This window comes from Delphinus delphis, chromosome 11, assembly GCF_949987515.2.
Source record: "Delphinus delphis chromosome 11, mDelDel1.2, whole genome shotgun sequence".
NCBI lineage: Eukaryota > Metazoa > Chordata > Mammalia > Artiodactyla > Delphinidae > Delphinus > Delphinus delphis.
In genome coordinates this window covers 87,696,237-87,768,106 of record NC_082693.1, presented here as the reverse complement: position 1 = coordinate 87,768,106, position 71,870 = coordinate 87,696,237, and the positions used below count along the sequence as shown (strand labels likewise).

The following is a 71,870-nucleotide window of genomic DNA, read 5'->3' as shown; positions in this document are numbered from 1 at the left end:
GTCAAATGAAAATTATTTTTTCATTATTAGCTCCTTTGAATATATGGGATACCATTCTCAACTAGCAAAGATAATCAAAGTCCAGTAAGGGGTTTTAAAATTCACATTATTCTTTTCCCTCACCACCAGCCAAAGAAGAAAACTATGATTATAATAGCCTTGGCACCATGCAACTTGAGACCTAAAATATCATTTTCCTACATACAAATAGCAGATAAAAGCCACATAACTATCTGTATAAACCTGAAATTATTTACCAGCCAAAAGAATGTGGTAGATTATGATTCTACCCTATCATTTTCTACCCTATAGTTATGCTTCCCCGTCCCACAGTCCAGGTTTGGCCATTTTCACTTGTTTTGTCCAGTGAAATGTGAGTGCAAGTGGCATATCATTTGTGAACAAAAGCTTTAAAAACCAACACATGGTTAGGCCACTGGTCCTCTCTTCCCTGTGCCACAAGAAGAGCAAGCCCCGGATGAGGACTACTCACCACTCCTCGGCCAAAGCCAAGCCCCACGGAGCACATATGCAAGTGAGACATAAATGTTCACTTAAGATTTTAAAATACTTTTTACTACAACACAAAGAGAAAGCTGATTAGCACAAGGATTTTGAGTGAATTATAAACCTCACTGAATTAGCTTCACCATCTATAAAATGAGAGTAAAATCTACTTCAAAGCTGTTAGCATTAAATAAGAATGCATGTGAAATACCCAAAGTACCTAGCACAGAGTCCCAATAAATAGTTTAAAAAAAAAAGTAGACCAAATTTACAGGCTATACGTTATTTATATATGTATTTATTGAACACTTACTATAGGCCTGACCGTGTGCTAGGCCATGAGAATACAAAAGTGAAAAAGACATATTCCCTGCTTTCAAGGTATTCATAACCTTAGGTGGAGAGAAATCATGTCAAAAATTATTATGATACACTGGATAAAGGGCTATAATAAAGATACATATAAAATGCAGTGGAGATACAAAGAGGATGTAAAGAGCAATTAAGGAATTAACATTTGAGCTTAGTCTTAAAAGAGGAGAATTTCCACGAGGACGAGAAAAGAGGGAAGAAAAGAGGGAAGGTTTATGTCACCCTTAAACATATGTGAACTTACTATTCTTTCCAGCCATTCAACCTGTGATGATTTATCATTTCTCACCTTGTCGGGTAAAAGCCAGAAGAGGATACACCAGCTGGTCCTTGAAGAGGCGAGAGAGCTTCTGAAGATCTTTGTATATCTTGGCTACATTTTCCCCTAGAATATTTTTTAAATGAAAGATCAAAACACACAATCAAATGGAAAAACTTGAAATGGTGTTCTCTACTTCCGCCAAACCAAATCAAAGTGGTAAGTTAGTTTTCACAATTCCTACATAAACAGAAATGAACCAAAGTCTCTGGTCGAAGAGGAAGTAATACAATGTGTAACTCTGAAAGCTGAATCATCTTTAAACACATTTTTCCTTACTATAAAAGTAATTAGGAACTTACAAATAAAAGAATAACAGTACCTAGGTACTATAAGCCATAGTAAAAATTGATTAAAATGACTTGTCAAATGGAGCAGCATATTCCTACCCAACATAAAAATTACATATTGAAAATATTCAATATAATCTGAAAACTTGTAATCTAACAGTATTAACTTTCCTCCTCCTTTTTCATTTCCTTTTTCCTTATTTAACAGAAATCAGATCATCTGAGCTATATTCCTGTAAAAATTGTTCTTAAAAAACAGGTCTCAGGAGTCAAATCTATTCCAATCCTAAATTCTACCATTTATTAGCTCTGTGACCTTGAAGTAATTTAACCTCCTCTAGACCTGTTTCCTGATCTAGAAAATGGGCATAACAACCTCTACTGCTGTAGAATGTAGAGTATTTCTACTCCCCACAGCAAGGTCCTCCATAGTATAGAGATGAATATAAAGTGTTATAGCCAAGGAATTTCAAGTTTTTCTGGTCTTAACGGTAAGACCATCTTTACAGATTTATCAGTCTAGTTCATGCGTTCTCAACAAAAACAATATTGCCCCCAACCAGGCAAAAATCCCAGCTATTACATTGGTCTGTGACCCTCCAAAGGGCCACAGTATACAAATAAGTGTACAGTATATCTATGAAATTAAAATTTCATGAGGGAGAATGATTTTGGGGAAAAAATGTGTACAAACTCTCCTTAGGGGATTGATAATGAAAAAATGGTTGAGAAACACTGGCCTAGTATGACATTAAATGTTCAGAGACCATTATAAATACGTATCTGATGTCTCCTTTTCTTATCAGCTTTAGTTTACATACGTTAGTCTCTCAGGGCCTGATCTCCCCTGGGAACTAACAAGAATAAGTCTCAAGACCTTCAAAGCAAAGATCTAGATCTAGGTAGCTTCCCTTAAAAGACACTGCTGTAACTCCCATCTCCCTGCTATACCACACCATTCCCCATGTGGACTTTAAAACCCGCCTAAATTTACTATAAGGATAAAATGAAAAATACATCTGTAAAGGCCCATGTCCAGCAAAAGACAAGTACTAAAAGATGTTAATTCCCCTTCCACCTCATCTCTTCTCCTTCAACTACTTACCTGCCTCTCACACTTTGGGTTTAACTGAAAGAAAAAAGAAAACTCGTCTTCTTTGCATCTATTAATTTTTATAGAACATAAGCAAAACCACGCCTAGAATGCAAACTTTTGGTAAAGTTCCAATCTGTACCAAATAGCAACCAAATTTATATAAGTTTAAGCAAACTTTTTTTTTTTTTTTTTGCGGTACGCGGGCCTCTCACTGTTGTGGCCTCTCCCGTTGCGGAGCACAGGCTCCGGACGCGCAGGCTCAGCGGCCATGACTCACGGGCCCAGCCGCTCCGCGGCATGTGGGATCTTCCCGGACCGGGGAGTGAACCTGTGTCTCCTGCATCAGCAGGCAGACTCTCAACCACTGCGCCACCAGGGAAGCCCCTAAGCAAACATTTTGAGTGCAGTTTTTCCTTCCATAATCTTCGATAATGAAGTTGCATTGTATGGTTTCCACAAAACACAGATCCTCTCCATACTGGTTAAATACAATGCTAGAAAAATCCACAAAGAGTAATTTAGAAATTATGAAGCATCAGGACTTCCCTGGTGGCGCAATGGTTAAGAATCCGCCTGCCAATGCAGGGGACCCAGGTTTGAGCCCTGGTCTGGGAAGATCCTACATGTCACAGAGCAACTAAGCCCATGTGCCACTACTACTGAGCCTGCGTGCCACAACTACTGAAGCCTGCGTGCCTAGGCCTGTGCTCTGCAACAAGAGAAGCCACCGCAATGAGAAGCCTGTGCACCACAATGAAGAGTAGCCCCCGCTCACCACAACTAGAGAAAGCCCCTGTGCAGCAACAAAGACCCAATGCAGCCAAAAATAAAATAAATAAATTTATTTTAAAAAAAAAGGAAAGAAATTATGAAGCATCAATGGTGTGTGATGTATAAATATAATTCAGTATCCAAGACCCTAAGAGAAACAGGAAAGAAACCGAAACTCTGCAACATTGTCTTAAATTTGCTTTAATCTCATCCAGAAACTGTTAAGTCTTTTGAACATTACCTTTCTGTTTTTTTAAAGTGAACCTCTCAAAGCTTCACCCCAGAAGTTCAATCATGGTTATATTACCTGATTCCTCTTTGCAAATAAAAGATTCTGGCAGCAGCTGCAGTCTTTTCACACTTCTAATCTCACTGTTGATTTTTAGTGTAGCTGTAAATAAGCCAAAGAAAGATGATGAAAAAGTTCTGCCATTTCATCAACTGCCTCCACTTTTTAGTGTGGACTTGCGTTCCCTTTGCCCCCATATATAGGAAACACACGTTATACAGACAAACTGCCCTACACTTATTTCCTTCCCTCACAGCAAAGTCCAAAGTGCAAACCTGCATCACATTAAGTAAAATCACTCTTAAAACACTTTTAAAAACTACAATAAACACCTTTATTTGAAACCCACTAAGTCTTACCAACAGCAGCTTATTAATAATTGAAAGATATGCAACAAGGTTAATAGGAGACAGTTAAATGCAATACAATCATTATTTCTAATGAGGTCACTAAAAACTCCATTTATTTTTTATTTAACCCTTGGCAGTGAGTCTTCTCTTATTTATTAAAAGAATCCTGCTAATTTTCACAGTATCATCTCTCTCTAAACTCAGAGAATCAATATTCTTGACATCACCAGAGGGTTCATTTTTAATCCTACATGCAAAGGCGCACTTCATCTCGTTCCACGAAAGAGCCAGTGATGTGCTCGTGCAGATGTGCACTGAGCAGGATGTCTCGGGTGAAGCAAAGATTTAAGGACATACTGCTCCTTTTCAAAGAACCAGGCCTGGAATGGTTCTGGAATGACTGTCTGCCACTTACATCCACAAGTAGATGATTTGCCAAGAATTATTAAAGGAACAAAGCATCAGAAACTAAGACATTTAGTAGCTATTCTCTATGTTAAGTATCTTAAGACTAGTAAATAAAGGTTAATATACACGTGTCGTTAAAGTGATTTATAAGAAATTGAGGCAAAAATTACAACCTCACGTTTACTATTTGATAGCTGCAACCTTGCAAGTGATGACGTGATGTAGCAGTATGATTAGATACTGTTGGCCCTCTTTGTATAAGAATGCCCAGCCAGAAGTTACATTTGCTAACTGTGATGAACTGTTGAAGAGACACTGCTAGGTCCTAGTGCCATCAGTCACGTCCTACAAATGTGAAACACCACTAAAGCTGAAAACGTGAGACTTTTCAATAACACTTCAAAGAATCTAGTGATTAAAAAGAAATAGAAGAAATTACATAAAGGGAACCTAAACCCATCTTTTAGTTCAAAGATCACAGTGTAGGTTAGTGGCTTTCAAATAGACTTTAGCAGAAAAAGCTTTTCCCAACAAAACCTTACAAGGGACCTCACTAAATGAAACAGGCACACGTGTTGCTGCTCAAGGTTCAAGTAGCGACACTGGCTCTACCAAGCCACCTCCCTGCTCCCATCTCAGCAGAAACTAGCAGCTGCAGAACATGTTGCAAACCAGAGCTAAGACATGTCAAGGCAACTGTCTCTGCTGTATAAAAGATGAGCCGTAATGAAAAATAAAAAATGCAGGCATTCCAATCTTATCATTCTCTCTTACTAAGCTAAAAGGGTGAAGCTCAAAAATCAAACCAGAGCAAAAACAAAAGAGTCTAGTCACTCAAATGGGTCTCCAGGATGTGTGATTACGAGACTACTCCAGAGACCCCTGGTAGCTGGCATAGATCTCTGGATGGCATCTGAGCTAAAACGAAATACGAAAATAGAATGTATTGCTAGCCAGTGAAATTCTTAGTATGAAAGAGGAGAACTAGAAAAAGAAACTCTATTCAGAGGGACTTACTTGAGGGTGGGTAGGAGGGGGACAAAACACACACACTGAAGCCTCAGAGCCCTTGGGTACTTCTGTGCATTCAGAGATGCCAAACTAGATAAAAAATGATCCCAGCTCAACCTCTCCTTCACCGTCTCTCAGTTCAAGACCTTGGTTAGTAAAACAAAAATTAAAAAGCCATCCACAGGCATAAAGAAAAAGTATTCTTTAAGGAGTTCATATGTAATAGACTCATTTTACTCCTAGTATCACAACTCCCCCTGGAGCAAAAAAATTACACAGTTAAGACAGCAAAAGAGTATAGCTGCCTCTAGAGTGAAGGCTGCTAGCATAAACATCAGCCCTGTATTCTGTAACCTTTCAGACCCGTGTTACCAGTGGGCTCGGGATTAAACAAAGTTGAGAAAGACTCCTAACTGCATCATGATAGCCCATCACCGAAGTGGCTATGAAATTTCTGGAGAGAAACATGTAAAGATTCACAAACTAACAAGCATGACCATGCCATCCAATTACCATTTATGACGATGAGGTTTCCCAAAGGCACACAGGTGAGAGCAGCAGAGCCACCCTCGCAGAGAGGATGCGTGTACTGCAGCTTATACACGCCCCCCGACCTCCAGTTCTCCGGCATGGACACAGCTTTGGCTTCAGTCCCCTGGGGAGTGAAATGAAAGGGAAACAAATAATGAAGAACCGTATTACTCTCAAAAAGATTAAAAACCCAAGAGGCTCCTAACTTGTCTACAAATAAGCATTCCATACAGTCCCTTTAATAAAATTTATCAAATCATTAATATTTCTATTAATATTTAAAACTTTGATAGAAAAAAAGTTACAACATATTATCTGCCATCAAAACTTCTGTTCAAATAGATAAAATAACATCAGAGAGAGAGACTGATTTCTCACTTCAAAGTCTCGCTTCTCTGCCTAGCAAAGCCGTATCATTATGCAAGATCCCAGTTCAAATACCACTTCCTTTGTGAAGCCTTTTTCAAAACAAATCCTTTTTGTCATTCCCACTCTCTCACCCTCTAACATTCTGTTCCTATTTCTATTGTTATATACTTCTATTATGTTATTAATTGTATTATAATATGTTATAATTTCCTTTTTGTTTCTCTCCCCCACTTACAGACTCCTTGAGGATAAGGACTGTCCCAGTATCTTTATATTCTAATTCCTGGCATGACATGGTGCACGTGTTCGATGATCACTGAATTAGTCTATATACTTGTTACTCATAACGTGGCCCACAGACCAGCAGCATTGCTATCGTGTAGAGTATGCTCACATAATATCTCAGGCTCCGCCCTAGATTTATTAAATCAGAATCTGCATTTAATAAGATCCCCAGGTATTCTTAAGCACATTAAAATTTGAAAAACTTCTAAATGTTCTCCTCTGTGAATCTCTGGCATCCTATATATGTATGTGTTTCTCCTACAATTTAGCCAATACAGTATAACGGTCTGTATACTTGTCTCTCTCTCCTACTCTTGGACTGTAAGCAAGCTGAAAGCAGAGACAAGGCACTGCACCTGACACTGGCAGACATTTATCAAATGGATAAGGAAAGAATGGATGAAGGTAAGCAACTACAGCGTAAGAACAACATCCCTCTTCCTAACTGAATCTTACTAAGTTAGTGGCAATTCACAGAACCACTAACAAAAAATAACCTGGTGAGCCATCTATCTAGTCATGCCCAATCCACACGCACTGACAACATTTTACCTACATATGATCACATATAAACTTTGGGGTTTTTTTAACCCAAAGTTGCCATCAATTCTATAATACTAACTAAAAGCTGACAAGGAAATAAAGGAGAAAAAAAGAAGGAAAAGAGGGAAGGGAACATTTACTGACTGCCTACTGTATGCTCATCGCTGTGTTCGACACTTTACATTAATACCCAAACACACTTAATAAAGAAATCTAGAACACCACCCCTTTTCTAATGGGAAACTTTTGCTCTCTGTAGTCTTACCTGAGGTATGTAACCCGACTCCAACATGAGAAGATGTATGGATACTATCAGGGCGTCGCTGGGGTTAGAACAGTCAGCTGACTGATACAGGGTCTCTAATGAATGTGGCACTTGCCCTTCCACCGATTCGCTGCAGAGCATTGGTTCTGAGGGAAAGAAACCTGTGCCCTCTTCCGCATCCACGACATCTGGAATTGACTCAGCTTCAAAATTGTGACTAGGCCCTGACTGAAAAGGATAACAAAAACAACGAATTCTTTAAACAGACTTTCATCTTTTCACAGTAAATTTTGTATTCAAAGTGAACTGAGATTAGCGCTCAGAGGTTCAGAAATGGTACACATTTTCAGCAAGCCCTCCTCAACAAATGACCCTGCAATCTGCTCCTCCATCCTGAATTCCTTATCTCCATTAATTCTGGCTGATATGCCAAACACCTGGAAATCATCCTAGACTTCCCCCTCGACCTTATTAAGCGCCACCCCCAATATGATTAGCTGTCAAAGGTCCACTGACTCTATCTCCTAAATATCTCCAAAATCTGCCCCTTCCTACTCCAGTGGTACTTCAGACTCATTTATCTCCTAACCTCCAGCAACAGCCTCCCCAAGTATGCCTTCACTCCTCTTTCTTGTCTTCCAATACATTCCACCCACTGCTGCCAGAGTTCTTTGACAATTGAGAATCCAATTATGTCCCATGTCCCAGCTTAAACTTGCCAGTACTTCCCCTATGCAGACAGCAGCACTGCCCTAAATTGTGCCTTGGAATGTGACCCTAAGTGTTCTTAGGAAAAAAGAGGTCTACAATCAAATAAGTATGGAAATGCTACATGACATAGCCACTGAACCTCACCCTCCATATTCACAAAATACACTTTGGCATTGTAAAGCTCTGAGAAGTCCAATAATAACAGAAAGTGTGCATAACATTTAACCAAGAAACACTATCCTCCTTCCTTAACACTCAGTATCCCCATAACACTTACTTATAATCTCACAGGTTTTTCATAGAGGCCATGCTGAGAAATACAGGCTTACAAAATGAAGTCCAAACTCCTAAACTCCTTAGCATTCAGGGCCCTTCATCACCTGATCCCCGACTCTGTATCAAGTTCACATCCCACAGTCCCTTCCTCCCCATTCTGGTATTCCCCACCTCTTCAGGTTATGGACTACCTCTCTGCCTTGCAAAGGCCTTGATTATTGCACTTTATCACACGTATTGCAACTTTCTGATTACATGTCTATATCCTGCCATGACCACAAGCTTAGAAAGGAAAAGACTACATGTCACCCATTTTTGTAACACCCGTACAATACCTGGCACACAGTAAGTACTCAGTAAATGCTTGTTGAACAAATGCTGAAGGATAATATCTTACAATTCTTACAATTTCATGTTTTTGATTTGTTTTCTAATTTACACCACACAAAAATTCTGTAAAATAGGTAAGACAGATGACATCCCCTTTTTATACGTACTGTAATTTTGATTCAGATTAAATAACATAATCAAGGTTACCAGCTAATAAAAATTTGAAATAAACAAAGATCTCCAGACTCACAGTTCAGGGCTTTTAGACACAATACACTGCTTCAGTAAGACTGAGTTACCTATATTAATTTTGCTCAGAAAGACTATTTCCTAGATATGTGCTCAACTCTTAATGCAAAGCACATGTTTCTTTTAAGTTCGTATTTCCATTAGGAAAGGAACAGAGGAAATTAAAATTATATAATATGAGTGAAACGGTGGAAGAATGTAAGGGAACAAGAGGTTGTTTCTTTCAAAATCCCTGAGGACCTGAGCCCTGATGGCTTATGGAAAAGATCCAAATTCATTTGTTAAAACCTAGAGGTTGATGACAATCCATATTACCTAAAAACGACGCTCCATCATATTTCTGAGAAAGGAGAAACTACTTATTAAAGCCACTTAACACCTAACTAAATTATGAATTACAGGCATACCTGGAGATATCGCAGGTTGGGTTCCAGACCACTGCAATAAAGTGAATATATCACAATAAAGCAGGTCACACAACTTTTTTGGTTTCTCAATGCATATAAAAGTTATGTTTACACTATACCGTAGTTATTAAGTATGCAATAGCATTATGTCTAAACAATGTACATACCTTAATTTAAAAATACTTTTTTGCTAAAAAATGCTAACCATCACGTGAGCCCTCAGGGAGTCGTAACCTTTTTGCAATAGTAACATCAAAGATCACTGATCACAGATCATAACAAATATAATAACAAAAAATGTTGAACTATTATGAGAATTACCAAAATGTGACACAGAGACAGAAGTGAGCAAATGCTATTGGAAAAATGGCACCAATAGACTTGCTCAACGCTGGGTTGCCACAAACCTTCAGTTTGTAAAAAATACAGTATCTGCAAAGCACATTAAAACTAAGTGCAATAAAATGAGGTATGCCTGTATATATGCTCTTTGCTTCTTATACCTAACTTTTGGCCATTTACTACTTACTGACAGTTGTATGGGAGAGAATATATGTGGGAAAAATATTTTAAAAGGTTACCCCAGACTGATAATGACATGGGAGGAAGATATCAGAATCCCCTGGTGAGCTTATCAAACTCTACTCTCACTCCATGAGAACCACTGACGTTCTCTGAGCCATCCTGATATGATATAAGTACTTATCATATTCTTCATGCATGTGGAGATGAGAAAAAAATGTTTAGCACCACCTCTCTAAACAGATCATTTGTCATATGTCATTCACAAATGAGTGGAACAAGTATGGAACAGGACCCTAACATTAGGGTCTGATACTTTTTAGCTGATTGGTAAATGATAAAAATCATCTATGTCCCCACTAAGATTTTACAGTCACCCTATACAAGTCGTAGAATACAAAACAGCACGCTTTTAGAATTGAAATTACTAACATGAGGCAATACTAATGTCTCAAAATTTGCCAAAAGGAAACTAGTAAAGTAACCATCATATGAAAAGTAAAGGGAATGGATCCTTCTACCAGAATCTCTGAATGAGTCTATCATCAAAAAAGACTCAGAAATGTAATTTAAATATCTGACTAAATATTCTTACTCATTCTCTAGATTACTTCTATGAGACAGAAGCTCAGAGATACATAATAATTTCTGAAAAGAAAATTCATAAAAATACTTTGAGCTTTATAAAAGCTTTTTTAACTTAATCTCTCTGGATACTATTACTAAAAATCTAGACATAGATGATTTTTATAATTTACCAATCAGCTAAAAAGTATTTTTTAATATCTGTCTATACTTGATGACATATAGGCACAATGAATACTTATAAACATTTAAAGACTGCAAAAAACAAATTAAGTTGACATGATGAATGTACACACACAAAACAATTAAGATGGCATATGTACTGGTATTAAAATATTAAGTAATAAAGTGATCATTTGTGCCATACAAGAAATTAAAAGGCGGAATAGTAAATAATGAGGTGTTTACAAGGCAATAAAGATGATCAATACAAAGGAACTGAAGAAAACTACTGGGCTGCCGTTGGCAGGGCCTTGGAAGGTGGGTAGAGATGCGGACAGGAGAGAGAGGACAGGGAGGGGGTTCCACGCCAGGGGAGCAGCAACAGCAGAGAGCGAAGCAGTCGCTAGGCCGTGTGTGTGTGTGTGTGTGTGTGTGTGTGTGTGTGTGTGTGTGTGTGTGTGTGTGTGTGTGTGTGCGCGCGCGCATGCAGGTGTGACCATGTGCAGGTGCGCATGTGCGCAGGTGCTTGCTGCGAGAGGGACCATGAGGAGGAGGAGGAGGGGGCCAGTCTGACTGCAGATGGCAGTTGACAGGAGGGAGGAACAGAAACTAGCCCCCAAAGGTTGTTGGGCAACTGCTCAGAAAGCCTTAAAAACTAGGTACAGGAGGACAGACAACACTTTCCTCGTCTGCGACATGAGAGGGTTGAACTAGAGATATCTGGACTTTTTCAGTTCAAAAATTATGAGCCCAGGTGTACCTATGACACAGAGTTACCTAAGAGCAGGGGAACAACATAATCAAAAATGTGCAGGAAGGGGCTTCCCTGGTGGCGCAGTGGTTAAGAAACCTCCTGCCAATGCAGGGGACACGCCTTCGAGCCCTGGTCTGGGAAGATCCCACATGCCATGGAGCAACTAAGCCCATGCGCTGCAACTACTGAGCCTGCGTTCTAGAGCCCGCGAGCCACAACTACTGAAGCCCACGTGCCTAGAGCCCGTGCTCCACAACAAGAGAAGCCACCACAGTGAGAAGCACGTGCACCGCAACGAAGAGTAGCCCCTGCTCGCGGCAACTAGAGAAAGCCCGCACGCAGCAACAGAGACCCAATGCAGCCAAAAATAAATCAATAAAATAAATGTATTTTAAAAAAATGTGGAAGAAGAAGATGAACCCAGAAAGCAGACTGAAGAACACACACTGGAAGCCTGGAATGGAAAGGAAAAACAGGCAGGGCTTGTTAAGGGGCTGGATATAAGGAGTCAAAAATCATTCCACAGTTTTAAGCTCAGGAAAACAGTACTGCCACTGACAGAGGAGGAGCTGGTTTGGGAAGAAAACATCAGTGCACATATTTTCAAATTTACATCAGCATCTAGATTCTGAGGTGACAATTTTTTTAATTTTAAAAACTTAAAATACACACACACAGGAATATTACTCGGCCATAAAAAAAGAATTAAATTCTGCCATTTGCAACAACATAGATGGACCTAGAAGGTAGGATGCTTAGTGAAATAAGTCAGAGAGAGAAACACAAATACTCTATGTTATCACTTATAGGTAGAATCTAAAAAATAAAACAAATGAATGCATACAACAAAACAGAAACAGACTCACAGATATAGGCAACAAACTAGTGGTTATCAGTGGGGAAGGGGCAAGATAGGGATATGGAATTAACAGATATGAACTACTGTGTATAAAATAAATAAGCAACAAGGATGTATTGTAGAGCACAGGGAAGTATAGCCATTATTTTGTAATAACTTTAAATGGAGTACAATCTATTAAAAAATTGAATCACTACATTGTACACCTGAAACTAATATAATACTGTAAACCAACTATATTTCAATAAAAATAAAGTATTTAAAATAAAAATAAATTTTCTATAAGATTATAATCTGCAGTCTACTGATGATAATTATCCTGACTGGTACAGAATTAAATTGAGCTATTCAGTATGATTTATCAACTACTCTATTTCTTGTCTTGATTTTAATACCCACCATACTTCCATCATTCCAGACATCAGATTGGGCTGCCTGTCCTTGGAATGAATCACGCAGTTGTTCATCCTGTATGCTGGACTGACTGGAGCTGGCGGCCAAAGAGGGTTGGTCATTATTCTGGAGTGAGGAATGCTCTGAATCTGTGGATGAAGGTAAGTTAGGTGCTGCAATGGCATCTTCAAGAATCAAACATATCAAGTCCCCAGAAACAATCCCATATGAAGCCAAGGTCTCTTCATCGCCAGTGAGGGCATCCTCGTTGTTCAATGTAATTGCAAACCGGGTATCAGAACTGCCAAGAAAGACGGATAAGGATAGTAAGGCTACCTATTACCATTACCCACAATAATACATTTGAAACATATATAAGGTACATGGTATGACCCCCAGCAGAACTAATGAAAACAAAACGAAGATAAGAGCAAAGCCAAAGCTTGGAAAAAGTATCAAAATTATTTATTCTTATCACCAAATGCTTAGGTTATAGATTCTAGCCTCGGGGATAGGATCAGTAATTCTCTATCATTAATCCATGTTTTCATCAATTCTAAGATACACACTTTTTTATACTTTGTCATCTTTGAAACAGGATGCTTCTTACAATCGATGACATATCACAGCTTAATGGACAGCATTTTTTCACTTAGTGTGACATAAGAATGTGCATCTCAGGATTGACAGCAACTGAGATTCAATGAAATATAGCCTCTTTAAAATATAAATCATATTACATCATTTCTCTGCTGAGAATTCTCCAATGGCTTCTATTTGACCTTGGAATAGAATCCTTAACATGCCCTCCAAAGCCCAACATCTGACCCACTTCTCCTACCTCACCCATCCTCTTACTAGCTGTTCTCCATTCGACTCATTCCTTAAAACAGATCAACCTCACTGCAGCCTTTGGGCCTCTGCTTCTGCTCTTCCAGTTCTTCAAATGACTTGAGTCTTTCTCATCATCCAGGTCTCAACCCAAATGTCACCTCTTCAGAGATGCCTTCCACCTGCCTCCATCACTCTATTTCATTCATCTGTTTTATTTTTATTACAACATTGCTATTTGAAAATATCATATTTATTTGCTTATCCGCTCTCTTCCCCACCCCTACGACTAGGATGTAAGTTTCATGAGATGGGTACCTTGTCTGTCTAGTTCAAAACTGTATCTCCAGCACTTGGCAAATACAAGTATTTGTGGAATGGATGCAACCAATAAACATTAGATGGTGAGATCAAGATGAGGCTGAAATCAGGGCTAATTAACAATATCCTTCCAGGACAGTTAGGTTATGGTTCCAAAATACTAGACCCATGTCCTAAACAAATATTCATAACCACAAAAAGTCAGATGAGTGCATGTAGATGACTGAGTATAAATTCATCCCTCCTACTGATAAGTTCAACCTTCTTACTGAGCACCAGTTATAATGTCTTTTATGTGAAACACAACACAAATCCAAAAACCCAGTGCTAAGCAAGCTAAGAGCTCAAATTAGTCTGAAGCAAGGAACTCCCATCCTTTCTGCATGGCAGATTATCTGACCTTGAGAGAACCATCATCATTTCATTACATAGTGGTGAGGAATAATTAACAAACCACTGCAGAACATTTTATAAGACATTTACACTCAGCAATGTTAACTTCATTAACTTTTTGAGAGGTTAACAAAGGATGAAGTCCTTTGAAAATCATGTTCTGGTTATTTGTTCTTAAAATGCTACATTTTCAAAAGTGCTCCCCATAATTCATTTATGTTTTTTCTTGCACATATAAATACATTTTTTCTTACCAATTAAAGTGTCTTTGGTAGAGAAATTACTGAAGCTTCAAGAACTACTCCTGCTTATTAGAAAATAAGTAGCTATGACTCTGTTTTCAAATATGTTGATAAATGTTGAAAATCTGCCAACTACCCAGAAAAACAACATCCCATTTTTAGCAGAAAAAAGGAAAAACACCTCAAATGAACTATGTTTTTATGGATCATTTGTCACAGCACAAAGTTGTTTTTTTTAATGGTATCTAGCACAATGTTTGTTCAAATATCGATTTGTAAAAAAGGTAAAGAATTGTCTGCTTAATAAAATGTCGGCCTCCCCTTTAGAAAAAGGGAAGAGCTATTTCTAGAGTAACATATGGTTTTCCAGGAGAGTCGTTATTGATTCTGTTTTCTGAAACTGTGAAAAAAAAATAATATTTTCATCAGGAACTGCCACCCTAGAAACTCCAGGCCTTTGAGAATTATTTTATGACAATCCCAGATCCACTTGCTCAGCAAGGACACTTTAAAAGTAATAATATCATATGGACACATTTTTAAACTGCCCATTTATTATAAAATGAACATACTTTCAGAAGAATGAATTTACTTTCACAAGCTGAAGTTTAACATTCCTTCCAGTTAACCAGCCTCGACTGTAAAAACAAACCTGAAAGCAAAACTAACTTGGGCTCTTGGGTAAACAAGCATCATATTGCGTTTCACATCCTTTCCAGAGTGTCCCACCTAATTAAAAAATAATAAAATATATATACATATATATGAAAATAAAAAGAGAAGTTAATTTTGACAATTTGTGGTGGGGTAGTGATGCCAGCATACAAAACACTTAGGTTTAACAACAAGAAAAAAACAACAGGATGTCAATTAATATAATGCCTAAAAGGAGTTATGTCAATGCCTCATTTTCTGTATTTATGTGTTTAATTTGGAGAAAAAAAGGCTTACTTTGAATGCAGTATTGTCTTAACCTGAAAAATGAAAGGATGAGGCGTTCATAATACGGCCTCATTTTACTGAATTCCCTAAAAATAAAATGTAAGTTTATAAAAGTCTTATGAAAGGAACCATTTAATTAACAGAAAGGTTTTCTTTTGAAGAATTCATCTAAAAAGCCCCAAAGAACATCTTTTTTATTTTTTCTCAGCACACTCAAATTCCAATTCGGTAGCTCAGTATTTGAAGAGGACCACCTTTACGTTTGTCCCTCTACTCCCAGATTACTGTCCCCAGGATACCCTTTTGGAAACAAAGCAGCCTCATCTGCAGCCCCATAAATAACAGAATTTGATCCATTACTTCTCAATGTCACTGCCCCCAAACTGCAAGCTCTCCAGGGTCATCATAAGGCCAACGTTTTCCATAGTTTTTATCCAAAAAAAAAAAAAAAAAGCAACATCTTGCCCAGGAAAATATTATTATTTGAAACAGACCGACACACTGCACTTTGTAAAACTGCAGCTGGGAAGTCAAAGTGCCCACAGCGGCGCCTGGCACGTAAACACTTAACGGAGTCTTAAGGTGACTGCAGCCTGAAAGCAGCGGTACCAGGTTACAGGTGGCCTCGGATGGAGGGCAGGTTTCTAACTCCTTCTAGTACTCTCCAAACTTTTTCACTGAAATACTCCGACAGCTGGAGATGGTGAACTTAAACCCCTGAGAGCCTCGAAAGGTTTAACCCAAGCCAAACCCATAATTTCCAACCTTACATTTCAAAGGACGTGAGAATTTTGCATCCTAGCCTATCCCTAGGTTCGTTTACTGCAAACACGGAAGCGAAGGCTCACCCTGGAGGAGATCGGAGCCCCCGAGACGCCGGGCCATGACCTCTGGGAGCCGGGACCCCGCACGCTGCAGCCCCAGCGCCCGCTAGCCGCCCGGCCTGCGCGTCACAGTGCAGGACCGCTGGCCCCGCGACGCCCAGCTCGCCGCCCGGCCTCACGTGACAGCTCGGGGCGTGCCCGCGCCACCCGGCGCTCCTCCCCGACCCGCCGCGCGCGCCCCCGCCTCTCGCGTACCTGTACCCCCAGGTGGGCAGCAGGGCCTGCCTCAGGTGCGCGCGCAGCTGCCCCAGCGTTGGCTCCGCTTGGGGAATCTCCAGCGGCCAGGTCCGCTTCTGCAGCCGGACCCGCAGCTTCATGGCGGCCACAGGAGGGCCCAGGGGCCGGGACCCCGAGGCGGCGACGGTGACGACGGCGCGGCCGGTTAGCTCCCGTCTCAAGCGGCGGCAGCCCCGGAGCGGCGACTGCCGGAGCTATGCGGATGCTGAGATGTAACGGCGTGAAGGCCCCGCCAGGCCGGTCTCTGGAACATGAGTGCCCCACCCCCTCTCTTGAGTGCGCCCCCTGGAGCCCACCCCGCGAGCAAGCTGCTGGTGGCCTGCGTGGAGCCAGGCCGCTCGGGAACTCGCGATCGATGACTCGGCGCGCGACAGCGCTCCCTGGGAGCCCTAGGAGCACACTGCGCAGGCGCCCAGACTGCTGCAAGGCGCGGATATCGGGGCTCTTCTGCTTTGTCGCTGTGTCAACTCTTTCCAGTTGTGCCAGGAGAACGTTAACGCTGAAAGGGATGCTGCAGACAAAACTACTCGGCACTCCGCAAGGCCCAGGTGTACCTGGTTCTTACCCCATTTCCTCCGTGGTGCCCGGCTCCAGCACCATACGCTCTGAGAAACCTTAGGTTGAGCCCAGGCTCTGGTAGTTTCTCCCCTTACAGCAAAATTAAAACAACTTGTAGTCAGTGATCTGTGTCGAAGAGTATATTAGTAATCTGTCGCTGCATAACAATCACCCCAAAGCTTAACAGCTTAAGACAACAAACATTTATTGTCTCACAGATTCTACAGTGCAGGAGTTTGGGCTGGGCTTGGCTGGTTGTGTCGTGGTCTCTCATGAGATTACAGTCAAGGTGTGGGTCAGGGCTGGAGTATCTCAATCACATGACTGTTGGTGGAGGCCTCAGCTTTTCACTGCATGGACCTCCCATCGGGCCACTCGGGTGTCCCAGTGACATCCTCACTTCCCACAAAGCCGGCGATCCCAGAGAGACCAAGGCAGAAGCCACAATGTCTTTAATGATCTCATCTCAGTAGTCACACACCAACACTTCGCTCACATTCTGTTGATCACAATCCAAGCCTTCAGTGTGGGAGAATCTACACAAAGGGCTGAGTACCAAGAGAGAGGGATCATTGGGGGCCATCTGGGAGTCTGGCTACCACAGAGGGCCTGGCAATAATGGTGAGGATGATGACTTAGGTGAGGAACAAAGTATCATCAAGTTTCATCCTTGTATGATAACCATTTTCCAAATCATAAAAGAGTTGAATAAAGTTTCTCCCAATAGGTGGCAGTGCTTTTCCACACTGACCTTCGTTCATTAAATAAGTATGTATGGATCACCCGCTTTGTGCCAGCTATTGTCCTCGGTGCTGAGAAGACACGTGCCTACCCGTGCAGAGCTTACAGGTAAGTGAATCACCTCTTGTGTTAGAGCATAAAAAAGTATCTTGTTTATGATAGAGATGAGAACAGCTCTGGGGACTGGGGTACATAGAGAAGGGTTGCTGTGCCAGGAGGGTTCTTGAGTGGCAAAGCAATATGGAATTGAGGAAGGGTGACAGGACCAGGGTGGCTCAACATGGACAGAGTGGGTATGTCCCAGATAAAGAAGAGCCTCGAGCTAAGCAAAGGATATGGGACACATTCTAGAATGTATGGGAAGCTACTGAAGAGTTTTAAGCCGGGGAGGCTTTACGTATCGGGGTTCTTAGTTCTGAGCAATAGAGGCTGACTCTGACTAAGTAGAAGAAAAACACATTAAAAGGATACCGGATAGCTCGGGGATTCTGGGGAAGTGACTCCAAGTTAAGCTTCCAGGAATGACGCTCAGAACCACCCTGAAGAACTGGCCTGATGAGGAAACTCTCATGACTGGGATTGCTGCTGCCGCCCTACCTCACCCTGGAGGAAGCTGCTGTCACCGCTGCCAGGAACCGCTGAGGAATGGCGGCCACCTTCAAATGCCACATGTTTTTACACCAACAAAATGCCAAGCGTCCAAAAGAGCCTGTTTCCTTACCTTGCTCACTTCTAAATCAAAGGCTCATGGGCTGCATCTGATTGAGGGAAGAAACTGAGACCTGGCTGCAAAGGAGGCTGGAATTTTGGGTCTGAACTCTTCCCTTGAGGAAGTGTGACTTATAATAGTCGGATTTCCCCAAATGTAGGAAGGCTGCACAAAAGATGATAGGAGGCCGTGAGTCTGACAGGTGTGTACCACAAGGGGCATGGGTCAGATCTGAAGTGTAAATCTATCACTGGTGGAATACGGGAGATGTATTAGGTCAGGATTTCTCAACCTCAGCACTGTTGACGTTTGGGCCTCACAAGCCTTTGCTGTGGAGAACTGTTCTGTGCCTTGTAGGATATTTAGCGCCATCCCCGATGTCTATCAGCAAAACGCCAGTATAACCACACCTTTGGTTGTGAGAACCAGAGATGTCTCCAGACTTTGCCAAATATCCCCTATCCCCTAGAAGGAGAATTGCCTTGAAAACCATTAGACCAGAGACCAGCCCAGTTAGGAGGCTCTCTTGGTAACTGAGAGAAGAAGGAACTGGTGGCATGACAGTGGGAATGGAGACAATGCGATGGGCAGGGAAGATGGTTCAGAGACAGAAATCACAGAACCTGGAAAATGGCTATATTTGGAGGCTGTGTCAGGATATAGCTTTAGCTACTCGAACAGAGATCTGACATAACAGTGACTTAAGCAAGATATAAGTTTATTTCTCTCAGAAATAATATTCTTGGAGGAAGTAGTGCAAGGCTAATATGGTGTCCATCTTTAGAGACCATCTACCACGGTCTACCTCTTAGTACTACATAAACCTGTAAAAATGAAATAGTAAAAACTAATATTATCAGGCGAGTATTCTGTAAAGATTCAGTGAGATAATACCTTTTGGTTTTTGTTCTAAACTACTAAGCCTGTGAAAATTTGTTAGGACAACAATAGAAAACTAATCCACCTGGGATCTTCATCTCAATCCTTTGCCCAATAGAGTGTAACCACTAGGATGGAGGAAGCAATCCAACCGCAGGAGTGAAGGAGGGTCCTGGAGAACCAGAGCATGTCCAAGGCACAGCCAAGATTTAAGGTACTCTGGAGGACAGTCCTTCAAAACCTCAAAGGTGGGCTTCCCTGGTGGCGCAGTGGTTGAGAGTCCGCCTGCCGATGCAGGGGACACGGGTTCGTGCCCCAGTCCGGGAAGATCCCACATGCCGCGGAGCGACTGGGCCCGTGAGCCATGGCCGCTGAGCCTGCGCGTTCGGAGCCTGTGCTCCGCAGCGGGAGAGGCCATAACAGTGAGAGGCCCGCGTACCGCAAAAAAAAAAAAAAAAAAAAAAAAAAAAACCCTCAAACGTCCATGAGAATGTTATATACCCCTTCTCTCAACTGTCTCCCTCCATGAGAATTTGTTTTTCTCTTTTGCAGGATGTCACCTTAATGTCTGCAAGCAACAGGCACTGCAACTTTCAGAGAGTTCAGAAAAAATTTTTTTTTCTTTTTTGCGCCACCAGGGAAGCCCTCTTTTTTTTTAAATGGACCATTTCATAGAATATTACAAAGGGGTGATGTCACTCTTCCTTGGGAATCCATTCATTGGTTCTCTGCAGGCTTTTTTTTAATTGAAGTATAATTGATTTACAGTGTTGTGCCGTCTATGCTGCACAGCAAAGCGACTGAGTTATACACATATATACATTCTTTTTTTATATTGTAGGGTTTTTTTAATGTTTTATTTTAGAACAGTTTTAGACTTACAGAATTATTGTGAAGACTTATATACCACATACCCAATTTTCCCTATTATTAACATCTTAGATTAGTATAACACATTTGTCCCTATCAATGGATTAATATAGATATCTTTATTAACTGAAATTCATACTTTATTGAGATTTTCTCGGGTTTTCCCTAACGTCCTCTCTCTGTTCCAGGATCCCATCCAGGATGTCACATTACATTTAGTAGTCATGTCTCCTAGGCTCCTCTTGGTTGTGACAGTTTCTTAGACTTTCCTTGTTTTTTATGACCTTGACAGTTTTGAGGAGTACTGGTCAGGTATTTTATATAGTGTCCCTCATAGCAATAGTGCATGCTGTCAGGATGACTCCTCACATTTGATGTTAACCCAGATCACTTGGCATCTCCACTGTAAAGTTACTCCTTTTTCTCCTCTTTATATTGTACCCTTTGGATGAAAATGTGGAGCCCACACTTAAAGAGTAGGAGTTATACCCTCCCTCTTTAGGGGCTGAGTATCTATATAAATCATTTTAATTTCTACACAGATTTGTCTATTCTCTATTTATACAGTCATTTATTTATATCAATTTAGACTTATATTTATTTTATACTTTGGCTTATAGTGCAACACTACTCCATTTATTTTGTTGCCAGATTGTTCTAGCTTTGGCCATTGGGAGATCTTGCAGTTAGCTATTTGACATCATTGAGGATTTTTTTTCATTTGTTTCGTTCCGTTTTTGAGCATTTTCTTCCTGGCACTATAAGATGCTCCAGGATCATTTTGTGTATATCCTGTGCCAAACCCAGAATCAGCCATTTTCCCAAGGAACCCTAGTTCCTTTTTATTGGAAAATGGTATTAGAAGCCAAGATCTGGGGCCAGGTGTGTCCATTGCTATTCGGCTGGTGTTGCTTCTAGCCCTTCTCAGCTGACAGAGCAAGGAGATACATACAGGTGTATACTGTTTCTATACGTAACTGTCTATGTCTGTATTAAGCTAAGCATGAGTTCATTCTGATGTCTTCGACTCTAATCCATTACCACATGGATCAGTTCTGGCCTCCTCCCTTGCTCATCTGTAACCTCTGGCCTCCACCATCTACCATCCATTTACTTAATTGTTCAATTCCAGTGGACAGGTATAGTGGTTTCAGAATTGTGAACCCATACCCCTGTGGGAAACGACATTATTAACTAGGGTACAGTGCTTAAACAACAGTTCCTGTTGCCTTTAGTCTTACAGACTCCATTCACTCCTGAAGTTATGTAGGTCCGTACCTTATTCCCCCACCCCCTTCAGCAAGGTCGTTTTGCACATTTGTACTACATTTAGGTTCTTTTGTCACATTCTGCATACCATCCTGGATCCCTCAATCTCCTAAGTGATTTTTTTAACACATACATTTTTTACATATATTAAGGTTTACTCTTTGATCTGTAAAGTTCTATGGGTTTCAACAAACGCTTAATGTCTTGTTTCACCATTACGATATCAGACAGAATACTTTCAGCAACCTAAAAAACCGTTTGTGCTTCAACCTCCTCTACTACCACCAACCCCTGGAAATTACTGACCTCTTTACCATCTCTTGAGTTTTGCTTTTTCCAGAATATCATATAATTGGAATCAATTACGTATGTAGCATTTTATGGCTTCATGACATGCTTCTTTCACTTAGCAATATGCATGTAAAATTAATCCATGTCTTTTTGTGGCTTCATAGCTCATTTCTTTTTTTGTTGTTTTGTTTTTTTGGTTTTTTTTGCGGTACGCGGGCCTCTCACCACTGTGGTCTCTCCCGTTGCGGAGCACAGGCTCCAGACATGCAGGCCCAGTGGCCATGGCTCACGGGCCCAGCCGCTCCGTGGCATGTGGGATCTTCCCGGACCGGGGCACGAACCCATGTCCCCTGCATCGGCAGGCGGACTCTCAACCACTGCGCCACCGGGGAAGCCCCATAGCTCATTTCTTTTTAATGCCGGATAGCATTCCACTGTATGGATGTACCACAGTTTATTCATTCACCTATTGAAGGTTGCTTCCATTTGGGGGCAATTGTGTATAAAGCTCCTAGAAACATTTGTGTTTGTGCAGGTTTTTATGTGGACCTAAGTTTTCCTATCAGTAGGATAAACACCTAAGAATACTACTGCTATGTCATATGGTAAGACTAGGTTTAGTTTTGTAAGAACGTACCAGACTTTTCCAAAGTGGAAAACATTTTTCATTCCCATCAGCAATGAATGAGAGCTCCTACTGCTTTGTATCCTCACCATCAGTTTGTATTGTCAGTTTTTTTTAAAAAAATTTAGCCATTCTAAGAGGTGTATAGTTGTATGTCATTGTTTTAATTTGCAATTTCTAATGGCAATGCCAAGCATCTTTTCATATGCTTATATGCCATCTATATATCTTCTCTGGTGAGGTATCTGTTCAGATCTTCTGCCCACTTTTAATTAGGCTGTTTGTTTTCTTATTGTTGAGTTTCTGTTTGTTTTCTGAATTTAAATCAAATTTCGGTGCATGACAAAAACCCTTTATAATCTAGCTAGAAACCTCTTTCTTCAATCTGCCCAATGATCCCTGAAGACTACTCACACTGCGCTACTCCAAAAAGCCTCTCCTCCTCCCCTTTATATCCTCTTGCACCAAGTCAGTTTGCCTCTGTGCTTTTACACAAGCTTATCCTTCTACCTGGAAACCTTTCCTACCCTTCTTTTAAGCAGAGTGTGTTGCTCCTTCCTTTTGCTCTGAGAGCACTTGGAACATCCTTTTCAATGTTAACCATCCCATCATAGTGCAATTATTTGTGCACCAGGCTTTCTCCAATCCTAGGTTACGAGTTTCTCAAGGGGAAAAGGCAGGTCTTATCCATCTTCAACAACACTCGACCCCCAGCTCCAATGTGAGGGCTGGTTAAGCAAGATTCAGAATGACATAAAGATATCCATGCTTATCTCTGAGTTCTTCATATATCTGTTTGGAAGAGTAAGATCCTCATTCTGTCTCTACCAGAGAAAGTCAGGTTGGCCTCAGTTTCGCTGTTTTCTTACAAATCCAATCCACTTTCTTGAATCTTGAGCTTTAATCTACATACCCATAGTTCTTGCCCTTTAGGGTGTCTCAGAATTACCTGGAGGGCTTTTTAAAACACGGATTGCTGAATCCCATCTCCAGAGTTTCTAATTTAGCAAGTCTGGACAGGAGCTTGAGAATTTGCATTTCTAATGGTTTCCAGATGATGCTACTATGAAACCACACTTTGGGAACCACTGGTTTATGCCGTGTGTTCTTGCCGTGGTTGTTCTGGGTTTTTCTAACACTTAGAAAAGACTTCTGAGGTAGCTGTGCTTGGTGAGAAATCGAAATGGGCTTTTAAAAATGTTGTGAGTTGAAATGAGAGGCATACAAGTTAGAAAAAACCATCTTCAGTAGTTGTTGAAATGATTAAGACTCTATCCATGGACCAAATGAAGATGTCTGGAATGTATTGAAAGAAATAAATAAAAATGTCCTTGGAAAGCAAACTAAGTGGACGCACACAGGAGATAGGGACAAGGCGGGCGGGGGACATGAAGGATCTTCACCGTTTGATCTGTAAACTTCAGTATTGTTTGAATCTTTTACCAAGAGAATGTTATTCACATATTTATTGGGTAATTAACAAAAGTGTTATTAGGACTACTAGAATCTGATCCTTAGGAGGAGTGACATTTTCTACTGCAAGAGCTAGACAGAATAATATACTTTACTTTCTCGGTTCTCAGTGAAGGCCCATCAAGGGACACTTGGCATAGTCTGGAGACATTTTTGTTACCATTCGGGTAAGAGGGAGTGGTGCTAACATCAGGGTATAGACCAGGAATGCTGCTAAACATCCTACAATACACAGGACAGCCCCCTGAGTCAAAGAACGATGCGACCGAAATGTCAATAGCGCCAAGGTAGGGAAATCCTTGTCTAGTGGAATTGGGCTCACACCAGTGATTCTCAGACATTTCAGAGATGTATCACACTCTCTTGGTTCCACAAGATTTCTCATGTCTCATAAAAGTTATAGGAAAGTACATTTAAATTTTAGCATGAATTTAAATTCACTTTGAACTGCAAAAAATAAAAAGTAACTCCCTTTTAAATAACCAACAATAAGTGAAGGTTCAGTGGGTAAGTGGGGTTGTTTATTTTTCAAAACCAGGAGGGAGTCACTGCCATAAACCATTCCAGAGTGTGATTGGTGGGAGAGGCCATGGTCTGAGTCAGTCATCAGTGCCCACCCAGAAACGTCATCACACAGACATCAGGGGCGTATGGCCTGGGACCGAGTTGGGAAGAGAGGGAGAAATGCTGCCAGGCAATAGGGTGATTCTGCCTGATGTCTCCCTAGCCCTTCCAGAGCGAACTGTAGAATCACTGCTCTCTCTCAAGAGCTACACTAATTCCAGGCAGTTTCCTCTGGTCAGTAATAATCTAGCAATTTCAAACAAACACATATATCTATGTTACTCAGATTCAATTAGCAGCTCAGAAAACCAGATGTGTTGCCTAGCAACAGCATCCTTCTCTCTCCTCACCTTCCACATCCCCTAGACTGTGGGTTGCCCTTTTGTGACCTTCCTAAAACAGGCAGCTTAGCATAGTGGTTAAGAGCCTCCCAGAAGTAACTTAACCATAAAAGTAATCTTAACCATAAAAGTAATCTTAACAATAGTGGTTCCTAGACTCCCAGAAATGGAACACCTGGGTCCTGAATCCTGGCTCCACAAACTAGCTGTGATGCCTAAACTTAGGCAAAATTACTTAACCTCTCGGTTTCCTCATCTATAAAATGGAAATAATATTATTACCTCGAACAGTCTTGGTGGGGATTTAATGAGTTCAAATACAGATGATGCCCAGAGCATAACAAACACTCAATAAATGTTAGCTCTTATTTTTCTCTACCTCTTATATCCCTCTTCAGGGTTTCCTTTTAACCAGATTTCATCAACACAAAATGTTAGGGGATGGTGAGGGATGGGAATTCACAGTATCTTTTGCCCTAAAACTGCTTTATCTGGCTCATCCCCTCGTATACACAGAATCCCTGTTCCCTCGCACTTTTGTCTCCCACAAAGAATAACAATTTGTTTCCAAGCTCAGAAAAAGTCTTATATTCAAATAGCTTCTTTCTATACAGGAATAGCCCAGACATTCTAGAAACCAAGAACTAGGATGCTCCGTTCCTGTATCTTTCTTTAATGAAGATTCTAGCTAGTTGATTATAATTTTTCTTTTGGAGTATTAATTAAAGTTACCCCCTTGATCTGCAGAGACTGATGTACTGTCAGCCGTTAATAAGTGAAATAATTAAGCTTGCATTCTAGATTATCATCGTGAGTAGGCTGGATAAGTAGGAGTTCCCAGCAAATCTTTAATTAAATCTGAAAAACTAAAACTAAAATAAATAACGCAACTGGATATAGTGCTGCTGGCTTTTTTTTTTTTTTTTTTTTTTTTTTTGCTGTACGCGGGCCTCTCACTGTTGCGGCCTCTCCCGTTGTGGAGCACAGGCTCCGGACGCGCAGGCTCGGCAGCCATGGCTCACGGGCCCAGCCGCTCCGTGGCATGTGGGATCTTCCCGGACCGGGGCACGAACCCGTGTCCCCTGCATCGGCAGGCGGACTCTCAACCACTGCGCCACCAGGGAAGCCCAGCTTTTGTTGTTTTTAATGACAAATTTGCCAAATTTACCTGAAAACAATTCCTTGAACAGAAAGTAAGGCTTGAGTTGATTTTTAAGACCCCTTTCAAATAAGATAAAACAGACCAGCTGTAATCTCTTCTTCTATCTTTGTTTCTTAAACTTCAATTATCTGAGCACCTTTTCCCAAAATTATCCTGTGTCCCACATGAGCTGTACTAATTATTTATTTTTCCCCATAAGTCAACCCAAATCTTAAAGTGTATGTAAATTTGTTTGAAAGGAAAGCTATATAAAGGGAAAACTTTTGTTAATTTCCAAATAGAGGGTAAATGTAAAAAGTAAATATCATGAAAATTAAACTTTGTACATTTCTTTAAAATAAAAGTTGTTTAAAATATCTTTTAAATTATTAATTGAAAATAGTAATGGGGAAATACAAGTAATAATGCATCTAATTTATTGACACTGTAGGAAAAATTTAATATGTGCTAGTTCACTTAGTTTAATTTTTATAATGACTTTTCAAAGTAAATGTGATCCCCACTTTTACAGAAGATTCTCTGAAACTCAAAGGAAAGAAGTAAATTGCCCAAGATCCCAGAGTTGGGGTGGGCAGGGCAGGTCCATGTGAGGCCAGAGCTCTCAAGGACTGCAGGATGGGGTTCTCCCACCATTTTAAATCCTCTCCCCTCTCCTTCATCCAGGCCACCCTTCCCAAGATTTCTCCTGAAATCCTGTGCCGAAAGTCCTAAGTTACACACCAATGATGGGTTTTCACCAAGATGTGGTTGGACTTTCAGGCCTTTTGTGCCAAAAAGAAAAATTAATATTTACATCAGAAAAAGATACTGTTATTTTACAATTTTCAGCGTCCTTTTAAGTCGAGCAGATTCTTATGCAGCTGGTTAATGAGTATGAGATGGAAACAGGAGGCTGGGCAAGAGCTATTTCTGACCGAGAAAAGAAAAGGGGGTGGGAGAGAAGTAGGGGAGCAGGGGAGGAAGGTAGAGGTAAGAAAATGCTCTGGGGAGGAGAGATGAGACAGAGACAGAGAGAGAGAAGAGGGAGAGAAGAGGGGAGAAGGTGATGCTGCCGCTCAGGAAAGACTCAGAGGAAAAGACAGAAATATTTAGAGGTACTTTATGAATTTTTTTCCATGTGCTGTGTCATGTCATTCATCTTCTTCCATGTCTGGTTCTGGGGTGTTTTTTTTCTAATACATTAAAAATAATCAAATACAACATCAAGTGTTTATCTGTGTATCACCTGAAATTATCCCGCACCCCTCCTATAGCACAAGCACCACGGGAAACTGCCTCAGATGATCTCACCACTTCTGTGGCTTTAATTCCACCTCTAGCATGATGACTTGGAAATTCATATTTCCAGCTGACCTCTCCCGGGAACTCCAACTACCCACCTGACGCAGCCATGTAGATGTCTAATATCGTTATTTCTGCTCTTGCTACATTCCAGACACACTGGCCCACCTTTGCTGTTCCCTCCACCCTATTCCCTTCAGGGCTTTGCCTGCCTGGCTTCTAATGCTCAGATCTCAGCTCAGATATGCCTCCTCAGAGAAGCCTTCCTGGCCCATCCTAACAGAAGAAGCACCTCTCCCCCAGTTACATCACCCTGCCAATTACAAGACCACCCCATCAACTACATTCCCTTATTTCCTTCATAGCACGTGACAATCTACACCTTTTGGTTTGTCTTGTTGTTTGTTTATTTTATATCTCCATCTGCTAGAAGATAAACTCCATGTGGATATGAATTCTGTCTTTTTTACTGAAGAGGAACTTGTACTTAGTAGGTGCCCAGTATTTGTGGATTTAATGAATGAATTAATCTATGATGACTGAGATGACTGACAATAAATGATTCTATGAGGAGAGTGTCTTCAGGCTCCTATCACCATTGATATGGCCACATACTAATGAATAAAGATTTTATAGCACTTTACAGTTTAAAAGCACATTCTCCTAGGTTATTGTTATGGTCTGAATGTTTGTGTCCCTTCAAAATTCATATGCTGAAATCTTAACCCCAAAGGTGATGGTATTAGTAGGTGGGGTTTGGGGGATTAATGCCTTGTAAAAGAGGCCCCAGAGAGACCCCTAGCTCCTTCCACTATGTGAGGACACAGCCAGTGGACCTGGCTATGAATCAGGACGAGGGTCCCAACCAAGATGTGACCATGCTGGCTCCTTGATCTTGGACTTCCCAGCTTCCAGAACAGTGAGCAATAAATCTGTTATATATAAGCTATGTCGTCTTAGCTTATACATTTAGCTTAGCTTAGACTGGCCTGTGATAGTTTGATAGCAGCCCAAACAGACTAAGACAGTTATCTGTATCTTTTTTCCACCAGCACCTATCAAGGTAGATACTAATTTTATCCCCACTTTACCCTTAAGAAAACTGAGGTTAAACAGGTATATATAACTGGAGGTACACTAGATGAGAAACCTGAAAAGCTGTCTGAAGTATGGACAATGCCAAGCAAACATACCTGTTGTTCTACCTAGGTTCCCTGAACTCTCCTGGTTTTAGTACTGAAAATCCTACATCCTGGGAAAACCAGGAAGTTGATCACCCTATCTTAAATTGTAAATTTAAGACCTTAGATACTTCATGTAATCAGATCCCTGGCCATCTGAAGTTCAATGACTAAAACATGGGGGATGGGAGTGGGGATGGCATTTAGAGACTAAAGACATCAAGTTCCATAAGAGTTAATGAACCCACCTAAACTGCTTTCAAAGGAATTCCGGGAGAGGAAGTCGTTAATAACCTGAAAAGGAGCAGACACTTAGAAATGCCATCTCTGGTCCTACCCTGAAAGATAAAGATGGTAACTAGGTCGGCGTGGCTATCAAGCCTCATGCTTTCAGAATGAATCTGCTCCACCAAAAATCCAAAAGGTATTTTGGGCAGTAGTGGCACCACCAACTGCAGGCACCCTGACCAAGGGAAACTGGCTTCCTATCCCAGAAAGGAAAGTTCTTCCTTTTCCAATTCGGTACAATTTAACACCTTTTTCAATGCATTGGAATTCTTAGCTTAAGCATTCTGGTGAAGTAGCCATAAAAATTTCACAAGTTTGTGTGTGTGTCTGTGTCTCTGTGTGTGTGTGTGTCTGTGTGTGTGTGTGTGTGTGTGTGTTAGAGAGATAATTATTGCATAGGTGGCATTGTTTTCTCATCTAGGTAGCGACTGAAGTGTTCATTCAAGTCATTGGGTAATTGAAGTGAAGCAATTATGTGTCACATTTTGAAAGAGGCTTTTTAAAAAAATCCACCCCTAGATGATTTAGACTTAATTACCTTGTCTTTGCAGCAGCTGAGTTCAAACCTCAAGTGGAAAGCGCATCGACTTCAAAGGCAGAGGGAATCAAAGGTGCTCCCCGGCTTTGGATACTTCCTCTGCTTGAGGTAAGAACCATGAACAAACTTCAGGTCTCTGCCAGTGCACAGTCTCCCAACGGAAATTACCTTGTTGCTGGAGATGACCCAGATCTGGTAGGACACCTTGAACAGGCCCCTGTCACGTATCCTGAATTATTTTTGTCTGCCTAGGTTTTTCTGTTTTATTTCTTTTTTATGTCACTCACACTGAAGACTAACAGCTCTAAGAAAGAAACAAGAGTTGGTTTGGACTACATGTTTAGTTTTGCATCCTTCAGCAGTGTTAAAAGTGTTGCTCAGTAGTCTGGACTTATTTTTGCCTCCATTCCAGTGGGGCACCCAGCACAGAAAATTCACACTTGTCTCTCAACTGGTGTGGTTCAGATGAAGGAACCGCTGTGATCTCTGTGCTTTGGGACCAAGTCTTAAACCATATCAGTGACCTAGATCCTGCCAAGCAAAGGACCTTCCCATCTGCCTGAATTGTTTAACTTGTTTGTGTTAAGTATAAAGTTTGGGGGGTGAGGGAAGACTTGGTGTAAATTTTCAAGGCCCTTGTCATTAGAGATCTTGGTATAACATCAGATGTGTGTGCTGAATCCCTTGAAATATTCTCCAGTTCTGCCCATATTCCATACCTGTTGATATAGACATTTTACCAATGCTATTATTTGTCTTAACTGTTAGGTTGGAATATTCTTGTAGACTAGACTTCTTTAAACCAATTGAATTTAATTTCTCAAACTTTGCCTCTATTTTAAAGGCTACGTTTCATTCATTCATCAGTCCTTCTTAATTTTTCCAGAGTCTGTCAAAGCTCTCCTTCATGAGTGGTAATGGTAAGTTGATCTGTCTCAGCAATTTTCTGAGTTGTACTTGAGTGTTCTTATTTCCGGTCATCAAAATGGCTCAAGTAATTTACAAGTGTTATTCTATCTGAACATTGGTATGGCAATGCAGTGACTTCTCAGGTTTCGAATATTGGAAAGAAGCAATTCCTCAGAAGCAACGAAATAGGTAACTTGCTTGCAGGTTTTTAAATCATCTTGGATTCCTTCTTTTAACAGGCAACTTACCCTGCCCTTACTTGTCCGCCAAATTACCTAACCTTTTAGGAGTCATCTCCTGGCTTGACAAGTTTCTATTCCTCCCCTGCCCATAAATTATCATCCTACCCAAACAATTAAACTGAAAGTTACATTCAATCGGTCCCTTTAGAGCCCAGTAATTTTATTCACTCATAAAATTTCTAGAGGAAAAATATGTGTTTTCTATGTGCAGTTTTGAGTTCCTGGATCTCCATCAAAGCAGACCACTTCAGAAACTTCCTTTAACCAAGAAGTGAAAACAGGTTTTTCGCTGCTGGAAGGGAATTTAAAACTCCATTTGTACCCAAGAAAATACAAAGGGATTTGCACTTTGATGCTTGAAATTTTCCAGATGCTTAATGAATTTTTCCACATATAAGATGGCATCAAGCAACTCCTATTTAAAATTCCCAGATTAAAATGAAAAATCTAGCACTATCAAGTCATTAAATGAAAGAAAACCATAAACACTAGAATTAAGAGCCAAAAGAACAGGTTTGATTCCCAAGAGTCTGACTTATTATGTGATCTTGGACAGGTCATTTGGACTCTCTAAGCTTCTGTGTCCACATGTCTAAAATGGGGGGAGGATGATAGTATTGTCGTGAGTTTTGTGAATGGTGAAGAAATACAAACATATTATTTTAATTGTTCTTCCATTCACAAGTAATACCTCTGCTTTGGTTTATTGTGCTTTTTCACTGTAGAAATGGAGAGCTATTTATATGATGGTTTGGTTTTCTCATTTCTTTCAACATTTTCTAGAACCTTCCTTAGTTCACCAGAATCTTGTAAGCCAGTCGGTTGGTCAGTTAGCAAATATTTATTGATATATGCCAGGCAGAGACATAATTTCTACCTTACTTTGCATACAGTCTAACGAATATAGACTTTTTGGTCTAACATTCTTTCCCATTGCTTTCCACTACTCTGAAAATATTTTCCTCTTTTAAAAAATCCCCCTCTTGTGATAACCTATAATGGAAAATAATCATATATATATATATATATATATATAAACTGAATTGCTTTGCTGTACACCTGAAACTAACACAATATGGTAAATCAACTATACTTCAATAAAGAATTTCTCTCTTATGCCTGCCAAGGCAGGACACATCCATTTACAATTCTTTGCCTACAGTGATATTAGCATGACTACACATCAGTATGGCTCACCATTTGTTAAAACGTGGAAATACTTCTATACCAGTTGGTAAATAGCCACTAATCTAAGCCCCAGGAGTGTTCCTCTCACTCCCACAATGCCATCCATCTCTACCTATCCCCCTCTCAAGGACCCTGGACCACTCCCAGGACAACTAAAGGATCAAGGAAGGCCTAGAACAGATGCCAACTGGACCTAACTTCTGCATCCGTTCTGAGTATAAGGTGTTGTTGATCTCACCCTGCCTCCCAGAATGTGGAGGACTTCACGCTTGTTTATCCCACTCCTCACATTTCCTCCAGCCCTCAGATTACTCGTTGCTTGATCAGAGACCCTCCTCTCCTACTGGAATTCCTTCCCCTCAGCTCTCACTCTCATTCCTCAGTGTTGTCTTCACCCTGAGGCTGCCCAGCTTCTTCCTGTAGACTGTCCTTTATTACCCAAACCAACTCCATAGAGCTGAGACATCACACTGAATGCATAAGGCCATAGCAGTTTTAAAAGATTGAAAGACCTCCGTATCTAATAGTAAGTAGTCACTACTCAGAGTCCCCCACCCCAGCCCCCAGCGTAGGCCAGCCACACTGGCCACCCCTCCAAGACTTCCTCTGTGCTGCCCACGATCCGGTACCTAACCTCTCCGATCCTGCTCCAGAACTGTGGCCAACATCTGTTCTGATGGGTAAATGTGCTCCGCTAGTGCATAAGTGCTCTGTTAACCACCTCTGCAAAGAACCATAATGTAATGTAGAGTGAAATGAGGGCTATTCCTTTACTTATGATTCATTGATTCCTTCTACCAGGACTTATCAATCACTCACTGTGTCCAAGACACCAAGCAAGCCAGGCTCTAAAACCTCCAAACCTGATGAGTCCTTTGCCCTCATGGCACTTACATTCTGGTAGGGGAGACTGACAATAAGTAAAAAATAAACATAGACGTGTGAATAAATATATATTTTGACTGAGGGTTCAGAAGGAAATGAGATTAGCTTAGGGAAGTCAGAAATGGCTTCAGAAAGAAGGCTATGGTTACAATGGACCTTAAGGATGCACAGGGTTTCTGCAGGCCTGAGTAAAAGGGAACAGCATAAGCATGGATATTAGTCAGGAAACATGGGGTGAGTTTGGGAACTTGTCTGGACAGGGATGGGCAGGGGGCGGGATTATATGGAGGAGGCTCCTGGGAGATCAAGTGAGAAATGTAAACAGGTTGACTGAGCCAGCCTGTTCTCACACCTGAAGATGGATTCATGAACTACAGAACAGACACGTCAAGACCCTAACTCTCAACCTCATGGCCGTCTAGCAAAATGCCCTCATGAGCATTCACCAGTCTGAGCACAGGCCCACTGTACGAGTGGGGCAGCTTGTGCGCTAGACAAAATGCCGACACAAGGGATGGGTGGAGCCTCCTTTTCTCTCCCCACCAGGCTGGATGCACTAGTGTGGGATTTTCCTAGAACACTTTCTTCTGGCCCCACTTTGTGCCAGAGGCTGGTATATCTCCAGAGGGCACCTTTTCTCATTTCACACAAAAGCGCAAGATAGGCTAGCAATAGCCCTACTCGGACACTCCCTCCCTTGACCAGACTGCTCTGCTCCTTTCAAATAAATTCTCTGGAACACCCCTTCGTCTGCATTATCCCTTTCCTACCTCTCTGGCCTTACCCAAGAGCACACACAAACCCCTTTATCAAACTTCTTGCTTATCTTGGCCAAGCACAGACGCTCACTCTCTCTCTCTCTCTCTCTCTCTCTCTCTCTCTGTGTGTGTGTCTCTCACACACACACCCCTCTTACAATGACCTTTGCCTTCATCTAGACTGCTCCTGCGTCCCAGCCCCTCTATGCATCCTTCCCTGCCCAGCTGGCCTGACGCCTTGCTCTGTCTGAATGCACAGCTCCTACAGCTTCCTCTTCCCTGACCACACCCACAAATGCTTCCCTGACTTGTTTCATGTTTGTGTGTTAACTCCATGGGTATCTGTGTGAATGCAGTAAGGATAGCTCACCCAGCTTGTAAACTCCCAGAACTAGAAACAAGGCCTGTGAATGTATTACTCACTCAGCTGTGAGTCTCATTAAAAGAAACCTATGTCACTGTTGCTGTTGGTACCTCTGCTTCATTCATCAAGAAAATGGAGTGACATTAATTCATCAAGTCCATTCATTCAATAAGTATACATTGAACACTTACTCTGTGTCAAGCTCTAGGAATATAACAGTGAATAAGATGTGGCCTTTCTCCTTGGAGAAGATGTTTATTAAGTTTTTCCATGTGTCTACTATGTGCCAGGCATTGTACTAGACTCTAGAGTTATAGAAGTAAGATAGACAAGTAAAGACAATCACATTGCAGGATGGTACATATTAAGATCAAGGACTGCACTGAGTACTGTGGAACCTCAGAAGGCATACCTGGCCCACTTCATGGTTTCAAGGAAGAGACATTCATTCATTCATTCAATCAATCAATCAATATTTACCCATTAATTATACGACATAAAAGATGTAGTATATACTACATCTTATAGTAATTAAGTAATTTATGTTAGTAAATTATACTAACATAAAGATATTAAAAAAAAATATTTACCCATTGCCTACTGTGTGCCAGTCGCTGTTCAAGGTGCTGAAGTGATGAAGTCCTTCACCATGAAGCCTAAAAATTCCAGTAGGAGAGACAGAAAATAAATAAGATCTGTAGACTATACTAGGTGATGACAAGTGCTTTGGAGAAAAGTAAAGCAAGGGAAGCATGGGGAATATCGAGGTCATGGGGGAGGGTGTTTCGTATAGAGTGGTTAGGAAAGGCTTCACTGAGACAACACTCAAGATACCTGAAGAAAGTGAAAGGCCCAGCCATGTGGTTATCTGGAGGGTGACTCTGTCAGGCAGAGGGCACAATAAGTGCAGAGACCTGGGGTACAGGCTGCTTAGAGTGATAGGAAAGATCAAGTCAGCCGGTGAGGCTGGGGCCAGGTGAGCCAGGTGTGTGTGCTAAGGAAGGTCATCGAGGAGGTAGAGGTGTGGGCAGGGCAGGGCCTTGCAGTTGGTGGAAGGGCTTTGGCTTTTATGCTGAGTAAGATGGGGAACCACTGGAGGGTTTTAACGGGAAAGGGGGTGGGATGATGAGGTCTGACTTTCATTTTCCAAGGCCCACTCTGGTGTGGAGAACAGCCAGAAGGGGGCAAGGGAACCTGAGAGACCAGTAAGGAGGCAGTTGTAAACATCCACATGAAATGATACTGGCTGGTGTAGTGGCTGGAGGGATAGTGGTGGAAGAGGTGGGGCTGCCTCCAAGTCCATCGTGTGTCAGATTGACCTGGTGAGGGGAGCTTTCACAGAGGGAACATTGGAGCTGGCCCTGGAGGATGCATTCACCAGACAGATGTGGGTATGTGACCCAGAGGCAGAGAGACAGAGAAAGAGATGTATGTGCATGTGTGTTTACATTGGGAGGGTTATCGAAAAAGCCCTCAATCATGAGAGAACTGACAAATTGAAGAATAGCAAATAGCTCAGTGTGGTCAGCTCAGAACACTACCACTTAGACAGGAGGAGAGCTAGGAGCTTGGAAGAAGTTTGGAGCCAGTTGTGAGCGGCCTTGATTGCCATGCTAAGAGCTTAGACCTGTCTGTCCTGTGGGCCAAAGAGAGTCATCAAGGATCTTTAAGCAGATAAGTGGTTGCCTCACAACCACTGAGGCCACCTTTCCAAACTACTGACTCATTTGTTCTAAAACTCAAGAATTCCCCCATCCCACCCCCATTATCCTTCCCAAGGCATATCCAAATTGCTATATTTTTTGTAAGACTCTTGTATTGCATTGCATTATATCTTACTGTGTTACAATCACCTGTGTGTGTATGTCTGATTCACCCACTATTCTGTGGGAAGCAAAGGTCAGGGGCCACACATAGGTCATCTCTACACCCTCAGCACCTAGAATACGTTCCAGTGTGTTCAATAAATGATTACTGGATGGATGGATGGATGGATGGAGCAAGTTCTGGAAGTAAGCAGTGAAAGTGAGAAAGCCTAGAAATGCTAGATGGAATTGGCCAATGAAAAAGTTAAGAATAATAAAGGGACTATAAATGTTGACTAATTGCAGATGTGTACAAAGATGGTCCAAGTCCTCTGGGGATGTTTCCTCCTGTGGAATCTCTACATCTCATCTGCTCAGACCATTTACCCTGGAATCAAGGCGAGGGCTACTCAGAGAGCTCTGGACTATGGTGAGTTGGATGCTTTCAGAAGCCAGGCTGTACTCACCTCCCAGGTGTAGTCTGTGACCCAAATCCAGAAGCTCAGATTGGTCTGTCTCATGACTGAGACAAGCTCTACAGTGGGGTGATCCAGAGCTACTAAGATGGTTGGGGGAAAGGTGTTGTCTAAAAAATAATCACCTTAACAATAGGCATATCCAAACATCATCACAGATTCATATTTTCCCTCTCTCTCTCCCCCGCACATGCATACACAATGAACATCTTAGAGCATATAAAGTACTTGGAACAGAATCTCACAATAGCAAATGCCCAACAAATATTACCTACTGTTATTTTCACATATGTGAACAGACACCTCCACAGTTGCTAATGTCCCCACGTTACAGATGAGGAAAGTGAAGGACAGAGAGATTTTGTAACTTGCGGAGTCACACAGCTAGTAAGTGAGGGTTGGGATTCAAACCTAGGCTGTCTGATGGTGCCTTCGGTTCCATCGTTCCATCCTTTACATTCTGTCTTTACTTCTCCGTATTACAGTATTATTCACAGTATTATAGAGGATAAAATCTGCTCTTCTTAATCTCCAAAAAGGATAGGATAAGTGGAAGTGAGCTTAAGCTGTAAAGGAAGGGATATAAGCAAAACTTCCTCCTTGAGAAGGTAAAAATGAAAAGATCATTCTTCATTACTAAGTTACTTTTCTCAAGCTCTTTAATGTGGAAGAGGGCTCTGTTTCTCCACGAGCTCAGAGAAATGTGTTCTGTGGTGCTATTATATTAAGATGGGTTTATTCCAGGATTAAACAAAAGCAGTGGTTGCTAACCTTTTTGGAGTGCTAGGATCCTTTGAGAATCTGATTAAAATGTGAACCCTGGGGCTTCCCTGGTGGCGCAGTGGTAGAGAGTCTGCCTGCCGATGCAGGGGACACGGGTTCGTGCCCCGGTCCGGGAGGATCCCACATGCCACGGAGCGGCTAGGCCCGTGAGCCATGGCCGCTGAGCCTGCGCGTCCGGAGCCTGTGCTCCGCAACGGGAGAGGCCACAAGTGAGAGGCCCGCGTACCGCAAAAAAAAAAAAAAAATGTGAACCCTGGAAAATTTTCCCCTAAAAAATGAGATAGATACACATACACATGACCCACTCACAATCTTTCATTAGAATTTCAGGGGCTTCAAGTGTTCCCAGCAGTCCATGGACCTCCAGTCCAAAATTCCTGAATTTAAAGAATCTAGGAGGGAAAAAGGACAATGTAGAATAACTGTCTGGAACCGGCCGTCAGGCATAGATTCTGGAGCCAAATCGCCCAGATTTGACTACTGGCTCCCCCAGATCTTAGCTGTGTGACTTAGGCAAGAATTAACCTCTTTGAGGCTCAGTTTCTTCATCTGTGAAATTGGATAACGATGATACTTTGTACTTTTCCTATAACACTGTCCTGTGTTAACATTCTCCCATGCTGTTAGCTCTGGGTTCTTGGACAATTTTACTAGCCTCTCTGAGGACCAGTGTCTTCTTCTGCAAAGTAGGGACAATAATAACCACCTTGTTAGAATCCTGTTTTCTCAGTATCTAAGAGCATGGCTTACTTAATAAATTTAACTTGTGTGTTTAATGATATTATGCCATCATCATCTTTGTTATCAATAAACATTTTCTTTGGTTGCTTCACAGGCATTCAGGCTGGGGTGGAGATGATTGAGCAAATGGTCAAGGAAAGAAAAATCCCAGATTTAAAAGGTTCTGAATCTCCTAAATTTCTGAAAATTGATTATATGAACTACAAGCTTATAAAGTAAGTAAAAGAGAAGAACCTTTTTAGCAGTGAAATTAATCTTTAAAATCTCAGTGTTGTGGATACGCCACCATGAGTCCTGGTGTAACACCAGGATGGAGTAGAAGTTAACCAACCTTTGGTGAAAGGCTTATCAGATAAATCACCCAAGAAAAAGGGGTCATGGAGCCGGCATGTGGTGTTTGGGTCAGAACACGTGGGTCCAAGTCACATCTCTGCTGCACACTCGTTGTGTGTACCTGGCGCATCTGCTCAGAGACTCAGTGCTCTCTCCTCATTCCTAAAATGAGAGTTCTAATTCGATGCAGATGTCAGCTGTGGGCACCTTGCCCCCAGAATTCTAAATGAAATTCTTGTTCATTCCATTGCTACCCCTACCCCCATAAACTTAGATGCAGAGTTCAATATCAGTCTCGCAAACAAATCTGCTCTCACTACATCTTATTTTGTAAAGTTTAGTCAAGACTTCAGAGGTCATAGGAGTGGATTACAAGGCACACGCTTTCTGCCCTCTTGCTATCTAGACCTCCTCTCCTTCTCTGGAGCAACTGTCAGTTTCTTCCCCTGGGCTCATGCATAGCAGTTCCACCCACTCCTGGGTGCCAAAGGATCATCCTAAATACTTTTCCAAGTAATTTCCCCACCAATAAACTTCTCTTCCTAAGAAGAATTCTGGTGGCAGCTATAATCTTTTCTACCATGTTACAGCAATAAAATCAACTGTCAGAATCAGTAAACAATAAAAAGCAGATGATGTAACAAATGTGAAGATACTTCATAAAACTGAAGCTGCTGAAAACGGATTAGCTGATATACTTAGTGACAGCATAGACCATCAGTGTAAGAACAATGGAATTGCCACATTGATCCAGATCCTTGTCTCACCCAAGCCAAGGGTTTTGAGATTATATTTATATTGTTATCCACCCTCTCAGATTGGGTGGACCCCAACTGGGTCCTTCTCACGCCGGATGAACGAGACAAGGTTCGGCAAAGCAGAGCAGAAACTGTATTCGTTGATCAAGGAATGGAGAAGGGAGAGCTCATGCTCTAAAGACACCTTCTCCCCGTGGGAGGAAAGTGGGAGATGTTTAAGGAGTAAGAGGCCAGTGCAGCATCAGAAACTGGGGAAAAGGGCAGAGATTTCCAGGAACAGTGCTGCATGCACAGTCCCTTGCGCCCGGCACTCCTTGTGCCTAGCAAAGTACGAGTCCCCTCTTTGGGCGGAGATCTTAGCACGGTGACGAGGCAAAGGCAACCTTTGGGCGCTTCTACGTTTCCTTGGCACAGACACTGCTCTTGCACTTAGGCTGGAACTGATTCAGGGCGGACGACTGTAGAGTTTCCTTTGAGGTGTAACTGATAAACATCTTTGACAAACATCAGGTGTTTTGGAACAAGAATAGAAATAGGTTAAAGCAGAGATCTTTCAGCTCCCTGGGGTATGTAGGGGTGATGGTACGAACCAGGAAAAATGTTCAGCCGAATATAACAAAACTAGTGTGACTTAGATGAAATAGGGGTTCATTTTTGTCTCACAAATAAGAAGCTCTGAAGAGAAATTGTACAGAAGAACCTATTTTCAGGGCAGGAATAGAGACACAGACATAGGGAATGGGTGTGTGGACACAGTGGGGAGGATGACTTGGGAGATTGGGGTTGATATATGTGCACTGCCATGTGTAAAACAGATCGCCAGTGGGAACCTGCAGTATAGCGCAGGGAACTCAGCTCGGTGCTCTGCGGAGACCTAGATGGATGAAATGAGGTGGGTAGTGGGAGGGAGGTTCAAGCGGGGTGGGGGTATATGTATACATATAGCTGATTCACTTCATTGTACAACAGAAACTAACACTACATTGTAAAGCAACTATGCCCCCCGCCCAAAAAAAACAGTTGAAGAATCCTATTGAAGCCCCACAGTTTCATCAGAATACAACTGTCTTGTATTTTTCTGTTCCCCTATCCTTAACTCTGGCCTCTGGCTTCGTTTGCCTCATGGTCTAATATGACAGATGCTCTAATTATAATACAGTCAGCCATTCAACAAGAATTTGTTGAGCACCTACTGTGTACTAAGGCATTGTTCTAGGCATAGGGTATAGTGTAGTGAATGACACAGATACGCCTTTAGTGTCCAGTGAGAGAGATGAACATTAAATATATATTTACAGATCTAATGATTTAATTACACTGATGATAATGCCACAGCAGAAAAACCAGGGTGATTCCTGTAATATAAAGTGAAGGTAAAGATGAGGAGAAACAGGTATTCCCATGCATTGCTAGTGGGAGCAGATAAACTGGTACAATAATTTCAGACCTGTGCTGTTCAAACAGGAGCTGCTAGCCTCATGTCACTATTGAGCACTTGAGGTATGATTAGTGCAACTGAGTACTGGATTTTTAATTTTTTTAATTTCAGTTTTAATTTAAAAACTCACATGATTCAGTTACTGAAGAACTTTTAAGTCTGGAACAATTTGAGTACGTAAGTTTACTCTTTCAATTGAAAATTTTATCAGCTCTAAATACAGGTCAAGAATTTCTGTTGAAAATGCAATATCTAGATTGAGGTACATCATGAATATAAAACACATACTGTATTTTGTTTATTTTTGAAAAAGGAAAATAAAATATCTCATTAACAATTTTTATATTGATTACATGTTCAAATTATAATATTTCCCATTTTTAATGTGTCTAGATAATGTTAAATTACATATACGGCTCACATTATATTTCTATTAGACAGTGGGGTTTTTTTTGTTTTTTGTTTTTTTTTGCAGTACACGGGCCTCTCACTGTTGTGGCCTCTCCCAGTGCGGAGCACAGGCTCCAGACGCGCAGGCTCAGCGGCCATGGCTCACGGGCCCAGCCACTCCGCGGCATGTGGGATCATCCCGGACCAGGGCACGAACCCGTGTCCCCTGCATCGGCAGGCAGACCCTCAACCACTGCACCACCGGGGAAGCCCCTAGACAGTGCTATTTTAGGAGGTGATTTTTAAGGATTTTTTTAGGCATGCTTTTTGACCCAACAATTCCACTTCTTAGCACTCTCTCTAGAGAAACATCTACACAAACAGCATATATGGGGATGTTCACTGTGGCACTGTTTACAATGCAGAAATACTGGAAACAACCTAGATGTCTACCCACAAAGCAATGATTTTTTTTAATCCATAGCTTAGATTACTCTGCAGCAATTACAAAGAATGAGTTAGACCTATACGTATCAAAATGAAAATATTTCCAAGATACATTAATCTCTACCATCCTCTTTTCACAGTGATCCTCAGGATATTTGACAGAGAATAGGTAGGAAAGGATGCAGAAAAGAGGAAATAACAAATAATCGCTTCTTATTGGCTGTCACATTTTAAAATTTTCCCTAATCTTAGTTCATAACAGTGCTTTCTCCCGTGCAACAGTTATACACAGATGGCTTCATTTTGTCTTCTCAACCGTCCCATGAGTCACACTTCTTTTCAGTGACTGACTGAAGGAGGTTAAGTGCCTTGCCCAAGGTTGTACAGCTAGCACAAAACGTGGCTCCGAGCCCAGTGCCCTTTGCACGATGCACGAAGCGCCATAGCCTCCCGGTTAAGAAGCCTGAAGACAGATTGAGGAGGCTTCCAGGTCTGGTTCTACCACTTATCTATGACTTCAGCCAAGTTTCTAATCTTCTCATCTCTGAATTGCAGATTGCAAAATCAGCAGCAGCCTCATAGGATTATGGTGAGGGTTAAAATGAGGTAACACATGTGAAGTGCTTACTCCAGTGTCTAGCAGGTAGTAATTGCTCAATAGATGGTCATACTAATAACATAATGCACGTGGCCATCTACCTATGTATGTTGCATGCCACCTACTGCCTCAAGTTACCTGTGTGACGGCTCAGAGAATCCTAGGGGGAGTTAATGCTCTAAAATAAATTTCTCAACTAAGGAAGATACTGTCCACATAGAGGACATTTGGGAGGAAGGCATGCTGTTTATTGTCCTGATGATTTAGGGGTGGGGGGAGGGACACGATTGGCATTTAGTTGGTACATATGCCAAATATCCTGCAATTTGTACAACAGTCCTCTACAAAAAAATAGTTTTCCCATCCAAAATGTTAATGTTAGGCTTCCCTGGTGGCACAGTGGTTGAGTCCGCCTGCCGATGCAGGGGACACGGGTTCGTGCCCCGCTCCGGGAGGATCCCACATGCCGCGGAGCGGCTGGGCCCGTGAGCCATGGCCGCTGAGCCTGTGCATCCGGAGCCTGTGCTCCGCAACAGGAGAGGCCACAACAGTGAGAGGCCCGGCCTGCGTACCACAAAAACAAACAAACAAACAAACAAAATGTTAATGTTTCCCCGCATTGAGAAACACTGGAACAGCTGAAGGGAAAAATAATGATGGCAGTGTTTTGTCTTTAAAGAAACTAAAGAAGTCGATTGATTGTTTGCAAATCTGTTCCTAAACTTGCTCATTTCTCCCCTCAGCTAGATACAAGGGGCTTCCTGCCAAGGGTGTGAGAGGAATTAGAAGGCAGTGCCATGAGGCTGCACTGCATACCTAAGGGTCCTTCCTCTATAGCAGCAGTCCGAAACCTTTTTGGCACAAGGGACCCGTTTCCTGGGGAGCGATGCGGAGCGGCAGATGAAGGGCTCGCTCGCCTGCCCGCCACTCACCTCCCGCTGTGCGGCCCGGTTCCTAACAGGCTGTGTACCGGTACCGGTCCGTGGCCCGGGGGTTGGGGACCCCTGCTCTATAGGAATTCACAATTGCCCATCTTGGGAGTTCTACCACTGCATTTCCGATTTTGCCTTACTTAGAGATGTGCTGGCTGAGTTGCACTAACTCCTCTGTTTCCTGTTTTACAGCATAAAAATCAATGCCTTTTCACTTCCAAATACTTCACTAGCCTTTGTGCCTGGGGTGGGAATCAGGGCCCTGATCAAGCACGGCACTGCCAACATCAGCACAGACTGGGAAATCAAGTCTCCACTTTTGTGAGTATTCCACTGAGAAGTCTACTGCTGTTCTGGGGGAGACGGAGCAAGAAATCAGAAGTAGATAAAGTTGCCAATGTGTTTGACGTTAGGCTTCTTTCCCTCAGCCATTAACCATCTTTCTCAAGAGCATCTTTCCAGGAGAGATTTAAATCAGAATATCTCTACTGAGGGCAGGGAGGAGGGGGCTGAAAAGCATCCTTCCCTTAAAGGCAGAGCCACTGATCAACATGTCATTTAAGATTTCCTGGGACTTCCCTGGCAGTCCAGCGGTTAAGACTCCCCGCTTCCACTGCAGGGGGCACAGGTTTGATCCCTGGTCAGAGAACTAAGATCCCACATGCCGTGGGCTGCGGCCAGAAAAGAAGATAAAAAAAAGAATCAAATTCCTGGTACGGTTACAAACCACCTACTATGTGTAAGTCACCGTGTGGGTGTAATGTTTAGGTCTGCCTTGGTTGATGCCCCAGGATGACACATTCATTCATCCATTTGGTCATTCAATATCCATTTACTGAGTACCTACTGACTGTATCCATTTATAAATGATACTGAGTACCATTCATCCCTGTCTCAGGAACTCCAGTCTCGTAGACGGTAGGGATATAATATGTTCCCCCATAAGAAACATAGATTCATGTATTATTCATTTCTTTGCTGACTCATCAACCATAGATTGAGTGCTTATTCTGTGTCAGGCCATGAGCTAAATCCTGGGGCATGGAGATGAATAGCACCACTCCCTCAAGGAGTTCACAGATGACATCTAAGTGTCACCTCCCCATCTAGGCCCCTCCTAAATAAGGTGTGGCCACCTTGACCCCTATGTTCTTCCTCCAAACAAGCATCGTATATGAATGGTGCCTAATACATGCTCAACCACTATGGGGGCCAGCGCACTCAAGATGAAATAAATGCAAGGTTCCTAGAGCTGTCACCATTCACATATTTGTTACTTCATTTGTTCAGTAAATATTCACCCCTACCTGTTGTAGGTGCCAGGAATCCAGAGGTGATGAAGTTCCTGCCCTCCTGGGGCTTAGATTCTATGGCTAATCAGAGAAACAAGATCCATCTGCACCCCTGCCCAGGCTTGAGTAACCTTGCACTTCTTCTCTCAACAGCCAAGACACAGGAGGAGCTAACTTGCTTCTCTCTGGGGTCTACTTCACCGGTATACTTGTCCTGGCCCGGAATGACTTTGGTCACCCAATCCTGAAGCTCCAAGACTGCAATGCCCAAGTGAGCCGCAATGACATCTCGTTTTCTGGAGAGCTCAGGTGAGCACCCTGGTGGGCAGTGGACAGTCTGGAGCTGGGTTCTCACGTGGCACCTAGGGGCAGTTATGAACTGGCAGATATGATCCTGTGTAAGCCCTTTTGTAATCTTTTTTTTTCCCTAGTGTCCTGTATAACTCCTTTGCTGAGCCCATGGAGAAACCCATTTTAAAGAACTTAAATAAAATGGTAAGTCTTTAGAGGCTCTACAGCCATAGTAACACGCCATCAGCAGCAGTTGTGCCGTGCTTTGATTAGCTTTTAGTCAATAAAACTTTCCTGAGCACCTACCGTGTGCTAAGCACCATCTGAGGCACTTTCACACACATCATCCTTTGCAACTTAGTAGTTTCTCAAGTGCCTACTGTGTGCCAAACAGAATGGTAGGTGCTAGGGATGCAGAGATAAATAATACAGCATTCCCTCCCTCAAGTCCTCGCCCCACGGTGGGCAAACAGTCAAAAAGGGTTCGTTTATTGTGTACCTACTACATGCCCAGCACTCTAGGCTAGAGTCTGTTGAGGATATGGAAAAGGAATAAACTTATCTGTTTAGGAAAAACCAGCTCAGACTTGTGAAACTGCAACTGAATAAGTATTTGAATTTCGTACATACTTACATGGTCATTAGGTTGGACTGAGGGGGTTCAGAGAACTGGAAAAATGAAGTAAATAGAGCCTAGGAGTATCCTATCCTGGGAGACATTTTTGGAGAGTGCAGGACTTGAACTGAGCCTTCAAATATAGGTAGGAATTGAATAAGTAAGGAACGGGAAAGAAGAAAGAATATTTCCAGCCAAGTGAAACAGTATAAGTTAAGATGGCATCCAAGTATCTTGATGCCAGAAGTCAGTGTCCGAGGAAGGGAAAGATGGAATTGGCCATGTGCCCTGTTTCCATTCCTGACAATATCTTCCCTGAACGCTTTACCCACATTTCTGGGGAGACAAGGAGAGAGGTGAGGAGGACGGGAAAAGAAGGGAGATTCCTTTCTGGAAAAGAGGGGCAAGGATGGTGTCTGGCTGTCTCCAGCCCCCTTGTGTTCAGTTCAGCACTTGGAAGGCAGTAGGTGCATAATGAATGTCAGTGAGGAAATCAACACACAGAGACGTCAAGCAGCTTGTCTAACAAGGTTGTCCGGCTGGTCAGGGGACACTGAAGCTTCGCAGCCTTTCCCGTCCTTACCTGAAAGGTGCTGAGTGCCAGTGGATGTGCATATTGAAGAGTGCCTGGGAAACAGTGCTGTTGCTTTCAGGGACCCCACACTTGATCATTCCTTTGTTCAAAACAAGGCATGGTCCTTTGGCCTCCGACAAGAAGCCAATAGTTAAGTTTGCCTGGAGCTTGTGTATGACTTAGAGATCGTAGATGCTTTGCTTCTAGGTTCCCTCTGTGCCGCTAGAAAAGGCCAAGGGTGCTCAGACCACAGCTGTGTAGCCACGTCAGGCCAGATCTCACATCCTACTGATCTAGCTCCTGGCAGCTCGCTTACCCTCTCCAAGCTTCTGTTTTCCATCTGTAATAGGGGCCAGTAGTGCCTGCCTCTGAGGAATGTAGTGAGGATGAAATGAGGTTGGCAACAGCTAACATTACTGAATGCTTACTCTGAGCTGGGCAATCTCACGTGGATTGCCTCAATTTCTACTCACAGTCACCTGACGCAGTAGATACAGCTATCATCCCCACGTTGCAGATGAGGAGACTGAGGCCAGAGAGTACAAGTAACTTGCCAAGGCATTCAACCCCAGGCAGCCAGGCTCCTGAGCCTCTGCTAGTAACCACCACACTGCGTGCTCAGCACACTCCTGGCACACGGCATCGAGCTTGATACTCTTCCTGCTTCCTACAGATGTGCTTGGGTCTGATTCAAAATTGATTTTCTAATTCCAAAAGGGGCTCTGATCTAAATAGATGTCTGATCTAATGGGCTCTCCGAGCAGCCCAGCAAGGAAATAAAGGCCCTGCTCTAACTCTCCCTGGCAGGGCCTGGCATGCTGATGGCAGAGGTGGCAGGCAGGGGCATCCCTGCCATTGGGAGAGGCTCAGCCGTGCAGGCAGCAGGTTCCCCAGGTGTCGTAGCACTAACATGGACTGGGGCACATGCCCTGTCATGCTGCAGAGATGAAAGCCAAGGGCTTGTTCTTTTATGGGGCTGAGTGGGTGTGGTCCCGGTTGCTATGAAGTTGAGCCAGCATTCAACGTCATGCCACCCACACATACGGAACCTGAGGCCCATAGGCATCAACTAATTTAAGGGAGAGTCCAAAGGGAGAATGTCTCCTCACTGGAAGGCCTTTGTTGGGGTCTAGGCCCTTAAACAGTGGTTTCCAGTACAATGTGATAACCTGCATTTTTTTTTTTATTCCTTTTATGGCCAGCTCTGTCCCATTATCACAAGTGAGGTGGAGGCACTGAATGCCAACCTCAGCATGCTGGAGGGTGAGTCCCAGAACTGTCTCTTCTGGGTGTTTCTCCTCCCACCTTCACACGCAGGTGCTCTCCAGGTGTGCTTTGCTCCAGCTCCCCCATCTGCTTTCCCCTCTGCAAACTAGCACCGCAGGAAGGTGCATGGGAGGACCTGCCCGTGTGCAGGTCCCGCTCTTTTCTGCTGCTAACCAGCTTCACTGCAGGTGGGGGTGACTTCAGGAAACTAGATGCAAGGCAAAGAATTAAACTGTCGTGAGCCTGAATCCCAGCTCTGGCGCTAAATCCATCCCCTTCAGAATGATGAATGCTCATCCCGACCAGTTCTCCCCTGGTTCTAACCCCTCCAGTGGCTCCTATAGCTGCCTTCAGGATCAAGTCCAAATACCTTAACATGGACTGCGAGACCCACCTGCCGTGCTCTGGCTCCCTCTCGCCTCCCTGGGCTTCATCTTGCACCTTTGTCTGCTCCAGCAATCAAACTGCTTCTACCGCCTCACACCTTGCCTCCAGCCATGCTGTCCTCTCTGCCTAGAAGAGCTTTCTCTTCCTCCCCTCCATCCATCTATTCACTTAAGAGATATTTACAGGGCACCCATTTCTTTGCCAGCACTGTGCTAAGCCCCGAGGGATGCAGCCCCTTCTGCTCCCTACCCCGCAGGCATCCCTTGTCCTGTTCACTCCTCTTTAGCTCTGAAGGCTCAGCTCAGGCATAGTCTCTCCCAAGAAATCCTACCTGACAGCCCACACCCCAAAGTCCCGCCTCCTCAACGCTCACATGACACTTCGGGGCAGATCTCTCTTTGCACTCCATCCACTTACGCCCCCCCCCCCAGCCCCCGCACCCTGCCACGGTATGCTGAGCCCCTGTAATAGGCTGGGTGCTGTTCTTGGTGCTGGGGATGCCGCAGTAAGCCTGTGAGACAGAAATCCCTGCCCTCATGGGGCTAGTGAGAGGAGACAGCCAGCCAGCAAGATAATAAGTAAAATCTATGGTATCGTTGCGATAAGTGGAAAGAAGAAAAATAAAGCAGGGAAGGAGCTGATTAAAATAGCATGGCCAGGAGAGGCACCACTGAGCAGCTGGCATTAGAGTAAAGACCTGAATGAAGTAGGGAGTACGCCGCTCCTAGATCTGGATGAAGAACATTCCAGGCAGAGGAAACGGCAGGCTCAAAGGCCCATGTGGGAGCACTGCCGGGCGCATTGAGGGATGTTGAGAAGTCCATCCCGAGAGCAGAGGGAACGAGGAGAAAGCAGACGGCTAGACCTTCAGGGCTCTGTAGGTCACTACAAAGCCTGGCTCTTCATCTGAGATGGGAAGTCCTGAGAGAGTTCTGAGCACAGCTTTCATGAGCTGACTTATATTTTAAGGAGATCCCTCTGGTTTCTCTCTATTAATAATAGGACAGGATTCAGGGGTGGAAGCAGGGAGACCACTTAAGAGGCTAGTGCAGTGACCTATACGAGCAAGGAAGGCAGTGACCTGGATGGAGTGACGAAGATGGTGAGATATGTTCAGGTTTCGAATGTACCTGGAGGGTAGGGACAGTGGTATTTGCTGACACATTGAATGTGGGTCATGAGGGGAGTCAGGCATGAGGCCAGGGTTTACTCTGAGCAACTAGAAAATTGGAAGAGTGGAATTACCGATACCAAGATGGGGAAGACTATAAGACTATGTTTGTAGTAGGCCCTCTGGAGCTCAGTTACAGATCTGCTCTTATTATGCTGTATTATAATTTCCTGTTTATATGTCTGTCTCCTCCTTCAGACTGTGAGTTCATTGAGGGCAGGGACGTTGAGTCTTCTCCGTGTTCTCAACACCGAGCACAGTGCCTAACTCACACTAGGTTCATAAATATTAACTTGATAAAGGGATGAAAGGAGATGATGGCTGGACAGATGGATTGATGAGTGGATGCAGATAGATGAATAAAAAAGAACAGATTGGAGAGGTAGGGAAAGAGAAAGAAGATGTAGAAAAGATGAGGAAAGAACCAGTGGAGGATTGCCATGTCCTAGGTTGCTGTGGGCAAATTTCTTTACTTCTGGGAGCATGCATAAAAGGCTATGTACCAAAATTTTACTGATGGTTCTCTCAGGGCAATGTGATAAAGAAGAGTTTTTACTTTCTTCTTTTGATTTATCTACTTTTCCTGGGTTTTGAAAAGTGAGCAAGTATTATTTATGAAACAGGGTAAGGGTTAATTTTGTTTTAAATAACAGAGGATTAAAAACTTGTTCTGGATAAATATTAACCATGTGTTATACTATACCTTTAATAAATGTAAATTTTCTTTTTTCTTTGTTATTTAGTTTTAAGAAGCGTTGACAACTATACCCTGCTGGATTATTCCCTAATCAGTTCTCCAGAAATTACTGAGAATTACATTGATCTGAATTTGAAGGTAATTTTATCATCATCAGAGTCCTAAGCTTGGCTATCAATACCACTATTCAAGGAACAAATATTACATGCAGAGGGAAATATAACTACATTCTCTTCCAACAGTTTAATTTTCTTTCAAGCAGTTCTCTCATGTTTATGCTCCTTTAAAAGACTCTTGAGCATCTTCTGGACTGGTAAATGATTGCTTGGATTGCACAGCATATGTCTGCCTTCTTCAAGAAAAGCATCGTGATGTCTCTGCCTCTGGGAGTAAGGCTGCAGACTAAGGGGCAGCAAGTAGAATGGTCTGCATTTATTAGGGCTCAACAGATCAGTAGACTATAAATATAGATAGTTCTATTCCTAGCTCTCAGGTTAGTCGATCTAACTGAGGGCTGCTGAACTCTGTCAGGGCCATTAACACATGATAATAGTGTTTGCTGGGCTTCCCTGGTGGCGCAGTCGTTGAGAGTCCGCCTGCTGATGCAAGGGACACGGGTTCGTGTCCCGGTCCGGGAAGATCCCACATGCCGCGGAGTGGCTGGGCCCATGAGCCATGGCCACTGAGCCTGCGCATCCGGAGCCTGTGCTCCGCAACGGGAGAGGCCACAGCAGGGAGAGGCCCACGTACCGCAAAAAAAAAAAAAAAAAAAAAAAAAAATAGTGTTTGCTGATTCTGGAAAAGTGATTAACTGTGCTTTTGTCCCAAAGTAAATATAATTTATTTTAAAATTTATTTATTTTTTGTTGGGGGGCTACTCTTCGTTGTGGTGCGTGGGCTTCTCATTGTGGTGGCTTCACTTGTTGCAGAGTATGGGCTCTAGGCACGCGGGCTTCAGTAGCTGTGGCAAGTGGGCTCAGTAGTTGTGGCTTGAAGTCTCTAGAGCGCAGGCTCTGTAGTTGTGGTGCGCAGGCTTAGTTGCTCAGAGGCATGTGGGATCTTCCCGTACCAGGGCTCGAACCCATGTCTCCTGCATTGGCAGGCGAATTCTTTTTTTTTTTTTTTTTTTTTTTGCCGTACGCAGGCCTCTAACTGTTGTGGCCTCTCCCGTCGCAGAGCACAGGCTCCGGACGCACAGGCCCAGCGGCCATGGATCACGGGCCTAACCGCTCCACGGCATGTGAGATCTTCCTGGACCGGGGCACGAACCTGTGTCCCCTGCATTAGCAGGCAGACTCTCAACCACTGCACCACCAGGGAAGCCCCCATTGGTTTTTTCTTTTTAAATGTATGTTGGCTTATGTTTCAATCAGAGTCACTCAACTCAGTTAAATATTACACAAGACACCATTTTGTAATAACAGCCTATACCTTATGAAGGCAGCAGTAAAAATGCCACAAAAATGCTTTGAGCCATTTAGAATCCTGGGTCCTTCTGAGTCTTTCTGTGATGCCCCAGATGCTCATAAGTTATGGATTTTGAAGGTCAAAAGTTTGACATCTCTACATGACACTTCAGGAACTATTCAGAGCTGTCCCCTCCAGCTACATTCACCTGCCTTCCTGTCTCTGAGAAGAGGACTAACAAGGAACTTCTCACTGGATTACACCCCAGGGTGGACAGACACACTCAGATATGCTTGAGAAGTCATCAGAGCTCTGAAACATAGTCCCCAGTCAAGGAGTCAGAGGACTCGTGGTTTTTTCAACCCTACTGAGTTTCTGGAATATTCCTTATTCTGACTTGAGTGGGTCCACCTTCTTTAGTCCTGCACATTCGAGTCTTCCCCTGATAACACTGGTCTTTCTCTCTGTTTCCCCACAGGGCGTATTCTACCCCCTGGAAAACCTCACAGATCCCCCCTTCTCATCAGTTCCTTTTGTGCTCCCGGAACACAATGACTCTATGATCTACATTGGAATCTCCGAGTATTTCTTTAAATCTGCGTCCTATGCTTATTTTACAGCTGGGGCTTTCAACGTCACTCTCACCACAAAAAAGGTTAGGAGAGTTAACGGATGATGACAATCGACACCAACATTTAATCTTGTTATAAGTATCCCATGATGGGGGGTTTTATGTCATAGTTTCTATTCCTGGGACTTTGTAGACACTATCACTCCTAGCAGGACAATGAATGAAGGGATTGTGGAATGAATGTTGATACTAGTTGGGGAGTTGTTGGGTTTCCAGTTCTGCTAATTTCAGCTTTTTATGATACTGGGCCATTGTTCTTCTAGACTGATCTTCAATAATACCAAGAAGCCCCTCCACTACTTATTACCTGTGACAAATACCTATGAAAATTTGGTAATTTCAATGTACTTAACTTCTCTGTGCCAGATTTCATCATTTGGAAAATGGGAATAATAATGTTCCATACTCATAGGGTTGTTATGGGCATTAAAGAGGTTTAAATATACGTAAAGCATTCAGACCAATGCTTAGCACAGACTACATGCTCTCTAAGTGTTGATTATCATCATCATCATCATCATCATTATTATTTTATTATTTGTGTTATGCCAGCATAAAGATTTCTCCTGTTAGTAATTACAACTGACATCTACAATGACCAGTAAATAGCACAGATATTCATTGATCCTCTGTCATGCCCCTCCCTTTTATAATGAGAACTCTCTCTTCTACCAGTCAACTAACAACTTTTATTGAGCATTCCTTATGTATCTTTTCATTCTCTAGGCCTTAATTATACAAATAATTATAAATCTTGTGTTCAAAATGCTGATGGCAACACCAGCTGCCATACAGTACTGAGAATTAGACACTTCTAGCTTCAGACTTGAAAACCATTCATCTATGAAGATAAATTGCTTATGCAGCATATGTCTCAGTAACCTCTGAAAAAGAGGACAATAACAAAAGACATTGTTAACCACTGTAAAATGTTTACACATGGATCGTAGCCATATGATACACACTGTGTTCCTAAGGTTAAAAGGCCCTTACTCAAAAGCAATGTAACTTCCTATGTGACCTAGGACAAGTCACTTTACCTCTCTGGGCCTCAGATTTCCTGTGGTTGGGCTATAAAATAATCAGTCACCTTCAAACACTAGGCATTTTTGGTGTAACAGCTTCATGATTCATAAAAATTATAGGAAATGCTGCATTTTCCCTGAAAACACAACCCAGGTAAAAACCTTACAGTGACATGATGGTCTTCATTTCCCAGATTTTCAACCATTTGATTCGCAACTCTCAAGGCCTTGGCAACATGCTCTCCTGGGTGAGTGCTCAGGGTTTGACTCCTTAGTGGTGTATTTGGTTTCATTGCAATTACTTCCAGAAGACTTTTTGTTTCTTTATGTTCCTTTCTGGTCCAAGCTTGCATCCATATTTCCATTCTTAAGAGTTTTTCTTTTAATCAGATATCCACAAATATTAACTGAACAGTACAAGTTACTAGGAAAGACATAGTACACAGAATAAATCATTTGTTCCTTCCATAAGGTTCCACCACACTTTAAATAATTAGCTTAAATGGGAAAGGAAGGAATAGTGCCACATTGTGACTTTAGTTGAAACAACTATTAATATCATGCTGTCATGGGATCTGAGTATTGGACACAGTATATTGAAAGGCTCAGGTTTGCCCTGGAGGATAGAGAGATGCTTGTGTAGCATCCTGGGTTTAGAACAAGGATCTTGAGTCAGACAGACCTAGATTTGAATCCCAGTTCTATAACTTACTCATCTGGAACCTTGAGAAAATTACTTAACCTCTCTAAGACTCACTTTCTTTAGTTGTGAAATGGGAATTCCGATAGAACCTGCCTCAGAGGGATTTTTTGGAGATTAGATGCAATAATACTGAAAGTCCTGACATGGTGCCTGACACACAGTATGTGTTCAATAAATGGCAGCTGTTATTATTATTATCTTGTTGTTATTGCTATAATTATTAAAGAGCTTTTTTCTGTTCTAACTGTATGATGTAAGATTTAATCACCACAGGCCACCCCAAATTTGTGATTTCCCCTCTTCAACTCACGACTCCCAATCTCTGTTTCTTTCCCTGAATGTGGGCAGATTGCAGAGCTGTACATCTTGTCCCAGCCCTTCATGGTACAGGTCTTGGCAAGAGAGCCTCCCGTGGTCAATTTATTACCGGGTAACTTCACCCTAGACATCCCTGCCTCCTTCGTGATACTCACCCAGTCCAAGAACTCGACTGCAGAAACTGTCATTTCCATGGACTTTGTAAGTCTGCGGGGACAGGAGGGCAGCCTACGGATACCAGTCCTGTTCCTGCAGTAGACCACTGGCCAGCAGGGTCTACTAAATGTTTGGAGGGATGGGATGTGATCCATCGATTAGGAGAGAGGACAGGGTTGAGACTGGGGTGGGGGTAGGTATGGGAGGCCAGTGCTCATACCCCCAAACGTTGTAAAATAGCTCTCCCCGCTTCTCCACGTCCTGTGTGCCCTTCCCTCTGCTTCAGTTACATTGATAACCAAATTTCTTTTCTTCTTGAAATAAGTCAGTCAAGGTAGAATTCAAGTTTATTTGAGTAGATGAAGGCCAAATAAAATCTGAGAAAAAATGACTGAACAATGAACCTAAGTGAGACGTCTCTCTCTCCCTCTCTGTCCCCCCACTGCCCCCCACACACACAAAAGAGAGATTAGAAGAAAAGGAAAAATAATTTAAAGAAGATCTTCAAACAAAAAGTCTTTATAGTTAGTTTCCCTACCTGCAAGACAATATTTTTAGAGCTATTTCTTTCCAATATTTTTTGAGATGAGAGTGAAAGTGAAGTTTATGTTTCTACCATAGGTAATGATATTCATGGCCAAAATGGATAAATTCACTCATCTTACTAATGTACGCTTTTGTTCTCTGCAGGTTGCTAGTACCAATGTTGCCCTGGCTATTTTGGGACAAAGATTGATCTGCTCTTTATCTCTGAACAGGTAAGCTCAGTTGATGTGACTGTTGGATGGTAGTACTAAGTGAATCAACAGACCTTAGAGACAAGTGAACAGTAACAAAACAGGGGAAGTTACCATTCAATAGAACATGAATCACTTAAACATTTCTCCTATAAGAGTCCAGATAATTTCAGAATATGGACCTAACTGAAAATTATGAAGTTTTTCTTTTTTCTTCCCATCAGACAATATTCAGATAAATTTGGCAAGAAATTATTGTAAATTTAATTCCACAATGTAAATTCTCATTCTAATGGTACAACAGTATAAAATAAAGTTCCTCTTCAACAAATTTAGAATGGATGCTATTGAAGAAAGAGCATGAAGCTTTGAGGTCAAGGAATGAAGTTTCAAATCCCTGCTCCCTGGTTCCAGAACCATGATCAAGTCTGTTAACCTCTTTGAACCTCAGTTTCCTTATCTGTAAAATAATGAAGTTGGACAAAATCATCTCTGACTTACCTTCAGGCTCTGACACTCTGATCCCTTTACTAAAGTGGAGAATTTAACAAGACCATGCCCCACGGCCTGGCTGGCTCTCAAACACAAACCATGCAGTGTGAAAGGGCTTGAGCAGGTCATGTACACAGATCATTGAACACTAATTACCACTGGGAAGAGCCACCCGCAAAGCCCGTTCTCCTCAGCCCAATAAAGCCCATAGCTGAAGCCATGAATCAGACTACCTGGGGCGGAGGGAGGCAGGGGAGGATATACAGAATGATCAGGTGGCCCAGACTAAATCCATGAAAGGACAAAAAGGAAGCAATAAAACAGACAAAGAAATCCTAGTCTGAAAAGATTGGGAAACCAACAGAGAGAAAAAGTAAGTCAATCACCATAAGTCAAATTGATGGTTAGGAAGACTATTGTAGAAACATGGAAAATGTTTTCAATAAAATAATATGAAATGGAATAAACAGAATACAGAACTGCATAAACCCAACAGTCAGCCGTGTAAACTAGCTTTCCATCTGGATAAGGAAGTGAATTACAAATGAAGGGTTGTGTTAGACTATGAGATTATGAGTTGGTTGTTTCCTCAAAATTTTCTTTATAACTATGTTGTTTTCCCAATAAAAGGAACAATAAAAGCAAAAAGTAATATGGCTTCCCAGAAATAAAAGACTTCATGAAGGCTTTCTCCTCAACTTTACCCAGGCCTTCAAAGAAGGACTAATTTCTCCATTAAATTCTAAAGGCACAGTGCCCAGAGCCTATGAGACTTCAGGGACCCATGAAAATGTTTTAATATATTTTAAAATGAGAATTTTAGGGGCTTCCCTGGTGGCGCAGTGGTTGAGAGTCCGCCTGCTGTTGCAGGGGACACGGGTTCGGTCCGGGAGGATCCCACATGCCGCGGAGCGGCTGGGCCCGTGAACCATGGCCGCTGAGCCTGCGCGTCCGGAGCCTGTGCTCCACAACGGGAGAGGCCACAACAGTGAGAGGCCCGTGTACTGCAAAAAAAAAAAAAAAAAAAAAAGAATTTTAAAATAAATACAATCCAGACTGGATTATACTTATCTTTATAACAACACAGTCTTCGAAGATAATTTTTAATGTTTTTTTATGGAGGAAGGGCTCCTGAAGGCTTCAGGCTACCAGAATTCATATGTGGCCCTGTTTCTAGAGGATCAAAGCTGATGAAACTCTGAACCTTGATGGGTGGTGTTTGAGATGGCAGTTTTAATGGTTGAGAGGATGGAAGCCAGAGAGCAGGAGATGAGGAGGGAAAGGACCAAAGGTGAAGAGCTGGCGGTATCTGAGCTAGGCCGAGAGAAAGGAGAGAATGTGAAAGGCGGTTTGCCTGAGCCGCAGGACTGGGAGGCCTCTATCTGAAGACTGAGAGGAAAGGGCTATAGGAAAGGGCAGCTGGCAATCTGGAGTGATGGGGGAGTATGCGGGCAGGGCTGCTAATCGAGGCAGCAAGCTCTGAGAAGGTAGAAACATTTGCACTTGAGCGGGGTTCTGGTTTACTGGCAGGATCTGAAGGAAGGATTTAATAAGAAGGGGATTTCAGGCTGTGGCAGGCAGGTAGGAAAGATCTTAAGTTGCAGAGACCAGGTTTGCTTCTCTGCTTCGTTGGGCTTGACCCTCACCTCCAACATTCTACCAGTAAGAAACTGCATGTACAGTGGGCGTTACGTTTATTTATGGGAGCAACTGGGAAAACTGATGGTAACCTGCTAAATTCACATCATCCAAAGGAATGTTTGAATTCATTCTCCAGCTTCTGGCGGTCCACAAGCCTTCTTTGACCTTGTGAACACAAACCTGAAATTAGAACTCCTGCCTGCTTGAAGTCTCTTCCGAACACCCCTGTGATCTCCTTTAGATTCCCGCGCTGGGGAGGCTGCCTGCGCCCTGAGGCCTTAGTAGGGTCTGAACAAGACCACCTACATAGTTTGTGAGGCTTGGTGCAAAATAAAAGTGCAGAACCCCTGTTCAAAAATTATGAAGAATTTCAAGATGGAGACGGCAGGGCGTTAAACCGAGCACAGAGCTCTTCTGAGCACCGTGCAGGTCACGTGCACTGAGTCTGAGTGGGGCTCCTGCAGTGGGTACTATAGCAAACCTCAGGCAGCGAGCAGACTAGGGGCAAAGCAGGTGGGCCTGGCATCACTCAGGCCTCAGGCAGTCAAACCCAGAAGCAAGACCACAAAGGAGCAGAGGCTCTGCTGAAAGAGCAGCCTGAGCCTTTGGCAGCAAGAGCAGTAGCCCCGCCTCCCACACGGGCCACAGCAGCCAATGCCTCCACTCCGAGGCTCCACAGAGCTGCTTTTCAGGGTGAGCTGGTTTGGTCTTAAGGGACGTCATAGAGACACAGCAGGAAAAGGTGTAAGGTGGACGGGGATCAGTGAAACACCCCTGAGGAGAGCCAGGGAACACAGAGTCTCCGAATACGTCTCCCCAGAACACCACGGCCTTCCTAACTGTCCCCTGTCTGAGGGCGTCTCTCTCTGGAGCTGCTCAGGGCTGGCTACCTAGACACGAGACGCAAAAATCAGAGGCGAATCCAGGGTGGTGAGTTTAGAGAGGTGGGGAGATCATGGGCTTTGGAATCAGGCTAGCTGGTTCAGGCCCCAGCCCAGATCATTAGCTGTGGGATCTCAGGCAAGTTTCTTAATCTCTCTGGGCCTACATTTTCTCCTCTATAAAATGATACAATAAAACCTACTTCAGGGAGTTGTTGTGAGGAGTACATGAGTTAATACGTGTAAAGTACATGTTAAGTGTTAAAAAAAATGATGGCTATGGCTATTATCTAAAATTATGGGGACTGGCCTCAGCCAGGGGAAGGAAGGACTCAAGTATACAAGATCATTCCAAGAGCTCTATTCAGAAAACACCTCACTCCCCTGCCCCCTGTCCAGTGATGGCTATTAGAGAAATTGCCTTTTGTTCTACCATTTATAAATACACTTTATCATTGAGCCTTTACTACCTGCTGGTCCTGTACCAAGCACCACACATAGATTACTTTATTTAAACCTCACAGCCCTGTATCTCCAGGATCCAGCACAGCGCTCCGTAAGTGTCTGTAGATTGAATGAATAATCCTGGAGGTAGCTTATCATCCCCATTTTCCAGCTTATAGAAGTCAAATAACTTACTCAAGTGTTGACCAAAATAAATGGGCTGCCGGATATTTCTCCCCAGCGAAGATGTGCATATTCGGGATGAGCAGAGAACTGCAGTTTGGGGTCTATAGCCATGGTGAGCCCTGTGCAAGTCCCCACATGGCAAGGGAAGGAGAACCCTTTTATAGAGGGAAAAGGAAGTTGGGAGGGCTGTAGTAAACAAAGAGTCCATGGCTTTTCTTTAGCTAAGTCCTTGCCAGGAAACAAGAGGAGGCTTCCTTCTTCCTGTTGGGCTCTGCTGTCGTCACAGGGTGTGAGAACTCCCCCTGCTGGTCTCCAGACTCTATTGAACTGAGCTTTCTATTTATTAGTAATTTTTTATGCAAGTCACAGAGCTACTGAATGGCAGAGCTAGAACTTGAACCTGAGTGAGTCTTCAACGCCATGAGTGTTTGTTTACTTACTACATTGTACTGCCTTTGATGTGGTCAATAGCTAAGTCTTAGAAAATGAGACTTAGACCTACAATTTATAAAATAAATACCTTTGCCTAGAGGAGAAAACCAGAAGCATGGAGTCAGGTTAAAGTGAAACAGGATGTCCTTTCTCAATGTTAAGTATTGATAGAAAAAAGAGAAGACACTGGCATTGTGTGTCCTGAAATGGAAAAAACACACAGCCCTTTTCTCATTGCGTTAAGGAACTGAGTGAAGGAAAGAATAAAGAAAGAGAAAGCTGGAAGTACTAGTAATAAACTTGACCTTTTTGTGTATGTCCAATTAAAAGCACAGGCTCTGGAGTCAAGCATGTCTCATTTTGAATTCTACCTCAGCCATTTGCTAGCTGTGTGACCTTGCACAAGTTAACTTTCCTCCTCAGCAAAACAGAGCCCCTGTGTAGAATGTTGTATTGGTAGAGATGAGAATGTATGAAAAGCACAGCGCCCAGCCCATAATCAGTGCTCGAGAAACATCCGTTACTGCTACTAGTAGTACTTTATTCTCTTTCCTTATTCTAGTATCAAAGTTTGGCCAAGTAAGAGGGAGAAATTGGTCCCAAGAGACATGACAAGTCAGGAGGGTCTTAAAAGCTGTGGAGTGGCCCATAAACCAGATTCTTACAGCTCTTTGTATATTTGAGGCTTTTGTTCCAAACAGTTCTGTTTGGAGGTAACTCCAATCCAGGTTGGTCTATTTGGAGGTAACTTCAATCCAAATGTCCATGTAGACATTTTTGAGACTAATTCAGGGACCAAATTAAACAACACTTTCCTTTTGATGGTCTTCATACACATGACTTAATTCTAACCCTTTTTCTTAATCGCATGCAAAGCTCAGGGCAATCAAATGCACATTATTGTTCAACCATTTAGAGCTTGGAACACTTTTTTTTTACCTTCCCATGATTGAGGATTTGGATACTCCCAAACTGCACCCCACCCCACTACCACACACACACACACACACACCTACCTACCTGCCCTGCAACCCCTCCCATGCAACACCATCAGAGAATGCAAATATAGCTGACTACAAGCAGATAGTATCACCACCCAACTCCATTTCTCACAGCTGGGCAGATAAACATTTCCCAGCGTGAGCCATCTGGTGAGAAATAGAAAGGGAAACAAGTCTGGGAAGAATGGATTCAGTTTCTGTTGGAATGGTGCTTGGACAGGCCAGCAGAGCTCAGTCTTGGCAACTGAGCTGATCTCCATCTCCATCCTCCCTCTGAACTACTGTTGAAGCCAGGGTAGAGGAAGGCCACAGTGGGGAGCCCCTATCGGAGGTGGAACCCCGAATGACTTCTTACCTTTCTCCCAGACTCACTTAGGGAATTTCTAGACTGCAGAAGGCAATGGAGTTAAAATACTGGGGAACTCTGCCTCATAAAGAGGGTCCTTTAATTCTGGAGTGGGCTCAACACATTCCTCCCCTCAAAACTTTTCATCATTGGATTAAATCTACAGCCTAGGGTTTTCAAGCTCTTCAATGTCTGGTCCTACCTTTCCAGACAGCCAGTCTAACCTCCCATAACTCCCTAAATGAACATTTTGCTTTAGGTGCTTCACCCTCAAGGTGACCTCAATTCTAATAGATACTTTCCCACCCATCCTTTATCTGCTTGTTTATCCATACATCCATTCAATGAGAATTTATTGAGCACCTATTACGTGCTCTGCACTGTTCCTGATACAAAGAGTTGAGAGAAGAACAATGGTTTCTACCTTCCAGGTCCACAGCCTGGTGAGGGTAACACTCAGATTTTTTTAAATTAATTTTTATTGGAGTATAGTTGGTTTACAATGTTGTGTTAGTTTCTACTGTACAGCAAAGTGAATCAGCTATACGTATACATATATCCCCTCTTTTTTGGATTTCCTTCCCATTTAGGTCACCACAGAGCATTGTGTAGAGTTTCCTGTGCTATACAGTAGGTTCTCATTAGTTATCTACTTTATACATGGTATCAGTAGTGTATATATGTCAATGCCAATCTCCCAATTCATCCCACCCACCCCCTTCCCCCTTGGTATCTATACTTTCTTCTCTATGTCTTTTTCTCTATTTCTGCTTTGCAAATAATATCATCTATGCCATTTTTCTAGATTTCACATATATGTGTTAATATACGACGTTTGTTTTTCTCTTTCTGACTTACTTCACTCTGTATGACAGTCTCTAGGTCCATTCACATCTCTACAAATGACCCAGTTTGATTCCTTTATATGGCTGAGTAATATTCCATTGTATATATGTACCACATGCTAATGGACAAGGTAGGGTGCCTGTACATGGTAGTATACAGAGTGTTTCTCTCAAAGGGCAATTTATTTCCGCTCTCCCCCTCGTATTACACACACACACCCCCCTCGCTGGTCTCATCACCTTTTCACACCTTCTCAGAATTCCTGCAACAAGTAATGTGTAAGCCCACAAAAAAGCACCTGAATGCAGGCTGCTTTGTATTGTTCTCTAATTTCTTCCTGTACAGAAAGTTTCTCCCCATCCCTCATAAATATAGATATAAATAAAATTCTTCACATTGCCTAGCACATTACCAAGCATAGAAGAAGGACCTGGGAACCTCCTCAGCCTGCCAATCTTTTCTCCATACTGCAGCCAGAGTGATCTTTACAAAACACTGACCTCCTCCCCCTTAGAAACCTGCCACAGATTCCTTTTCGGGTAAACATCAAAATTCCAACATGACCTGAGAAACCCAGCCCGGTCAGCCGCTGTCTGTCTGTCTAGCATCATCTCACTGTGCTCTCTCCATAACTCTCTGTTCCCTCCACTGGGCCTTTGACCTCTGCCCAGACCCCTCCACTCTTCCTTCCCCATTTTTTCTTTTTAATTCTGCTCATCCTTCATATGTCAGTTCAAGGACACAGCCCTTTCTTGGAAACCTTCCTGTATCCACCAAGTTAGATTCCTTAGTCATTTGCCTCAATGAGCGAATGAACGTATTTCTTTCCTTCAGACTATTGATCTAGCCTGTAGTTAAACGTTCATCAGTGCAGTTATTTGGTTAATGTCTGCCTTCCCACTAGGCTGTAAGCTACATGGAGCAGTGAGTGTGTTTGGTTTTTCTCACACTTGTATCTCTGGTACCTGTCCCAGAGCTGCTGTATACTGGGTATTCAATAGATATCTTCTGGAAGAATCAATGAGTGAACGAATGAACACTAAGCACTAAGTGTGCCATGCTCTGTACTCAATCCCACGAATACAGAGGGAATTAAGACTGTATCTCAACCCACAAGGAGTTTATAGTCATAGGGCAAAGAGATAAGCAATCATTATAGGGGATTGAGTGCAAGGATTGATTTTCAATGTCTGCCATGGCCACAGGGTTGGAGGAATGGCATTGTGAATGCCTGTGATTTGGTCCACTTGGCCTTCATTATGTCATAGTTGCTATATTGACTCAGATTATGAAGGGCTTTTTGCCATGCTTAAAAGTTTGCACTTTAGCTCTGGTTTTCAATCAGAGCAGTAAACCTTCTCCAAAGCTTTAAAAATAAACTACACTTTTATATGCCTGCAAGGTAGACATATTTGAGCTCCCTTTCTCCTCAGCTACTCTGTGGTTCTGTAATAAAAATTAGCTGCTAGTAGCAGGGCTTTAAGTAACAGGTTAGGTGCCAGGTGAAGGATAAAATGTCAAAGGAGTGAAGTTGTTCGCCACCTAGTGGTCTGAGTTGAGCTTGTGTGTTTTTCAGAACCTGGACGGGAAGAGTTTGCTCTTTGCTCCACCTGTTTCTCTGCAGTTAGACTTGTCTCTTAGTAAACTAACCTAGTAAATATGCCTAGAGACTAGTAAATAGATAAAAGTCATACGGCCCTAGTAGGAAAGGATAGTTGGTTTGCGGGAAGCTCAGGTGGTCCTAAGATAACCAATCATGGCTTAGGGTTGTGATGAAAGAAAAGAAAGGAAACTCACAAGTGTGTTCCATTTTATGCAGACCTAATTTCTAAATTGCTCTAGATTGCCCATTGTAAGAGGCAGGGTGACCAGGGGGAGGCACCCACATTTCCCCAGCAGTGCCTGCCAATGTTTGTTCAACTGCTCAGCTTACTTCCTTCAAAGATGCCCCAATGATTCTGGTCCTCACTTTCCACTAAGATCAATTTGAGCCACGGTGCCTCTGATACCATTTCTGATCCTTGTCAGAATGAACAGTCTTTCTGGTTTTTACTCCTAGCTGTCACTTTGAATAAATCTCAAAAGCTAATTCATGCTAACATGATATTGGCTGATAATAAGCAAACTTACCTCTTCTGTGAATATCTGCTCCTTAAATGAAATAACAGAAAGATTCCCAGAAGAGGTCACACCTGAGTTAAATCTTAAGCAAGTAAAAGGAGTTAACCAGCCAAAGAGAAGGGAGAAGGGCAATTCTAGAAAGAGGGGGCCACATGAGCAAAAAGCATGGAGGCCAGAAATATCATGGAATATGCAAGGAAACACCTCAAGGTCGTTTTAGGGTCTTTATGGCCTTACCCACTCTAATTTTTGGAGACTCCATCCCAAAATATATTGCACATATTCAAATGCATTCCACAGTAAATATAATTTATATTTAACTATGAGTCGGGTTGAGTTAACGTGACTAGCGGCCATAATGTTACTTGTAGACATTTATTAATTTTAATTTTTCAGGATTTTTTGGTATGTGTTTTGAAGCCAATATACTTCAAACTCAGGTATATAGTACCTGATGAAAAAGACAGCATAGCGCTAAGCAGTTCGGACTTACTGAGTATAAAGTTCAAGGTAGAGGGCGTGAGGCAGTCGGAGCTGAGGAGCCTGGCAGTGACCTTGCGCTCCCGCCCTGCTTCAGTGCACGGCTGTGGCCAGAGGCTTTGCAGGTGAGAAGACAGCGTTTGTGAAGAGTGGATGGTTGCTGAGACAGAGCACTATTTTGAAGCGCTGGAAGGAGAATGGGTTTGACCTGTGGTCAGATGGTCACCTGACCTATTATGATGACCAAACTCGGCAGAGTGTAGAGGATAAGATGCACGTGCCAGTGGACTGCATCAACATCCGCATGGGACATGAATGTCAGGATATTCAGCCTCCAGATGGGAAGGCAAAAGACTGCTGCAGATTGTTTGCCAAGACGGGAAAACCATCAGTCTTTGTGCAGAAAGCACAGATTATTGCTTGGCCTGGAAATTTACACTTCAAGATTCCAGGACAAACACAGCTCATGTTGGCTCAGAAGTCACGCATGATGAGACTGCCCTGGCTTCCTCCTCACCTCCTTACACAGCCTATGCTGCACTAACCCCTGATGCAGACGGCTATGGTCCACACAGTGGTGCATACCTGCCAGGAGCTCAAGTTTTCTATGCTGCAAACAGGCAGGCTTATGCTGTACCCTATCAGTACCCATATGCAGGACTTTATGGACAGCAGCCTGCCAACCAAGTCATCGTTCATGAGCGGTATTGAGACAATGACAGTGACCTGGCGCTGGGCATGCTGGCTGCAGCAGCCACAGGCATGGCCTCAGGGTCTCTGTTCTGGGTCTCCTAGAGTCCTTGGAACCTGGATGTGCATAGCTTCTGATACCCTGTGTGCAATAATATACTTTGCAGGGCATTTCTGTTTGTTATAAACGTTTTTAATAATAGTTTTAGTAGTTCTTTTGAAAGTAGTGACATCATACTTATAACTAATCCATGTGAGTACCACAGAGAAGGCTTTGGACTGCTGTTCAGCTAAAACGTGGGGGCACTGGCTCAGTCTCGGAGTTTTTTATGGCACTCTCAGAATACCTTATTTGAACACACCTGTTTGGAAAGGCCATTTTCCTTTTAGAGTTAGGCCTTAGTGCTTAAGGGATAGTTTATTTTAGTAGTACACTAGTAACATGGTGATGTATGAGTGAGTGAGTGATTAGGGCAAGAAGAACTGCAGCTGTTTTGTTTTAATGCCAGACTTTGAAAGCTCAGACCAGAACTGGCTGCACGTTACTTCAGGAGTTGTAGGCTGGAACCTTCCTGAGGCAGCCGTGTGATATGCCCACAGCCTCTGGGGCTCTGCAAAGCTGACTGCTCAGGATGATGGGCGGGGTGGCAGATCCCCCCCTTTAAAATGATGCCTTTTCATTTTATTTTTACTAGTTTGTTTTTGGTAGCGATCCTTGGAAAACATCTCAAATTAGGAGTAGACTTGAGTCTCAGTGTTTTAGGGCTTTATCATTTAAAACTCGAACAAGGCAAAACAATTACAAACAAGTATGTGGAGGTAGATTTGCTTTATTCAGGGGCATCATGTTTTTAGTGTTTACTTTGACTATTTTTATTGCTACTTCAGCCTACTTATAGCTTATTTTTCTACTTGTTGAGAAAGTAATACTAAGAGAATGGTGAGGAAAGTGGAATGAGAGCCATAGTTACAGTGCTGTTTCAGGGGACTGGGCTGCACTGAGGATCCTCTTTTCCACCCTTCTGAAGGCTGTTAAAGAGCCCGTTTCCTGTCCTGTGCAGGACTGGGGCTCTGTGGCTGTCCCCAAGCACTGGGGTGCATGCAGCCCCCATGGGTGGCATGGTTGGGGAGACTCAGGTTACAGATGGGGATTGCGGCCTAAGGACATGAATAACCTGCTCAAGGTATTACTCCACCTGATCAGGACACCGGCCTTGTTTTTATTCTTGACTCAAATGTTACAGAGAAGCTTAAACCATTTAATTTGAGCCCCAACTATGTGTGAAGCTCTGGAAAACTGAGAGTCGTGCGTTTCTGTTATTTCTTATTTCTTTATTTATGTAAATTTTAAAACTTCAATTATTCCAGTTTTCTGTCCTGCATGCTTTAAAAAATGTACTTTTACAAAGGCAGTTTAGCACATTGAAGATCTCTGCCCCTGTATTCCATGTGGCCCTATTTTCCATAAAATACACTCCTAGTAGCACAAATTCTGTTTGTATTCTATGTGGCCAGTCACATACATAGTCTTTTGTTCCACTGATCAACGCACTCCACCTCTAAGGCAGACTTAAATAGATCTATCTCCGTACGAAACCAGATGCCAAATGAACTTTGTGGTGACCACAGGTCTGTTTTCCTAGTCAATTCTGTTGCACTTGTTGACTCTGGAGAGTCTGTTTCCAGCTGAAAAGAAGTATACTTGGCTGTCATCTCTTTGGATGTTTGACATGGTGGAAATTTGCCAGACGTGATGCGTGACAACACTGGTTTTGATGGTTAAAAATGTTACTTTAGTTATTTTACATCGTACGTAATAAGAATGGTTTTGTTCAGATGGTAATCATTATTTGAGCTGTATGCTTTACTTACAAAACACTAAACTCAGTTTTTAATGTTACATCAGGGTATTAATTTTGAACTTGGAGTTACTGGAACCACAGATACTGAGTTATGTCAGTGAAATGCCCTTGAAGCAGATGGTCTCCCTGTGTTCCCCTGGCTTCCCTCTGTCAGAAGGGGGAGAGCTATGGACTGAAGCTTGGGCACACGTATTCCCCCGCATCTCCAGTCCCTGTCCCCAGTGGGGCCAGCCCCACTGGGCAACTATAGTTGAGTCTGGAAGTTCAATGTCACTAGTGACTTGATCCTGAGAGGAAATGCATGCTCGGTATAAAGATGGGCTGAGATACTTCATTTCCCTGGCCCCAACTCTCATAGATGCCAACACTTAGGTAATCCTAAATCAAGAAGTTAGGTGAGTTGGAAGGAACTTGTTCAGGTTTAGTCAGTATTTTACTTCCATGTGTACTTTTAACTAGTTGGCCTTTAACATTGCACACAGGCCAGTTTGCTTGTTTCTTAGCTCTGTTCTTTTAATTCCTTGAGTTAACTTCAGGGTCTTAGATGTAAAGAGAAGGGAGAGACCCGTGATTGTGTTTCAGATCATCATTCATGAAACGGGCCAGACCGGGACCCAAGATCTGGATCATGGGAGAAGTTCCTGTCATTGAGACAAAATGACCCACATTTATTTTCTGCATTAATTGTGATACCGTGTGATCTATCTTTCTGCTTCCCAAGTTTATGTAGACACCAGCATGGGATGCAGTTCCCTTTTGTCCCCCTAGGTTGATCTTTTTTTCTGATTGCTTGCCTGTCTCTAGTATTCTGTTGTGTCCTCAGAACCTATTTTTCCCTGTATATGCAAATTATATGTTTATAAGTGAAAATGTTAATACATTAAATGATTGCTAACCTTAAAAAAAAAATTCAAGGTAGAGAATGAAAGATGAGAACAGAGAGGCAGCTGGGAGTCAGGATACAGAAAGCCTCCTGTGCTGTATGAATCACTAGGACTTTATCATAACCAGGAAAGAATATTGAGCAGGAGAACGTCCTCGTCAGACATGCGTGTAAATGTAGCTCACTCTGGGGATGGTGTGGAAGATGGATGGAGAGAATCAAGACTGAAGACAGGGAGTTCCACTGGAGGGATGATGCAGAAGCAAGACTCTAGACCTGGGCAAAAGTGAGCCATAGGAAGCTAAACAGGGAAAACGAGATGAGTCAACCTCGTATAATGGAAGGGAGCTTGGGGGTGGCATCAAGAGATCTGTGTTCCAGTCCCAAATCTGCCATTAGTATTCCCCTCTTTGGACCTCAGTTTTCCCATGTGTAAAATGAAGGAATCCTCCCTGTGGATTACTATTGCTCCGTAGTACAATTCTATTGATTACTATTGCTTCATTTTACTATTACTATTGATTACTACTGCTTCATATTACTATTACTATTGCATTGAACATCAAGTGTGTATGTTGGGAGGACTACCTGTGGATCGGTCCTTGGAAAAATGGGGAAAGAGGCAATGTTGGCCTTTAGCTTTATCATGAAAATTACAAAATATCAAGCATCAGGACAGGCTGTGTTGGGGAGGTGAGGGACTCCCTGCTAATGGGACCTATAGCAAAGGTTCTGTATTTGACAAAGAATATCAAGGGCATTATGTGCTGGCCTAACTGTTAGCATTTCTCCTAGTTATAACAACAGCATTGATCGAGTGCTAAGGATATGCTAGGCACAGTTCTAGGCATTTTATGTGCATTATTTCATTCAATCTTCACTATAGTCCTATAAGGTAGGTACCATTCTTATTCATATTTTGTAGATGAGAAAACTAAGATCCAGAGAGAGTAAGTAATTCTATGTAGTAAAAGGCAGACATGGGATTCAAACTCTGGCATTCTACAGAGTCCCTATTCTTTAACAATTATACTGTACTGCCTTTCATATCAGGTAGCCATCACAGCTAACGTTTCCCTTATGTGTTCTGACTGAGCCGCTAAAAAAATTATACATGTAATACCTCCTTCAGAGGGGTGTGGCCTAGACAGAGCATAGAACTGAAGAGTCAAATAGAGTGAGATTTGTCACCTGCATCTATCAATTGCTGACTCTGTGACTTGGGAAATTTCCTTTCCCTCTCTGATCATCAGTTTTCTTGTCTGCCAAAGGGACAGTAATAGTAGCATTTCTTACAGGGTCATTATGAATATTAAATTTTTGAATGTTTACAAAGCTCCTAGAATAGTCCACGTCCTGCAGTGGCACTACCACCATCATTGTCATATTTATTAATAAGGGACCGGCCTGACTCGGGGAAGTTATATGGTTGAGTTCAGAGCAAGAAGACTTAAAAACTGTTTCTTAAGAATGTTCTGCATTCCAAGTGGCCAACAGTAAGTTGCATATAGCAAATGCACTTGGGCAACCCATCCTGGTTACACATCCAAGCTTTCTGTTACCCCTGCTCTTCTTCTTAAGCAGCAAATATAGGGGTAAAGATGTACTAGAACACTATGTTCTTAAAAGTTTGTGTAGTTTTTTGAATAACGGCTTATTGAACTAAAGAAAAAAAAAGTTCCCTTTCCTTTTTGTTTCTTTCTTCCGATACGGTTGTTTTTAAGTCTTCCCTCCTTTAACTTTTTCCCATTGGTTTTTGTTGCTTTGTTTTGTTTTCAGATTCCGCCTCTCTTTGCCAGAGTCCATTCGCAGCAATATTGAGGTAGGAATCAGAGCTCTCAGAGTCCCCGTACAGGGAAAAATGAGAATTTTCCTATATAGTAGCTGGATGATTGTTTTCTTTGCCTCTGATTGTAGGTTTTAACTTTAAAATTCTTTATGTAGCTACTCATCCACCAAGCCTGTTAACTATTAAACTCTCCAATTTACTTTTATCTATTCAAAAAGACTTTCAAAAGAACTCAAAACACTGTTAAGACTGTGTAATATTGGGGAGAAGAACCCAGACATTTCATTTTTTGGATAAAATAATCCTTTAGAGTTAAACTTAAGATTCAGACTACCAAAGGATGATGCTCTATATAATTATTAGACTACGATTAGGTTTGCTCTTAAAAGGATATCTACCCATCTCCTAAAATTAGGTCAAGGTGCCTAATTTTAGGAGGTTGTGTAGGTGCCTCTTTGGAGGGTCTAGCCTGGTTACCTCCTGACTGGAAGAGGTCATCCCAACATTCGACTTGGAAACCCCCCTCCCCAAGCTTCAGGAAGATCAGCCAGATCACTAATTGGTGCCCCTACCCTCACGTCGCTTATGTTCTAGAGCGCTGGTTCTCAACGCTTATGTTCTAGAGCGCTGGTTCTCAACGAGGGTCAATTTTCCCCTCCACGGGCATTTGGCAGCGTTTGTAGACATCTCTGAAAAATGACAATGCTATATACTGGGCATTTTACATAACATTAACTTGTTTAATCCTGATAACAACCCTCTGAGATTAGTACTATTATCTTCATTTTACAGTTGAGGAAATTGAGGCACAGAGAGATGTTTCCCAACATCACACAGTAAAATGGTAAAAACAAGAGATAAACCTAGGACATCTGCTTCAGAGCCACCCTTGCTAAGCTTCAAAGAGGTTCTTATTATTGCTAAGCATATAGGATGCTTAAAAAATATTCACTGAATGAACTGATGTTCATCATAGTGCATTTGTTTTTAATACCTAAATCTTCCCAGGAACCAGCAGTTTGCTAAGATTATACAACTACCATAGTTTATTAAAGATAAATTACATGTTCTGGTGGTGCTATTAGCTATAGAGCATAATATAATACAAGGAAACTTCTGTGGCCAGGGTTCCCAATAAATTAATGGAAGACTACTAATTGGAATATCTATTAGTCATTCAAGATTATCTTACCTGATCAGTATCTAAGCTGTTATGTTTGCTGCCACCATGTGGTCCCTCTGCATTTGTTGTCACCACGATCTACTGTAGAGAGGAACCAAAATGTCCATCCTCAAAGAGGAAAAAAGATTAGGAAACCCTGTAAAATGGCTTCCCACAAAATAGCTTTCAGTGTCTGGAAAGCTAGAGTATCTCTATGGGGAGATGCTAATTATTGCTTTCAGTCCTGATAAAGACTGGGAGAGTACATGTCCAAACCAGGTGTGGTGCTTTCAAAATGCCCTGATTCGGCAACTGATTCAGTTTCCCCTTTCATTTTAGGTCTTCAGGTTTGAGAATATTCTGTCTTCCATTCTCCACTTCGGAGTCCTCCCACTGGCCAATGGTAAGGGATTCTTGGGAAACAATGTGACACTGACATTGGCTAAGTGTTGGTGATTGTCTGGGACTTTTCCATCCTGAAGCTTGTACTTCTAATGTGTTCTCATGAATCGAGGCCAGCACCAGAATTGACAGAGTTTGTACCAACAACGATACAGTTTTGAAGTTAGATATTCCAGGTCCAGGACTTGTTAGCAACTCTACTTGCAGACTCAGCAAGAACAGCTAACTCTGTTTGAGTTAAGGAGATTAAAACCACTCTCCTTAGGCAGTCAAGAGTCTCCTTCGGGTCAACCAGAAATGAGATGATGATCCTTAGAAGGTGTCTCTGTGGTTCTTATGCAAAGACCACCATCTGGACAGACACAGTTTTAATGAATGACAATCCTAGGCCTTCTCCCTACACTGCAATTGTTCACAAACTGTAGGATCTTGAGTTTGGCTTGGTTAAAATATGCTTTGTACTGGAGATCAAAATATTCTCAGGACCCACTAGTTAAGGTATTTTCAAAATACAAATTGGACAAGTTGCCAGCATTTTTCTGCCATCCAAATGCCCATAGTTGCAGGTGCATTTTTATTAAGCACAGATTAATTAACCATTCTTTCAGGGAAATGCTAGGGACATATCAGAGAGAATGAAGACACAGAACCAGGAAGAATGGAAAGATAAATTATCAAAAAGTTTCTTGTTAGTCTCTTACTAAAAGGTTTACTAAATCTTCCATGCCCATGCCCAATTATTTTACATCTTGTTCTATATTTTAGCAAAATTGCAGCAAGGATTTCCTCTGCCCAATCCACACAAAATCTCACTCGTCAATTCAGATATTGAAGTCCTTGAGGTAAGAATTGTCAATGTTAATTGCCCCATTTCTTTTCATAGTAAAATATACCTCTTCTTATTTTGCTTACTTTTTGTTTTATTTTGTTTTGCTTTGTTTTTTCCCAGCCCGAGGAATTTCATAAATAAGATGTTTAGCTCTTAAAGCCCATAATTAACAATGAAAAGCACTTAAACTTGAGTTTAAAAATCAGATCAAAGTGGAAAAAAACCCCATCAGACCAAGTCTGATTTCCCTTTGAAGCCAAGTTTATTCACACCACACTACAAGAAGATGCACTAGTGCACTGTATTTCATTTGTTCCACAAGACAACTTGTAAGGCTGGGATTATTAATCCCATTTTATAGATGAGGAAAGTAAGATCCAGAGAGGTGAAGTGGCTTGTGTCCTGGAAAAGGGCATATCTGAGACTAGACTGACTCTTCTGATTCTCTCAGTCAGTAAACTTTTGCCTGAACCAAAGACCCTCCTCTGGGTTCAGGGATCTGTTGTGAGCTGTTTCCTGGTTAATCATTATTAACAAACTTCAGAATACCTTGTTTCTTCCTTTCTGGGGCTTTTTGGTTTCGGGAGGTGAACATAAGATTCTGACAGAGTTCTCCAATCCTATATACTACCCTGCACTCCCTCTTCCCTCCCCATGTCCCTTTCTATAACTGCTTAAGTCACATAAGGTGACAAGAATCCAAAATGGCCTGTTCCTATGTCTGAGGCACTCACAAGGGGGACAGGGGTTAGGAAGGGTATTGCACAGTAGGACCTGGTAAAGAAACCACATCTCCCCAACCCCTCAGGCAAACTCAGACATCCTATGGCTCCAGGTGCCCCAAGTTTGATATCATCTTCATTGTTGCATCCTTTTCAGGGTTTCCTTTTGATTTCCACTGACCTGAAGTATAAAACGTCCTTAAAGCAGCAGTCAAGTTTCCATGGTTGGGAAGCTCTGAACCTGATACGTGGACGGTGGAGGGGGAAGCCAGCCCCTTGGTTGCCTGTTTGGAGTCCACTCCAGGAAGTAAATCGCCCTTAATCCCACAGCTCCTGTAAAGCCAGAGCAGGAAGATGGTACACACAGGAATTGTAAAGCCATTGTGAATTGCTGGAAGTTTTCTTTTTCAAGCCCTCATGGATGTAGAGGGAGGCAAACTGGGTGAAAGGGCTCAGTCAGGATGTGTGTGTTCCCATGTGTGTGGAGGGGTATATGTTTGAATGTGTGTTCATGTTTGAGTGCATGTTGTATGTTCCTGTGTCTGTGAGATTCTGGGGCCAAGAGTGAGGCATGTACTTCTAAGGAGGTGCATGAGAAACTCTCAAATACAGATTTGCATCAGTTGTTATCAGCGGAGATCCCTTCAGCCCCTTCAGCTCTCTAGGGTTCCCCCCTCCCTGCATATTGGATTTTATGTTTTATATTTACTGTTACTGTCCCCTGTATTTAATTAAAATTGTTTGCTATCAATGTCAATTTTGCCTTTTTATTTGCAAATTTTCTTGCCCCAGATTTTTTTTTAATAAAATAAGACTGGTAAGAAGAAAATTTAGTGTCCTTAACATTAACACAAACTGAGCTTGTACAGAATTCAAGAATTTCAAGAATTTTAAGTCCTTGATTTAAAAAGGGAATATGTTGTCTCTTTAGATGTTTCCAGAGAGAAACAGAGTGAACACAGGAAACTCTAGAAGTTGTATCACTTGCTTAAGTTTTACGCTGTTTTCCCTTTCAAATTAAATGAAATGGCAGTGAAGAGTACTAAACCTAGATAAATCACAGTAGGTT

The 71,870-nt window shown here is 42.4% G+C and overlaps 2 protein-coding genes and 1 pseudogene across 9 annotated transcripts in view; 2 read left to right on the top strand and 1 right to left on the bottom strand.

Moving 5' to 3' along the window:
• The window catches only part of FBXO7 (F-box protein 7), a 22,742-nt gene extending 5,900 nt beyond the window's left edge, over nucleotides 1-16,842 (bottom strand). Inside the window, exons 1-6 of one of the 2 annotated variants that reach the window (XM_060025556.2) lie at nucleotides 16,463-16,842; nucleotides 12,661-12,955; nucleotides 7,407-7,634; nucleotides 5,927-6,068; nucleotides 3,663-3,746; nucleotides 1,169-1,264 (exon numbers count right to left, since the gene is read on the bottom strand). In XM_060025556.2, the coding sequence (XP_059881539.1) occupies nucleotides 1,169-1,264; nucleotides 3,663-3,746; nucleotides 5,927-6,068; nucleotides 7,407-7,634; nucleotides 12,661-12,955; nucleotides 16,463-16,584 (967 nt within the window). In that variant the 5' untranslated portion in view covers nucleotides 16,585-16,842. The remainder of the gene's footprint in view (nucleotides 1-1,168; nucleotides 1,265-3,662; nucleotides 3,747-5,926; nucleotides 6,069-7,406; nucleotides 7,635-12,660; nucleotides 12,956-16,462) is intronic. The other variant, XM_060025557.2, reaches the window with a different exon arrangement.
• Nucleotides 16,843-29,285: 12,443 nt separating this feature from the next.
• On the top strand, nucleotides 29,286-71,552 carry BPIFC (BPI fold containing family C). Of its 7 annotated transcripts, none has more exons than XM_060023905.1 (18): nucleotides 29,304-29,382; nucleotides 30,161-30,194; nucleotides 31,742-31,835; nucleotides 35,732-35,855; nucleotides 37,520-37,640; nucleotides 42,514-42,642; nucleotides 43,767-43,922; nucleotides 44,045-44,108; nucleotides 46,297-46,357; nucleotides 48,662-48,753; nucleotides 50,501-50,677; nucleotides 51,873-51,926; nucleotides 52,757-52,900; nucleotides 53,546-53,613; nucleotides 67,677-67,719; nucleotides 69,188-69,251; nucleotides 70,016-70,092; nucleotides 70,959-71,552. In XM_060023905.1, exons 3-18 carry the CDS (start codon nucleotides 31,794-31,796, stop codon nucleotides 71,121-71,123), a joined length of 1,581 nt encoding a protein of 526 aa, XP_059879888.1. In that variant the 5' UTR covers nucleotides 29,304-29,382; nucleotides 30,161-30,194; nucleotides 31,742-31,793; the 3' UTR covers nucleotides 71,124-71,552. The 7 variants fall into 7 exon arrangements, with proteins under 7 accessions (XP_059879890.1, XP_059879892.1, XP_059879893.1 ...); XM_060023904.1 differs by having other exon boundaries at nucleotides 29,306-29,382; nucleotides 52,730-52,900; XM_060023908.1 differs by lacking the exon at nucleotides 31,742-31,835 and adding an exon at nucleotides 30,316-30,372 and having other exon boundaries at nucleotides 29,341-29,382; nucleotides 52,730-52,900.
• Nucleotides 59,429-63,257, top strand: LOC132434215 (pleckstrin homology domain-containing family B member 2 pseudogene; annotated as a pseudogene).
• Nucleotides 71,553-71,870: the final 318 nt, after the last annotated feature.

Bases quoted from the DNA above. Each gene is read 5' to 3' on its own strand.
- BPIFC (XM_060023904.1), top strand. From the start codon at position 31,794: ATGCCAACTGGACCTAACTTCTGCATCCGTTCTGAGTATAAG. The intron at 51,927-52,729 runs GTGAGTGCTCAG...GAATGTGGGCAG, and splicing joins TTGGCAACATGCTCTCCTGG to ATTGCAGAGCTGTACATCTT. The intron at 53,614-67,676 runs GTAAGCTCAGTT...TTTTGTTTTCAG, and splicing joins TGCTCTTTATCTCTGAACAG to ATTCCGCCTCTCTTTGCCAG.